This window comes from Rhinoraja longicauda, chromosome 40 (assembly GCF_053455715.1).
Source record: "Rhinoraja longicauda isolate Sanriku21f chromosome 40, sRhiLon1.1, whole genome shotgun sequence".
Lineage (NCBI taxonomy): Eukaryota > Metazoa > Chordata > Chondrichthyes > Rajiformes > Arhynchobatidae > Rhinoraja > Rhinoraja longicauda.
Window position 1 is genome coordinate 1,754,430 of NC_135992.1, and position 64,928 is coordinate 1,819,357.

A 64,928-nucleotide genomic window follows, 5' to 3' on the forward strand; every position below is an offset into this window, starting at 1 on the left:
CTCGGTCCTAAAAGACTTCCCCCTTATCCTTAAACTGTGACCCCTTGTTCTGGACTTCCCCAACATCGGGAACAATCTTCCTGCATCTAGCCTGTCCAACCCCTTAAGAATTTTGTAAGTTTCTACAAGATCCCCCCTCAACCTTCTAAATTCCAGCGAGTAAAGGGCGTGTCCCACGTAAGCAATGTTAAGGCGATTGCCGGCGACTAGGCTGTCGTTGAACGTTTGCCGGGGTTTCGAGCGCGGGCACGATCGCGAGGAGTCGGCAATGAATCGTAGCGGATCTCGGCATGTCGCGGAAAAAAATTCCCGGATAGAAATTTCTCGTGGCCAGGTATCGTTGCTTATTGCGGGTGCTGTCCCCAGGTTTGCTAGGTTGTCGCAGATGCATTTAGAAGCACGTGATATTAAATTAAGAAAAGGCATTTGAAGATACCAGAAGATAGTTTTGTTAAACCAATTTATTTACCGTCAGGACATTTGACAAGTAGATTTAAATTTTTAGAGACACAGCGCGGAAACAGGCTCTTCGGCCCACCGGGTCCGTGCCGCCCAGCGATCCCCACACATTAACACTATCCTACACACACTAGGGACAATTTTTTTTTAACATTTGCCCAGCCAATTAACCTACATACGTCTTTGGAGTGTGGGAGGAAACCGAAGATCTCGGAGAAAACCCACGCAGGTCACGGGGAGAATGTACAAACTCCGTACAGACGGCGCCCGTAGTCAGGATTGAACCTGAGTCTCCGGCGCTGCATTCACTGTAAGGCAGCAACTCTACCGCTGCGCCACCATGCCGCCAAGGTAGATTGGAGGCGACAGTTTGATGGTCAGGTAAGCGTGGGAATTTCGCGATGTTTCCGAAGACGGTGTAATCTCTTAGCCAGGTGCTAGTTTGACAAAAACAGTAAGTTGTGTCGACCTGACTCAGTATTGTCGTGGTCATTGTCGTGGTCGTTGTCGTGGTCGTTGTCGTGGTCGTTGTCGTGGTCACTGTCGTGGTCACTGTCGTGGTCATTGTCGTGAGGTAAAAGAAAATTTTGGCGATCTGCTACGACTTTGACAGTCGCCGGCAGTCACCTTAGAAACGGCGTAACTGGGACAGGGCCTTTACCCTTGCATCCCCTCTCTCTCCGCCCCTCTCCCACCCACTGGTTTCACTGTCGTCCTGTTGACTTTCACCGTCTATACCACTCGTTATCACCTGCCCCACGGCCAACAATGGACCATTGTGAGCTCCATTGTTCCTTGATCATCGTTGTTTTTTCAACGATTCATTTGTTCTATGTGTCGTCTACATCTCTCACTTCCCTCTCCCCTGGCTCTCAGTCTGAAGAAGGGTCTTGACCCAAGACATCATCTATTCCTTTTCTGCAGAGATGCATGGGTGACCTGCTAAACTAAACTCGGCGGGTCAGGCATCATTTCTGACCTGCTGAGTAACCCCAGCTTTTTGTGTCTTTTATCAGTTGGCTTTGTATGGTGCATCTGCAGAAGTTTGCACAGGTTACTGGACACATGCCGACTTTCCTCAGACTCCTGACGAAATGCCTTCTTACCTGTCACATCAATTGCCTCTCTGCCTGCTGGGAGGGCTACAGGGTTTTGGGAGCTGTATGTCGTACAAAGGCCAAGGACTGGCGGTCACGGTGGCGCAGCGGTAGAGTTGCTGCCTTACAGCGAATGCAGCGCCGGAGACTCGGGTTCCATCCTGACTACGGAGTTTGTACGTTCTCCCCGTGACCTGCGTGGGTTTTCTCCGAGATCTTCGGTTTCCTCCCACACTCCAAAGACGTACAGGTATGTAGGTTAATTGACTGGGTAAATGTAAAAATTGTCCCTAGTGTGTGTAGGATAGTATTAATGTGCGGGGATCGCTGGGCGGCGCGGACTCGGTGGGCTGAAGGGCCTGTTTCTGCGTTGTATCTCTAAGGTAAACTAAACCCAATGTGTCTACGAGCTGCCAGCGAGCAAGGTCAGCTCTAACTACCAGCCAGGACACTGATGGCCATCATGATACCACCGTTTCAATCTATCTGTCGAGCAAATTAAACATGTAACTGTGAAAACTAAGTCACATTTGACAAGTTTTGTTTAGTTCAGAGATACAGCATGGAATCAAGCTTTTCGGCCCACCGAGTCCACGCCGCCCAGCGATCCCCGCACACTAACACTATCCTACACACACTAGGGACAATTTACAATTTTACCGTAACCAATTAACCTACAAACCTGCACGTCTTTGGAGTGTGGGGGGAAACTGAAGATCTCGGAGAAAACCCACGCAAGTCACGGGGAGAACGTACAAACTCTGTACAGACAGCACCCGTAGTGGGGATGGAACCCGGGTCTCTGGCGCTGTGAGGCAGCAACTCTACCGCTGCGCCACCGTGCCGCCTTTTGCAACTGACTGAATAGATAAGGGAGCATCTCAGGAGAGAAGGAATGGGCGACGTTTCGGGTCGAGACCCTTCTTCAGACTGATGAAGGGTCTCGACCCGAAACGTCACCCATTCCTTCTCTCCTGAGATGCTGCCTGACCTGCTGAGTTACTCCAGAATTTTGTGAATAACTACCTTCGATTTGTACCAGCATCTGCAGTTATTTTCTTATAGAATAGATAAGGGAAATCAGTAGTCTATATTTTTAGTCTAGTTTAGTCTAGTTTAGTTTAGTTTAGTTTAGTTTAGTTTAGTTTAGTTTAGTTTAGTTTAGTTTAATTTAGTTTAGCTTAGTTTATTGGCACATGTACTGAGGTACAGTGAAAGGCTTTTGTTGCGTGCCATCCAGTCAGCAGAAAGACAATACATGCTTACAATCGGACCATCCACACTGTACAGATACATGATGAAGGGGCTAACAATAGACACTAGACAATAGGTGCAGGAGGAGGCCATTCGGCCCTTCGAGCCAGCACCACCATTCAATGTGATCATGGCTGATCATTCTCAATCAGTACCCCGTTCCTGCCTTCTCCCCATACCCCCTGACTCCGCTATCCTTAAGAGCTCTATCTAGCTCTCTCTTGAATGCATTCAGAGAATTGGCCTCCACTGCCTTCTGAGGCAGAGAATTCCACAGATTCACAACTCTCTGACTGAAAAAGGTTTTCCTCATCTCAGTTCTAAATGGCCTCCCCCTTATTCTTAAACTGTGGCCCCTTGTTCTGGACTTCCCCAACATTGGGAACATGTTTCCTGCCTCTAACGTGTCTAACCCCTTAATAATCTTATATGTTTCAATAGGATCCCCTCTCATCCTTCTAAATTCCAGTGTATACAAGCATAGTCGCTCCAGTCTTTCAACATATGACAGTCCCGCCATTCCGGGAATTAACCTAGTAAACCTACGCTGCACGCCCTCAATAGCAAGAATATCCTTCCTCAAATTTGGAGACCAAAACTGCACACAATACTCCAGGTGCGGTCTCACTAGGGCCCTGTACAACTGCACACAGCACTCCAGGTGCGGTCTCACTAGGGCCCTGTACAACTGCACACAGTACTCCAGGTGTGGTCTCACTAGGGCCCTGTACAACTGCACACAGTACCCCAGGTGCGGTCTCACTAGGGCCCTGTACAACTGCACACAGTACTCCAGGTGTGGTCTCACTAGGGCCCTGTACAACTGCACACAGTACTCCAGGTGCGGTCTCACTAGGGCCCTATAACGTGAATAAGGTTTAGTGTAAGATAAAGTCCAGTGAAGTCCAAGCGCAATTAACGAACTGCTGCTGTTGAAGTAGAGGTTTAACTGTGTGGAGTGATTGTAATGCATGATTGCAGGTCCATTATCGCCAGCACATAAAGAGTCGCCTGGGTTGGGCACCATCTTGGAACGATACATTCAGAAGGCCTTTGATAAAATGTTACTAAATTAATACAGATGGATGTAAACACAGATGGGTTTGACACAAAATGCTGAAGTAACTCAGCCTGAAGAAGGGTCTCGACCCGAAACATCACCCATTCCTTCTCTCCAGAGGTGCCGCCTGTCCCGCTGAGTTACTCCAGCGTTTTGTGTCTATCTTCTGTTTAAACCAGCATCTGCAGTTCCTTCCTAAACATAGAGGGGTTATTTGGTAAGTTTACCTTGCCCCAGTTGAGCATTTTAACACGTGGACCCTCTCCATCCCGATCCATAACTATCTTAAACGTACTCGAATTGTGGTCACTGGTCCCAAAGGGCCCCTCCACACACACTTCATTAACTGGCCCTTCCCAATTTCCCAATACTAGATCCAGTGTTGCCCTCTCACATGTGGGGGCCACCACATACTGCTTAAGAAAACTCTCCTGAACACTTTTGAGGAATTGCATCCCATCTAAACCCTTCACACTATGATTTTCCCGGTTTGGGAATGTTAAAATCCCCTACTATAACAACCTTATTTGACCTGCAGCTGTCTGCAATCTCCCAGCACATTTACTCTTCTAATTCTCGTTGACTATTCGGGGGTCTGTAGTACACCCCCAACAAGGTGACCATCCCGTTCTTGTTCCTCAGCTCCACCCATATGGCCTCACCAGACGAACCGTCCGTAATGTCACCTCCGATCACTGCCGTGACATCCTCCTTAACCAACAATGCAACCCCCTCTCCTCTTTGTCCCTCACCCCTGTCTCCCCTGAAGCTCCTGCACCCCAGAACATTGAGCTGCCAGTCCTGCCCGTCCCTTAACCAGGTTTCAGTCATGGCTACAAAGTCCCAGTCGCTCGTACCTACCCACGCCCTGAGCTCATCTGCCTTACCCGTCAGGCCCCTTGCATTAAAATACCTGCAGTTTAATCCAACCCTCCGTCCCTGCTCTCCGCCTTTCACCTGCTTATTCTGTCCACTTATGGCGAGTCCGAAAACTTGTTGGTTGTAAAGGAAGTTTATTGCAGCCGCAATATTCGAATACAGAGTTAAACAACAAGGTAAAGGACAACCATCAAAAACTTACTGTCTTCTTTGAAGACTTCGCCGAACTGGCTATTTCGGGCGCCAAACGCGCACATGACATCGCTGGCCAATCAGCGATGTCGCTCCCTGGACCAATCCCCATGGTCGCGTTCACACGTGACCTCGCTGGCCAATCCGAGGGTTCGACGACCTGGACCATTCTCTATGGTCGCTACATGCCCCCCCCCAGAACCCGAGGTGCGGAACCTAGCAGGGAGCCGGATTTCGCGACCATAACGAGTACGGAGAGGGACAGCCGGAACCACAGGAGCCGGGGGTTCCGGACTTGGCGGAACAGCCGGAACGGGAGGTCCTGGAGGAACTACCGGAACGGGGGGTCCTGGAGGAACTGCCGGAACGGGGGGTCCTGGACTGAGCGGAACTAACGGAGGTCGGCCTCTCCTAGGGGTTTGACCGACCAGGACTGGTTGATCCGGATCCAAATGTGCAGGTTTGAGCCGGGACACCGAGACGAGCTCACTCTTGCCGCACATGTCTAAGGTGAAGGTAGCTGTTCCCTTACGCAAAACCCGGAACGGCCCTTGATAGACCCTCTGCAACGGGGCGCGATGGGAATCTTTTCGCAGAAAAACGAACTCACAGTCCTTCAGGGAAGGCGGTTCATGTACCATGGGACACCCATGACGTGAAGTCGGAACTGGAGCCAGGGAGCCCACCCGTTCCCGGAGAGATGCTAACACTGATGGGACTGTAGGCAGCTGGTCTGAAGGGTCCGGAAACAGATCTCCGGGTACTCGAAGTGTCGAGCCATATACTAGCTCAGCGGACGACGCACCGAGATCTAGCTTAGGAGCAGTCCGGATGCCCAAAAGAACCCAAGGGAGCTGGTCTACCCAGTCCGGGCCTTCAAGCCTTGCACTGAGGGACGCCTTAAGTTGGCGGTGGAACCTTTCTACGAGTCCATTTGCCTGGGGGTGATATGCAGTAGTGGGTTGTAACTTGGACCCGTACAGTTCTGCGAGCGCGGCCCAGAGGGACGAAGTGAATTGTGGGCCTCTGTCAGTGGTAATAACTGCCGGGACCCCGAAACGAGCTACCCAATGAAGGGCCAAAGTCCTAGCACAAGACGCTGACGAAATATCAGACAATGGGAAAGCCTCTGGCCACCGGGTGAACCGATCCACCACCGTGAGGAGGTGGGTGTAGCCCCGGGAGGAAGGCAAAGGACCGACCAAATCCACGTGGATGTGGAAAAAACGAACAGCCGGGACCTCGAAATCCTGTACGGGGGGCTGGACATGGCGCTGGACTTTAGCGGTCTGACAGGGAACGCAGGAACGTGCCCAACCCGCTACCTGTTTCCGTAGGCCATGCCAGACAAACCGAGCTGCTACCAAGGCAGAGGTGGAGCGGATGGACGGGTGCGCCAGCCGATGAATGGCATCGAAAACCCGGCGCTGAAGGGAGGGCGGTACTACTGGCCTGGGACGGGGAAGAGAAACATCGCACCAGACTTTTGTGCCTTCCGACCCACAAGCTACCTGGGCCAACTTCAATCCCGAAGTGGTGGACCGGTATGCCGAAACGGTATCCGCTAGAAGCTGTGCCTTCGCAAGCTCCTGGGGATCCACTTCGCAGTCCACCGCCGAAATAGGGGAAAAAGCAGGTCTAGACAGGGCGTCAGCAACGGCATTAAGCTTACCCGCGACATGACGGACATCGGTGGTAAATTCGGAGATAGCAGTCAGGTGCCGCTGCTGGCGGGCCGACCATGGGTCAGACAATTTCAAAAAAGCAAATGTTAATGGTTTGTGGTCCGTAAAGGCCACAAATGGGCGGCCCTCGAGGAAGTACCTGAAATGAAGAACAGCTAAATAGAGAGCCAGAAGCTCTCGGTCAAATGCGCTATACTTCAGCTCGGCCGAATTTAGTTGCCGGCTGAAAAACGCTAAAGGCTGCCAACGGCCACCGACCTGCTGCTCCAGAACCCCACCCACCGCCACGTCAGAGGCGTCAACCGTCAGGACCGTGGGGGCGGAGGGGCTCGGGTGGACCAACATGGTGGCGTCTGCCAAGGCTGCCTTAGCTGCTGTAAAAGCCGCCTCTGCGGTCGGGGACCATATCAACTCTACCGGTTTTCCTGCAAGGCATTGGAAAAGCGGGCGCATGACTCGCGCCGCTGCCGGAACGAACCGATGGTAGAAATTAACCATGCCTACGAACTCCTGTAGCCCTTTTACTGTGGTGGGCCTGGGAAATGCCCGGATAGCCTCCACCTTCTCGGGCAAAGGGGAGGCGCCGGCAGGGGTAATTCTGTGCCGAATTGACACTTGGAGGGTTGGATTATGAGCCCGTGGTCTTGGAGCTGCTGGAACACGGTCCGCAAGTGGACCTGGTGTTCCTGCACTGAGGGGCTGGCGACCAGGATGTCGTCTAAATAAATAAACAAAAAGGGTAAACCCCGGCCCACGCGGTCCATCAGTCGCTGGAAAGCCTGTGCCGCGTTCTTTAAACCGAAAGGCATACGCAACCATTCAAACAACCCGAACGGAGTAATCGTTGCAGTTTTCTGTATGTCCTCCGGTCGCACCGGGATCTGGTGGTATCCTCGCACCAAATCGATTTTGGAAAACACCACCGCTCCTTCCAGCCCAGATGAAAAGTCCTGTAGGTGCGGTATGGGGTAGCGATCAGCCGTGGTGACAGCATTGAGACGCCGATAATCGCCACATGGTCTCCACCCCCCAGATGCCTTGGAGACCATGTGTAACGGCGAGGCCCACGGGCTGTCAGACTGACGGACAATTCCCATTTCCTCCATCTTCCTGAACTCCGCCCTTGCCACCACCAGTTTGTCTGGCGGTAGTCTCCTGGCCCGAGCGAAAACGGGAGGGCCTTCGGTGCGGATGTGATGGACCACGCCGTGCTTGGCCGAAGGCGTGTCAAAACGTTGAATGAGCAGCTCTGGAAACTCTGCCAGAATCTCAGCATACGAGTCGGGGGCTGCGACGACGGCCTGGACAGTAGGGCTGGGCGAGGAGGCGATTGTCGGAGCGACGTGCTCATCTTCGGCGGAGGGTCGGAGGTCGTTACCGCGGACATCAGGGACCAGTGAAAAAGCCCAGAGAAAATCTGCGCCCAGGATCGCTTGTTTGACGTCGGCTATGATGAATGGCCATTCGTACGTGCGGAGGCCTAACACAAGGGACATCTTCCGTGTACCGAAAGTGCGAATTGGGCTGCCATTAACCGCGATGAGGGTGGGACCTGTCTTACCCGATCTGGTTTCGAGGTCGGTCGGCGGCACTATACTGACGATGGCTCCCGTGTCCACCAAAAATGCTGTGTCCGTGAATCGATCATGGACATAGAGGCGCCGGTTCTGGCCAATCGTAACTGCCCCTATGTACGATCGGCCGAGGCATTTCCCGCGAAGGTACAAGGCAAACGACAGTTGCGGGATTCGCTACCCCATCGTAGGTGATAATAGCACCAGCCGCGCTTGTGCGGATCTTTTTGGCGGGCTTTCAGAGAATTGGCGGGAGACGTGGCGCCATCTTGCCGTCGCTGTGGCGTGGTCACTGATGTCGAGACCTTGTTGATCGAACCGCTTGCCTTGTTTTTTGCCGCTATGAGCGCGTCCGCTTTCGCTGCATATGCTTCGGGGTCCTTAAAAGAACAATCCGTGAGCAGCAGTCGGACATCCTCAGGAAGTCTCTCGCGGAATGCCTGTTCGAACATAGGGCAATCCGTATGCTCACCGGCTAGCATCATCATTTCGGACATGAGAACGGAAGGCAGTTGGTCTCCAAGATCCGGTAGGTGCAGAAGTCTTGCCGCACCACCATGCTTATTAAACCCGAAGATTCGCAGTAATACTTTCTTCATGGCCTCGTACTTGCTTTCCTCAGGTGGATTCACGATGAACCGCATCACGCGCTTGGTTGTGTCCGGCGATAGAGCGCTGACGAGGTAGTAGTACATCATGGATTCGTCCGATATCTTCTTTATGTGAAATTGAGCTTCGGTGTGGATAAACCAAGCTTGCGGTGCGTGCGTCTAAAACAACGGAAGGTGAACGCTTTCCGCGCTTAACTCCGGTGTGCCCGGCGTGGTCATCGTCAACGAGGCGTCGGGTTCCTGCTTAGTCGGTGATCGTCCAGATCACGTCGGGGTCACCAATATGGCGAGTCCGAAAACTTGTTGGTTGTAAAGGAAGTTTATTGCAGCCGCAATATTCGAATACAGAGTTAAACAACAAGGTAAAGGACAACCATCAAAAACTTACTGTCTTCTTCGAAGACTTCGCCGAACTGGCTATTTCGGGCGCCAAACGCGCACATGACATCGCTGGCCAATCAGCGATGTCGCTCCCTGGACCAATCCCCATGGTCGCGTTCACACGTGACCTCGCTGGCCAATCCGAGGGTTCGACGACCTGGACCATTCTCTATGGTCGCTACACACTAACCTTTCCCACACCACCCTCCATACCAACGTCTAGCCTCTCACACTCCTCTGTCCTGTATGAGATCCCACCCCTTGCCAATCTAGTTTAAACCCTCCCGTGTAGCATTGGCAAACCTTCCCACTAGGATGTTGGTCTCCCTCCAGTTTAGGTGCAACCCGTCCCTTCAGCGAGACAAAGCGTAGACTCGCCGATCATTTTTTTTTAGATTTAGCGATACAGCGCGGAAACAGGCCCTTCGGCCCACCGGGTCCGCGCCGCCCAGCGATCCCCACACATTAACACTATCCTACACACACTAGGGACAATTTTTACATTTACCCAGTCATTTAACCTACATACCTGTACATCTTTGGAGTGTGGGAGGAAACCGAAGATATCGGAGAAAACCCACGCAGGTCACGGGGAGAACGTACAAACTCCGTACAGACGGCGCCCGTAGTCAGGATCGAACCTGAGTCTCCGGCACTGCATTCGCTGTAAAGCAGCAACTCTACCGCTGCGCCACCGTGCCGCATGAACACGTAGACCGCGTAGACCTACTTGATCTCCTGGTTGCTAAACTATGTTTGCTTCTGTTTTATTTACTTTTATTTTATTTTAATTTATTTTAGTTTAGTTTAGAGACAAGCGTGAAAACAGGCCCTTCGGCCCACCAAGTCCACGCCGACCATCGACCGCCCGTTCACACTTTGTTCCGTGCTATAAGGGATAAGGGAGAAGGCAGGAACGGGGTACTGATTCTGGATGATCAGCCATGATCACATTGAATGGCGATGCTGGCTCGAAGGGTCGAATGGCCTACTCCTGCACCTATTTTCTATGTTTCTATTTCTGAACTTCCATTATCTGGGGTATAAATTCAAAGGTTCTATGAGTGGAATTGGGCCATTCGGCCCATCAAGTCTACTCCGCCATTCAATCATGGCCGGTCTATCTCTCCCTCGTATCCCCATTCTCCCCATAACTCTCTGACAACCGTACTAATCGAGAATCTATCAATTTGCTATTGAGGGCGTGCAGCGTAGGTTTACTAGGTTAATTCCCGGAATGGCGGGACTATCATATGTTGAAAGACTGGAACGACTAAGCTTGTATACACTGGAATTTAGAAGGATGAGAGGAGATCTTATCGAAAAGTATAAGATTATTAAGGGGTTGGACACGTTAGAGGCAGGAAACATGTTCCCAATGTTGGGGGAGTCCAGAACAAGGGGCCACAGTTTAAGAATAAGGGGTAGGCCATTTAGAACTGAGATGAGGAAAAACTTTTCCAGTCAGAGAGTTGTAAATCTGTGGAATTCTGTGCCTCAGAAGGCAGTGGAGGCCAATTCTCTGAATGCATTCAAGAGAGAGCTGGATAGAGCTCTTAAGGAGAGCGGGGTCAGGGGGTATGGGGAGAAGGCAGGAACGGGGTACTGATTGAGAATGATCAGCCATGATCACATTGAATGGCGGTGCTGGCACGAAGGGCCGAATGGCCTCCTCCTGCGCCTTTTGTCTATTGTCTATTGTCTATCAATCTCTGCTTTAATAATATCCATTGACTTGGTCTCCACAGCTGTCTGTGGCAATGAATTCCACAGATTCACCACCCTCTGACTAAAGAAATTCCTCCTCATCTCCTTTCTGAAGGTACGTCCTTTTATTCTGAGGCTTCAGCCTCAGGTCCTAGTTTTTCTCGCTAGTGGAAGCTATAATCCCAATCTTCCAACCTACCTCATTGGACATTGGTCATTTTCTCTGGAACTGTTGTGCTACAATGCTGAGAAACGATATTCTGTACTCTGTTCTTTTTCTCTTTATGCTACCTGCTGTATTTATGCCTGGCTGGATTATATTCTTGTACAGTATTATCTTTGATTTTGATGGTACACAAAGATTTTCCACAGCATCTTGCTACATGCCTCTTCCCCTGAGTAGGTGAATCGAGGACATAGGTTAAAGGTGAAGGGGAAAAGATTCAATAGGAATCTGAGGGGTGACTTATTCAAACAGAGGGTGGTGGGTGTATGGAACACGCTGCCAGAGGAGGTAGTTGAGGCTGGGACTATCCCAACGTTTAAGAAACAGTTAGACAGGTACATGGATAGGACAGGTTTGGAGGGATATGGACCAAGCGCAGGCAGGTGGGACTAGTGTAGCTGGGACATGTTGGCCGGTGTAGGCAAGTTGGGCCGAAGGGCCTGTTTCCACACTGTATCACTCTATGACTATGTAAGAAAATAACTGCAGATGCTGGTACAAATCGAAGGTATTTATTCACAAAGTGCTGGAGTAACTCAGCAGGTCCGGCAGCATCTCAGGAGAGAAGGAATGGGTGACGTTTCGGGTCGAGACCCTTCTTCAGACTGAAGAAGACTATGTATCAATAATAAGCCAACGCCTTTCCCCTTGTCCCAACACAACACACCATGCACTTATTGGTGGAATAATTAACTCATTCACGTCCAGCAAATGAGGAAGTGGTGATTTACCAACCATGCAATGTATTTTAACAAATGTAACATAAAATAGACCATCGACGGACATTGATGTAAGAAAACAGATGGAAAATGACTTGTTTTGAAAGAGTGTGATATGTTATTGCGATGATTGAAGGTTAGACATGGGCATTGGTACAGGAATAGTTTGATCACCGTCACCCATTGCACAATCCTTCTCCGTATTCTGTGCAAAAATCACACTTGGTCTGTGTTATCCCACGCGATCTGTCGTCTGAAAATACACACCTTGTCAGCCGCAGATGTGAATCAGATTAAGTAACAGCCCCCTGTAACCTTCACTCTGTGCCAGTGCTGGGGCAACGATCCCAGGGCAAAGGTTTAACAAGGTCACAAGTGATAGAGTCATGGAGCCATAGAGTGATACAGTGTGGAAACTCGCTAACACCGGCCAACAATGTCCCAGCTACACTAGTCCCACTTGCCTGCGCTTGGTTCACATCCCTCCACTTTAGCGGCAAAAATAAGGAGGCAGATTATTACCTCAATGGTGTCAGGTTAGTAAAGGGGAAGTGCAACGAGACCTGGCTGTCCTTGTACACCAGTCACTGAAAGTTGGTGTGCAGGTACAGCAGGCAGTGAAGAAAGCTAATGGCATGTTGGCCTTCATAGCCAGAGGATTTGAGTACAGGAGCAAAGAAGTCCTTCTGCAGTTGTACAGGGCCCTGGTGAGACCACATCTGGAGTACTGTGTGCAGTTGTACAGGGCCCTGGTGAGACCACATCTGGAGTACTGTGTGCAGTTGTACAGGGCCCTAGTGAGACCACATCTGGAGTACTGTGTGCAGTTGTACAGGGCCCTGGTGAGACCACATCTGGAGTACTGTGTGCAGTTGTACAGGGCCCTGGTGAGACCACATCTGGAGTACTGTGTGCAGTTGTACAGGGCCCTGGTGAGACCACATCTGGAGTACTGTGTGCAGTTGTACAGGGCCCTGGTGAGACCACATCTGGAGTACTGTGTGCAGTTGTACAGGGCCCTGGTGAGACCACATCTGGAGTACTGTGTGCAGTTGTACAGGGCCCTGGTGAGACCACATCTGGAGTACTGTGTGCAGCTTTGGTTACCTAATTTGAGGAAGGACATCCTTGCTATTGAGGCAGTGCAGCGTAGGTTCACGAGGTTAATCCCTGGGATGGAGGGACTGTCATATGAGGAAAGATTGGAAAGACTGGGCTTGTATTGACTGGTGTTTAGAAGGATGAGGGGATCTTATAGAGACGTATAAAATTATAAAAGGACTGGATGAGCTAGATGCAGGAAAAATGTTCCCAATGTTGGGGGAGTCCAGAACCAGGGGCCACAGTCTAAGAATAAAGGGGAGGCCATTTAAAACTGAGGTGAGAAGAAACTGGCGGTGCTGGCTCGATGGGCCAAATGGCCTCCTCCTGTACCTATTTTCTATGTTTCTATGTTTCAAACCTGTCCATCCATGTACCTGTCCAACTGTTTCTTAAACAATGGGATAGTCCCCGCCTCAACAAGCTCCTCTGGCAGCTTGTTCCATACACCCACCACCCTCTGTGTAAAAAAGTTACACACCAGAGGGTGGTGGGTGTATGAAAAAGATAGGAGCAGAATTAGGCCACTCGGCCCATCAAGTCTACTCCGCCATTCGATCATGGCTGATCATCTCTCCTTCCTAACCCCGTTCTCCTACCTTCTCCCCTGACACCTTTACCACTGGGGTGTAAGCTGCCCAAGTGGAATATGAGGTGCTGTTCCTCCAATTTGCGTGTGGGCTCACTCTGACAGTGGGGGAGGCCCAGGACAGAAAGTGCCCAGCCGTCTGTGGTGATAGACCATGTTAGCAAACGAACATGAGCAACCACATTCACGGTCGGTGGGACTGGGAACCCACCCGGAGGCTCGTCGGTCAGTCGGCGTAACCGGGGGGGAGCTGGAGACGTGGGGCGCGAGGAGCAAGGGCTGGGAGGAGGGTGAACCTAGAGGGGTAACGCCCCTAGCACCTTCACGGTCGGCTGCAAGAGACACCCCCGGGACACAAAGATGGCCGGGCGAGGAGAAGACAGGGGAGGAGAGGAGAGGAGACGATAGGAGAGGAGAGGAGAGGGGGAGGAGGGGCGAGGAGAGGAGAGGGGAGGAGAGGGAAGGGGGGGGGAGGAGAGGAGAGGAGAGGGGAGGGGAGGGGAGGAGAGGAGAGGAGAGGGGAGGGGAGGAGAGGAGAGGAGAGGAGAGGAGAGGGGAGGAGAGGGGAGGGGAGGAGAGGGGAGGGGAGGGGAGGGGAGGGGAGGGGAGGGGAGGAGAGGGGAGGGGAGGGGAGGGGAGGGGAGGGGAGGAGAGGAGAGGAGAGGAGAGGAGAGGAGAGGAGAGGAGAGGAGAGGAGAGGAGAGGAGAGGAGAGGAGAGGAGAGGAGAGGAGAGGAGAGGAGAGGAGAGGAGAGGAGAGGAGAGGAGAGGAGAGGGGAGGGGAGGGGAGGGGAGGTGAGGAGAGGAGAGGGACGCCGGTTCGCGGGAACTGCTCCAGTTCATCGAGCGAGCGGGCCGACTGGACTTTGAACAACGGCGCCAAAAATGGCGTCGCCCTGCAGATGCTGGAATGGATGACGTTTCGGGTCGAGACCCTTCTTCAGAGCTAGTCGTCAGATTCTGGAGCTGAAGCCCCTCGATCGTGGAGCACATCCATTTCCCATGGCCCTAACCGATCTCCGAAACAGCTCAATCATTCTCTCACAATCTTCCGCAGGTAGATGAGTGGATTTATTAAGTTGTGCACATCAAGGTCAAGCAGCATCATAAACACCCTGCTTACAAATTCTGTAGGAAAATAACTGCAGATGCTGGTACAAATCAAAGGTGTCACAAAATGCTGGTGTAACTCAGCGGGTCAGGCAGCATCTCTGGTGAGAAGGAATGGGTGATGTTTCGAGTCGAGACCCTTCTTCTGGTGAGAAGGAATGGGTGACGTTTCGAGTCAAGACCCTTCGGTCACCCATTCCTTCTCACCAGAGACGCTGCCTGACCCGCTGAGTTACTCCAGCATTTTGTGACACCTGCTTACAAATTCAGTGCCTTCTCAATAGGCCAAAAGTTACAAATGTTCAAAAATCACATATTACAAAACACAGTTGTACTCTCTATTAAATATAAAAAAGTAGACCCAAAATGCCGGAGTAACTCAGCAGGACAGGCAGCATCTCTGGATCGAAGCAATGGGTGACGTTTCGGGTAGAGACCCTTCTTCAGACTCTATTAAATATGTTGCTCACCTCTTAGAAACCAAAACAATATTTTCATAATTTTAAATAATCTTCTGCAGTACAGTTCCTTTAATGTTTCCTTCACAGACAGAGTTATAAAATATGATTTGTGGAAATCCACATGCTATTGAATGCATTCAAGGTTCAATGTTGTGATGTTTATAATTCACAATGTGCTCCTGCAATATAATCAGATCACGATGTACACACAGGGAACCAGTGGTCAGAGCTTTAGAAACATAGACAATAGGAGCAGGAGGTGGCCATTCAGCCCTTCGAGCCAGCACCGCCATTCAATATGATTTTTGCTGCTCATCCTAAATTTAGTACCCCGTTCCTGCTTTCTCCCCATATCCCTTGATTCCGTTAGCCCAAAGAGCTACTTAAATCCAACTCAGCCCAAAGAGCTATATCTAACTCGAGGTGAGGGGGGAAAGGTGATGGGGGAGGTGAGGTTTAGTTTAGAGATACAGCATGGAAACAGGCTCTTTCGACCCACCAGGTCCGCGCCGACCAGCGATCCCCGCACATTAACACCATCCTATACCCACGAGGGACAATTAAAAAAAATAATTACCAAGCCAATTAACCTACAAACCTGCACGTCTTTGGAGTGTGGGAGGAAACCGAAGATCTCGGAGAAAACCCACGCAGGTCACGGGGAGAACGTACAAACTCCGTACAGACAGCGCCCGTAGTCGGGATGGAACCCGGGTCTCCGGCGCTGCATTAGCTGTAAGGCGGCAACTCTACCGCTGCGCCCTGTGTGGGTTAAGGGTTAAGGTGAAGGGGAAAAGATTTAATAGGAATCTTGGGGGTAACTTTCTCACACAAAGGTTGGTGGGTGTATAGAACGAGCTGCCAGAAGAGGTAGCTGAGGCAGGGACTACCGCAACATTTAAGAAAAAGTTAGACAGGTACATGGATAGGACAGGTTTGGAGGGATATGGGCCAAACGCAGGCAGGTGGGACTAGTGTAGCTGGGACATTGTTGGTCGGTGTGGGCAAGTTGGGCCAAAGGGCCTGTTTCCACACTGTATCACTCTATGACTCTATTGAATACTGAGGAGGGGAGGGGAGGGGGTGAGGGGGAAGGGAGGGGGTGAGGGGAGGGGGTGAGGGGGGAGGGGAGGTGCTGTACCAATGCAGGAGAGGTTTGGGCCCAACTTGGTCTAGTAGTTCAATAATAATTGGCCATTCCAACAATTCAGAATGGCCCTGAAAAATGAACCAGCCTCCAGCAAAATTGCATAATGTTATTTATTAATTAAACAATTCATTTTATGATAGACTATTAATGTGCAAAGATAATCCATTTTATGATTCTTCTTTTCCATATAGAGTAACGTACCAATAAACTAATAAACAATCATTTGTAAAATGCATTATAATTCAATAGAATCAGCACAATAATCCCCACCTTAGTCAGGAATGATTTTAGATTTAGATTTAAAGATACAGCGCAGAAACAGGCCCTTCGGCCCACCGGGTCTGCGCCGCCCAGCGATCCCCGCACACTAACACTATCCTACACCCACTAGGGACAATTTTTACATTTGCCCTGCCAATTAACCTACATATCTGTACGTCTTTGGAGTGTGGGAGGAAACCGAAGATCTCGGAGAAAACCCACGCAGGTCACGGGGAGAACGTACAAACTCCGTACAGACGGCACCCGTAGTCAGGATCGAACCTGAGTCTCCGGCGCTGCATTCGCTGTAAGGCAGCAACTCTACCGCTGCGCCACCGTGCCGCCCCATTATACATAGCAGATAGCTAGCCAGTGGCAGAGTGGGAGACGTGTTGTTCAGGAAGGAACTGCAGATGCTGGCTTAAACTGACGATAGACAAAAAAATGCTGGAGTAACTCAGCGGGACAGGCAGCATGTCAGGAGGGTCTGAAGAAGGGTCTCGACCGGAAACGTCACCCATTCCTTCTCTCCAGAGATGCTGCCTGACCCGCTGAGTTACTCTAGCATTTGTGTCTATATTCTGGGAGGCCCATTGCTCAACTCAACGTGGCTCGGCCAAGGATTGGAACACCATGCAAGAATTGCACTTATATAGCAACACTTCCTCCCAGCCACACTCTCTCTCAAACATGCTGTCTTTCTCAAACAGTATTGGTGCCTAAACTACGAGAATATAAACCCAGACTCCGCATTGCATGAGACATAAAATCTGAAAGATCCCACACTACATCAGTCTCAGGAAAGTACATTAATGTGGGATCTAAAGCTGGAAACAGCCAGCAGTGGAGGTGTCGATGAGGAGAGAAACAATTCATCGTTCAGGTTAATGACTTTTCATTCCTGCCATCAATCTGAGATATATATTTTTAAAGACATGAAGTGCTGGAGTATCTCAGCGGGTCAGGCAGCATCTCTGGAGACCAAGGAAAGGTGACGGTTTGGTTCGGGACCCTTCTTCGCCGCCTATCCGTGTTCTCCTCACCTGCTGAGTTACTCCAACACTTTGTGTCTTTTTTTGTTGTAAACCGGCATCTGCAGTTCCTTGCGTCTAGATTTGAAATATTAATTCAGTTTCTGACACCACACATCCCATCGCACCTGCTAAGCATAGTTTAGTTTAGTCTAGTTTATTGTCACGTGTACCGAGGTACAGTGAAAAGCTTTCGTTGCGTGCTAACCAGTCAGCGGAAAGACAATACATGATTACAATCGACCCATTTACTGTGTATAAAATGTTGCTGCTGGAATAGAGATTTAAGAGTGTGGAGCGATTGTAATATGAGGTTGTAGATCTGCTTCACGGGCCAGCACGCAAATAGTCACCTGGGTCGGGCGCTATCTTGGAGCATGGCAGCCATTTTACTGCTTTGATGTCCTGTTGGCAGGCGTTTGGGGCAATTTGCATTCATAGACGCTTCTGAGAATGGAAGTGCAGAGACGTTCTCCAAGAATGTCCCGTAACGGCGGTCAAAGATCCCAACTCCACTTCCACTGTTTTCCTGGGATCTCGGCAGATCTCCCACAGAATCCCGGTGGACAATCAGGAAAACCCTGGAGAAAATCTGCTGGCTGGAATATTCGCGATGTCCCAAACGTGACCACAGTGATTCCAATCATATGGTACTGTCTTAACTCTCTCCCTAAATACCTCCTGATTTGATCTGTAAAACAGTTCAGTAATTGGAATGGTCACCAGAGATGTGGAAGGTTTTGGTGGTGACCAGGACAGTGGGCCCCAGCTCTGTGGCAGGCAGTGGAAAGCTGTGTTTGGTGTATTCAGTTCCAAGAGTATTTTCTGCAGCGTAGTTTTTAGCTTTCCCATTGTCCAGCTCAGAATACACCTCCTCCGTCCTCTTTACCACCGAGTCTTTGGAGATCCCAGTCATCATTTGAGAATTGCTCCTGTTTCCTCGTGGGCAGCAAGTCTTCATTCTTGAAGCCTTCTCATTCAGATTATCAAACACAGCGGCAGCTTCCACATAAACATCCGCTAGAAAAAATGAAAGATTTGAGAGGAGTAGATCGGGTAGATGCACAGGGTCTCTTGCCCAGAGTAGGGGAATCACGGACTAGAGGACATAGGTTTAAGGTGAAGAGTTAGACAATAGACAATAGACAATAGACAATAGGTGCAGGAGGAGGCCATTCGGCCCTTCGAGCCAGCACCGCCATTCAATGTGATCATGGCTGATCATTCTCAATAAAGGTTTAATAGGAACCCGGGGGGTAACTTTTTCACACAGAGGGTGGTGGGTGTATGGAACGAGCTGCCAGAGGAGGTAGTTGAGGCTGGGACTATCTCAACATTTAAACAACAGGTGCATGGATAGGTCAGGTTTGGAGGGATATGGACCAAACGCGGGCAGGTGGGACTAGTGTAGATGGGACATGTTGGCTGGTGTGGGCAAGTTGGGCCGAGGGGCCTGTTTCCACACTGTTTGACTCTATGGCCTGTGAAAATTCTTGTTATTTGTATCCCCCACTTTATGGATTTCAGCTTTGACTTGTGTTTGAAATTAATTTAACTTACCGTCAGTAAAGGTAAACTAATGGAGTTTGAAACCCTCTCTATTCTATCAATACCATGTTATGCTGCGTAGTTTTGTTGCTTCACATTTAGTAAAATGTATATAAACTTTTAATTTTCCTTGCAACAAAGGAGGCTTTAGACTGTAGAGATACAGCGTGTAAACAGGCCCTTTGGCCCCGCAAGTCCGCTCTGACCAGTGACACTATCCTACACACACTAGGGACAATGTACAATTGTACCAAAGCCAATTAACCTACAAACTTGTACGCCCTTGGAATGTGGGAGGAAACCGGAGCACCCGGAGAAGACCCACGTGGTCACAGGGAGAACGTGGGCGGCACGGTGGCGCAGCGGTAGAGTTGCTGCCTTACAGCGAATGCAGCGCCGGAGACTCGGGTTCGATCCTGAGTACGGGTGCTGTCTGTACGGAGTTTGTACGTTCTCACCGTGACCTGCGTGGGTTTTCTCCGAGATCTTCGGTTTCCTCCCACACTCCAAAGACGTGCAGGTTTGTAGGTTAATTGACTGGGTAATATGTACAAATTGTCCCGAGTGGGTGTAGGATAGTGTTAGTGTGCGGGGATCGCTGGGCGGCGCGGACTCGGTGGGCCGAAGGGCCTGTTTACGCGCTGTATCTCTAAAAACTTACAAACTCTGTACAGACAACAGCCGTTGTCAGGATCAAACCCGGGTCTCTAGCGCTGTAAGGCAGCAACTCTACCGCTGTGCCACTTAGACTACATTGCATTTTAGAGCAATTCCTTCATTTCCCAATAATTTGCTTGTAACTTATTCCCTCTGGCAGTTCATTGATAAGGTGCAGAGGAGGTTTACCAGAATGCTGTCTGGATTAGAAGGTATTGGCTATAAGGACAGGTCGGACTGTTTTCTCTGGAGCGTTGGAGGCTAAGGGGAGACCTGATAGAAGTATGTAAAATTATGAGAGGCGTAGACGGGCTAGACAGTCCAAACATTTATTCCCTGCATGAAAATGTCAAAGACGAGAGGGAATCGTTTTCAAGTGAAAGGAGCAAAGTTTAAAGATGTGCGGGAAAAAATAGTGGTGGGTGCCTGGAACTTGCTGAGTATAGGAGCAAAGAGGTCCTTCTGCAGTTGTACAGGGTCCTAGTGAGACCGCACCTGGAGTACTGTGTGCAGTTTTGGTCTCCAAATTTGAGGAAGGATATTCTTGCTATTGAGGGCGTGCAGCGTAGGTTTACCAGGTTAATTCCCGGAATGGCGGGACTGTCGTATGTTGAAAGACTGGAGCGACTAGGCTTGTATACACTGGAATTTAGAAGGATGAGAGGGGATTTTATCGAAACGTATAAGATTATTAAGGGGTTGGACACGTTAGAGGCAGGAAACATGTTCCCAATGTTGGGGGAGTCCAGAACAAGGGGCCACAGTTTAAGAATAAGGGGTAGGCCATTTGGAACGGAGATGAGGAAAAACTTTTTCAGTCAGAGAGTTGTGAATCTGTGGAATTCTCTGCCTCAGAAGGCAGTGGAGGCCAATTCTCGGAATGCATTCAAGAGAGAGCTAGATAGAGCTCTTAAGGATAGCGGAGTCAGGGGGTATGGGAGAAGGCAGGAACGGGGTACTGATTGAGAATGATCAGCCATGATCACATTGAATGGCGGTGCTGGCTCGAAGGGCCGAATGGCCTCCTCCTGCACCTATTGTCTATTGTCTATTGCTGCCAGGGGTGGTGGTGGAAGCAAACACAGTAGCATTTAAGAGGCTTTTGGATAGGCACATGGATCTGCAGGGAATGGGAGGATATGCATCATGTGCAGACAGAGGGGATTAGTTTAACATGGGCATCATGTCGGCCACAGATACTGTGGGCAGAAGGGCCTGTTCCTGTGCTGTACGGGTCCACGTCCTATGTCGTAGGTGAGGTGAGGCATGCCCAAGAACAACATTTAAAAGACATATAGGGTGGAACATGGGTAGAAAAGGTTGAGCGGGCCCCTCTGCTGGGACCAGCACCCAGAGAGTGGCTGGGCTTAGGAGCCATCTTGGGGGAAGGGGGACTTACTTGGTGGAATGTTACCAATGAACACGAGCGTGGTACACGGGTTGGAAAGGGGTAGAGAATGTGGGTGGAACGCAGGCAAATGGAGCGACCTTAAATGGGGGCATCTTGATCAGCGTGGACAGGTCATGCCAAAAAGCCTGTTTCCTTTCGGTGGGCTCTACGACTAACAAATTCACAGCACGGTGGCGCAGCGGTAGAGTTGATGCCTCACGGCGCCAGAGACCCGGGTTCCATCCTGACTACGGGTGCTGCCTGCACGGAGTTGGTACGTTCTCCCTGTGACTGTGTGGGTTTCTCCGGGTCCTCTGGTTTCCTCCCACATCCCAAAGACATGCAGGTTTGTAGATAAATTGCCTTCTACAACTTGTGCAGAACAGAACTAGTGTAAAGGTGATTGTTGGTTGGCACAGACTCTAAACTAAACTAACTGCCAAGGCTTGGAGTCCACCAGATAGCCTTTTGGGATTGAGAGGCTGGATTGAACAGAACACCCGTCCCTGTAATGAAAGAATTTGCCTGTAATTCATGAATGGATAACTGTGGGAACTCTGTCCATGTCAGGATAGCCACAAGCCTCCAAAAGCAATTTCGTTTTTAAAGTGCTGGTGATGTTTTAATATATTGGGGGACAAAATGGAAGTGAAAATGTGTTGAATATTGTATAGGACACAAAGCCACTTTCTTGATTTAGTTTACTTTAGAGATACAGATCAGAAACAGGCCCTTCGGCCCACCGAGTCCATGCCGACCAGTGATCCCCGCACACTAACACTATCCTCCACACACACTCGGGACAATTTTACATTTACCAAGCCAATTAACCTACAAACCTGTACGTCTTTGGAGTGTGGGAGGAAACCGAAGATCTTGGAGAAACTCATGCAGGTCACGGGGAGAACGTACAAACTCCGTACAGACAGCGCCCGTAGTCAGGATCAAACCCGTGTCTCTGGCGCTGTGAGGCGGCAACTCTACTGCTGTGCCACCGTGTCACCCCGCTTAAGGTCATGTCATAAGTGATAGGAGCAGAATTAGGCCATTCAGCCCATCGAGTCTACACCACCATTGAATCATGGCTGATCTATCTCTCCCTCTTAACCCCACTCTCCTGCCTTCTCCCCGTAACCCCTGACACCTTAACGCTTGGCGATAAACCAGGGACAACATTTTCCAGTTTTAGACATTGTTGCCCCAAACTATTTTCTCAAGTAGAAAGAAAGTTCAGCAGCAAACTGGTGCTGCGAGAAATGTAGGTGATGAAGATGTTGTAAACATCTTTAATCTCCCACTCTGGGGAGCTGAGCACAGAATGTAGGCCGCTGCCACACAGTGCACGGAGCAACAAAGGAAGAAGTCGACGACAGAAATGCTTTTGTAGCGGCACATAGAGAAGGGGGGAGGAGAGCAAAGAGCCGGCAGCCAGGAATACTGCGGATCTGAGAAACAGAGAAAGTAGGTGCTCCAGGGAAAACCTTCTGAAGATACGAGTGTTTAGAGTCATCGGCAGAGATTGATGCAGTGTGGAAACAGGCCCTTCATCCCAACTTGCATCAACAATGTCCCAGCTACACTAGCCCCATTTGCCCACATTTGGTCCATATTTCTCCAAACCTGTCCTATCCATATACCTGCCTAACTGCTTCTTAAACGTTGGAATAGTCCCAGCCCTCCTCTGGCAGCTTGTCCCATACAAGTGTGAAAAAGTTACCACTCAGATTCCTATTAAATCTTTTCCCCTTCACCTTGAACCTATGTCCTCTGGTCCTCAATTCTCCTACTCTGGGCAAGAGATTCTATGCATCTATCCCCCTTCACTTTAAACCTATGTTTCCTTTTTGAATTCTTGTGAGCGATCCTTTCCAATCCTCTCACCACTCATAGTTCTCTCTTTAGATGAGGGCTACTTGCTTCATGGTTCATTGGCTACTTGGTTCACCTAGGCCACAGCTACCAATGGCCCGTTTCCTTTATCTCTCATTCATTCTGTATCTCACTATATCACCATCTATACTGTGAACTGTGTGCAGTTTTGGTCTCCAAATTTGAGGAAGGATATTGTTGCTATTGAGGGCGTGCAGAGAAGGTTCACTAGGTTAATTCCCGGAATGGCGGGACTTGTCATATGTTGAAAGACTGGAGCGACTAGGCTTGTATACACTGGAATTTAGAAGGATGAGAGGAGATCTTATCGAAACGTATAAGATTATTAAGGGGTTGGACACGTTAGAGGCAGGAAACATGTTCCCAATGTTGGGGGAGTCCAGAACAAGGGGCCACAGTTTAAGAATAAGGGGTAGGCCATTTAGAACGGAGATGAGGAAAAACTTTTTCAGTCAGAGAGTTGTGAATCTGTGGAATTCTCTGCCTCAGAAGGCAGTGGAGGCCAATTCTCTGAATGCATTCAAGAGAGAGCTAGATAGAGCTCTTAAGGATAGCGGAGTCAGGGGGTATGGGGAGAAGACAGGAACGGGGTACTGATTGAGAATGATCAGCCATGATCACATTGAATGGTGGTGCTGGCTCGAAGGGCCGAATGGCCTCCTCCTGCACCTATTGTCTATTGTCTATTGTCTATATCTCTCGTTTCCCATTCCCCCGACTCTCAGTCTGAAGAAGGGTCTCGAACCGAAATGTCACCTACTCATTTTATCCATAGATGGTCCCGCCTCTTGTGTCTATCTTATTGTATCTTCAGGACAACTTAGCTTTCAATCATTTATAAGTTCATGGAGCAGAATTAGGCCATTCGGCCCGTCGAGTCTACTCCGCCATTCAATCAGGGCTGATTTATCTTTCCCTCTCGACCCCATTCTCCTGCCTTCTCCCCATAACCCCTGACATCCACACTAATCAAAAACCTCTCAATCTCTGCCTTAAAAACATCCACTGGCTTGGCCTCCACAGCCGTCTGTGGCAATGAATTCCACAAATTCACCACCCTCTGACTCAATAAATTCCTCCTCATCTCCTTCCTAAAGAAACGTCCTTTTATTCTGAGGCTGTGCCCTCTGGTCCTAGACTCTCCCACTGGTGGAAACATTCTCTTCACGTCCACTCTATCCAGGCCGCTCACTATTCAGTAAGTACACTAAATTCACTTAGCACAGCACTAAAGTCAACTGATCTTCTCAGCCAGATCATGGAAGCAGAAAATACTGCAGTTTCCCTCTTCGCCTGACTCTCTGTCTGAAGAAGGGTCTCGATCTGAAACGTCCCTCTTCGCCTGACTCTCTGTCTGAAGAAGGGTCTCGATCTGAAACGTCACTCATCCTTTTTCTCCAGAGATGCTGCCTGACCCGCTGAGTTAAGCCCCTGTCCCAGTTCGGCGATTTCTTTAGGTGACTACAGGTGACTAGGCCGTCACCACACGGTCGGCGGGGTGTCGCGGGCACGGTCGTGAGTCATCTCCAAACAGTCGGAGCATTTTTCTGGTCGTCGCTGGATTTTGTGAAGGCTTGAAAATTTTCGGCGACTGTTGGTTTGACGCCAATGAGCGTAGCTTGACATCTCCTGACGTGGGCGCTGTCGTAGGTTGTCGCCAGGTGATGTAGGTTGTCGCCAGGTGATGTAGGTTGTAACCAGGTGATGTAGGTTGTCGCCAGGTGATGTAGGTTGTCGCCAGGTGATGTAGGTTGTCGCCAGGTGATGTAGGTTGTAACCAGGTGATGTAGGTTGTAACCAGGTGATGTAGATTGTCGCCAGGTGATGTAGGTTGTAACCAGGTGATGTAGGTTGTCACCAGGTTGTCGCCAGGTGATGTAGGTTGTCACCAGGTTGTCACCAGGTGATGTATGTTTTCGCCAGGTGACGTAGGTTGTCCCCAGTGCTGACTTCAGCGAATTCCAAGCGTGGACTTGATCAGATCTTCCATCAGTGTAATGTGTCCATAAATGATGTTGGGTTTTGTATGTTTTTGCACTTGTATTCTGTTTAAAGTTTGAATTTTAAAGTTTGAAGTTTATTTAAATTTATTGAAGTTTATTACAATATTTTTGTGTGCACTGTTGTATGTTCTTATCAAACTTTTGAAAAATGTTGTTTGAATATCAATAAAGGAAATTCTTGACATTTTGAGGGAAAGTTGATGTATGAAGTTATTGTATTTCAGAGTAGTTTCTCACGGCTTCACTTTCAAATAGTCACGATGCAGAACGATCGGAAACCCGACCGTACACCCCCTTTTACAGGGAAAGTGGGTGGAACGGGAATTGTCTTCAGTTGTCTTCAGTCCTTAGGGTCGTAGCTTGTCGTAGCTTGTCGCGGGTGGACGTAGGTTGTGGTAGGTTGTTGCCTCTGTGGTGGTAGGTTGTGGTAGGTGCGGTCGTAGGTGGACGTCCTACTTGTGACGATTGGGTCGATGGTTGTCGGTAGCTTGCCGTAGCTTGACGTCGACTAGGTGGTGGGTTGTTGTAGCTTGTCGTAGACATTGTCGTGGGGGGGAGGGTCCAGTCGCCTGTTTTTCGGCGACCTGCTACGACTATGACAGTCGCCGGCAGTCGCCTAAAAAAACGCCTCACTGGGACAGGGCCTTTACTCCAGTGTTTTGTGTCTATCTTCAGTGTAAATCAGCATCTACAGTTCCTTCCTACTCATGGAACAACAGATCCGCTATGATGAAGACACAAGGACTTGCAGATGCAATCAAAACGCAAAGTGCTGGAAGAACTCAATGAGTCAGGCAGCATCTGTGGAGGGAATGGACTGGCAGTGGTTCTGGTTGGGAGAATCTCTCGATTGCAGTCAGTCTGACCAAGGGTCCATTGACCATTTCCCTCCACAGATACTGCCTGACCCACTGAGTTCCTCCAGCATGTTCTCTTTTGTCTGTTTTACAGAACTTAGAATGGTACAGCACCAGAACAGACCCTTTGGCCCGCAGTACCTGTGCTGAACATGATGCCAGGCCATCCCTTATGTACCTGCACAATAATCCAAACCCCTCCAAAAGCCTTTTAAATACCACAACCATTCCTGCCTCCACCACCACCCCTGGCATCACGTTCCAGGCACCCACCACATTCTGTACAAAACTTGCCCGCAAGAGTAGGCCTCAGCATCAGTCCCGTTCCCCATCTCCAAGCCTCAACAAATAGAGGGGAAACGTGAGCTACACATAAAAAGCTGGAGTCGCTCAGCGGGTCGGGCAGCATCTCTGGGGAAAAGAAATAGGTGACGTTTCAGATCGAGACCCTTCTTCAGACTGAGAGTCGGGGGAAAGGGAAACGAAAGGTATAGATGGTGATGTAGAGAGAATTAGAGAACAAGTGAATGAAATGTAGGTAAAAAAATAACGATGATCAAGGAAACAGGTCATTGTTAGCTGTGAGCTAGGTGAAAATAAGTTACAGACAATGAGACTCACCAGGACGACATTGAAACACTTGGGTGGGGGAGGGACGGAGAGAGAGGGGATGCAGGGGTTACTTGAAGTTAGAGAAATCACATTCATACCGCTGGCCTGTAAGCTGCCCAAACGAAATATGAGGCCCTGTTTCTCCAATTTGCGTTATCCTCACTCTGACAATGGAGGAGGCACAGGACAGAAAAGACCATGGGGAATGGGAAGGGGAGTTAAAATGTTCGGCAACCGGGAGATCAGGAAGGTTCAGGCGGGCTGAGCGAAGGCGTTGAGCAAAACGATCGCCCGGTCTACGTTTGGTCTCACCGATGTATAAGTGTCCACATCTTGAACAACGGATACAATAGATGAGGTTGGAGGAGGTGCAAGTGAACCTCTGCCTCACCTGAAAGGACTGTCGGGGTCCCTGGACAGAGTCGAGGGAGGAGGTACAGGGACAGGTGTTGCATCGTAGGTTTACTAGGTTAATTCCCGGAATGGCGGGACTGTCGTATGTTGAAAGACTGGAGCGACTAGGCTTGTATACACTGAAATTTAGAAGGATGAGAGGAGATCTTATCGAAACGTATAAGATTATTAAGGGGTTGGACACGTTAGAGGCAGGAAACATGTTCTCAATGTTGGGGGAGTCCAGAACCAGGGGCCACAGTTTAAGAATAAGGGGTAGGCCATTTAGAACGGAGATGAGGAAAAAAAAATTCAGTCAGAGAGTTGTAAATCTGTGAAATTCTCTGCCTCAGAAGGCAGTGGAGGCCAATTCTCTGAATGCATTCAAGAGAGAGCTAGATAGAGCTCTTAAGGATAGCGGAGTCAGGGGGTTATGGGGAGAAGGCAGGAACGGGGTACTGATTGAGAATGATCAGCTATGATCACATTGAATGGCGGTGCTGGCTCGAAGGGCCGAATGGCCTCCTCCTGCACCTATTGTCTATTGTCTATTGTCTGCAGTTGCAGGAAAAAGTACCTGGGGAGGGGGTGGTTTGGGTGGAAAGGGATGAGTTGACCAGAGAGTTGCGGAGGGAACGGTCTCTGCGGTAGGTGGAAAGGGGTGGAAATGGGAAGATGCGGCTAGTGGTGGGATTCCATTGGAGGTGGCGGAAAGGTCGGAGGATTATGTGTTGTGTGTGATGGCTGATGGGGTGGAAGTTGAGGACTAGGGGGACTCTGTCTCTGTTGGAACTAGGGGGAGGGGGAGCAAGGGAGGAGCTGTGGGGTACCGAGGACACACGAGCGAGGGTCTCATCTGTGATGGGACCACGTTCCCTAAAGAATGAGGACATCTCCGTGGTGGAGATGGGATGATGTGGCTCGTGGTGGGATCCCATTGGAGTTGGCGAACGCGAGCATCTGTTGTCGAAGGTAGACACACAATGCTGGAGCAACTCAGCAGGTCAGGCAGCATCTCGGGAGAGAAGGAATGGGTGACGTTTCGGGTCGAGACCCTTCTTCAGACTGATGTCAGGGGAGGGGGCGGGACAAAGATAGGGTGTAGTCGGAGACAGGAAGCCTGGTGGGAGAACTGGCAAGGGGGAGGGGATGGAGGGACTACTTGAAGTTAGACAAGTCAATGTTCATACCGCTGGGGTGAAAGCTGCCCAAGCGAAATATGAGGTGCCGTTCCTCCAATTAGCGCTGGGCCTCACTCTGACAATGGAGGAGGCCCAGGACAGAAAGGTCAGACTGGGAGTGGGAGGGGGAGTTGAAGTGCTGAGCCACCGGGAGATCAGGTTGGTTGAGACGGACTGTTGAGCCAAACGATGGCCGAGCCTGCGCTTGGTCTCGCCGATGTAGAGAAGCCGACACCTGGAACAGCGGATGCAATAGATGATGTTGGAACGAGCAGCCTGTTTAATCAGGGGATGGATCGCTCCTCTTACCTCTCTGTGAGGCTGACTTACGCTTCTGCAAGTACACTGAGATGACCACGACAATCATCACCGCTGCGACCAACACCGCTGCGGTCACGGAGATCAGAGCAATCCAGGCACCGCAAACCTTCACGCCCACAACTGGCTTCAACGTCACACTTTCAATCAGTACCTTTGTGCTGACGTCTGAATCTGTAGAAACACAACCGAACGAGAGTAATAATAATAATAATAATAATAATAATAATAATAATAATAATAATAATAATAATAATAATAATAATAATAATAATAATAATAATAATAATAATAATAATAATAATAATAATAATAATAATGCATTATATTTATATAGCGCTTTTCTAGAAACCCAAAGACGCTTTACATATTAGATCTAACATAAAGATAAATAAATACACGAACAGAAAAGGATGAATAAGGTGAGGTGACGGTCAGTGGTTGAAGGCAGTGCTTAACAGGTGAGACTTCAGTGATGTTTTGAATGTGGTGAGTGAGGAGGAGTCTCTGACGGTTTGGGGTAGTGAGTTCCATAGGGTGGGAGCAGCGATGGAGAAAGCCCTGTCCCCCCAGGATCTGAGTTTGGTCCGGATGTGGGGGGACAGGAGATTGGCAGCAGCAGAGCGGAGGGTGCAGGTGGGAGTGTGTCTGTGGAGGAGGTCGGTCAGGTAGGATGGGGCCAGGTTGTGGAGGGCTTTGTAGGTCATGAGGAGGATTTTGTACTGGGAGTTGGACTTGCAATTGCATCCCCCTCCCCCACCCTAGCCGTACCAGCTTCAAGGTGGTCTTGTTCAGTCTGTAACTCCTTGTCTCCGAGCCCACAGCGAACAATGGCCCGTTTCCTTTATCCTGGTTACATTTTGTGCGTAAATCTTTCATTCACTTGTTCTATATCCCTCTACATCACCGTCTATACCTCTCGTTTCCCTTTCCCCTGACTCTCAGTCTGAAGAAGCATCTCGACACGAAACGTCACCCATCCCTTCTCTCCAGAGATGCTGCCTCACCCGCTGAGTGACACCGGCATTTTGTGTCGACCTTCAGTTTAAACCAGCATCTGCAATTCAATAGACAATAGACAACAGGTGCAGGAGGAGGCCATTCGGCCCTTCGAGCCAGCACCACCATTCAATGTGATCATGGCTGATCATTCTCAATCAGTACCCCGTTCCTGCCTTCTCCCCATACCCCCTGACTCCGCTATCCTTAAGAGCTCTATCTAGCTCTCTCTTGAATGCATTCAGAGAATTGGCCTCCACCACCTTCTGAGGCAGAGAATTCCACAGATTTACAACTCTCTGACTGAAAAAGTTTTTCCTCATCTCCGTTCTAAATGGCCTACCCCTTATTCTTAAACTGTGGCCCCTTGTTCTGGACTCCCCCAACATTGGGAACATGTTTCCTGCCTCTAACGTGTCCAACCCCTTAATAATCTTATATGTTTAGATAAGATCCCCTCTCATCCTTCTAAATTCCAGTGTATACAAGCCTAGTCGCTCCAGTCTTTCAACATATGACAGTCCCGCCATTCCGGGAATTAACCTGGTAAACCTACGCTGCACGCCCTCAATAGCAAGAATATCCTTCCTCAAATTTAGAAACCAAAACTGCACACAGTACTCCAGGTGTGGTCTCGCTAGGGCTCTTCTTACACCTTTAGTATTTTCATTTCTGAAAAGAGGAACTGAAGGAACTAAAAGAAATTTGCATTGGGCAAGAAATAGTATTGGGTAGACTGATGGGACTGAAGGCTGATAAATCCCCAGGGCCTGATGGTCTGCATCCCAGGGTACTCAGGGAGGTGGCTCTAGAAATAGTAGATGCATTGATGATTATTTTCCATTGTTCAATAGATTCAGGATCAGTTCCTGTGGATTGGAGGATAGCTAATGTTATCCCACTTTTCAAGAAAGGAGCGAGAAAGAAAAGGGGGAATTACAGACCAGTTAGCCTGACATTGGTGGTGGGGAAGATGCTGGAGTCAATTATTAAAGAGGTTATAACGGTGCATTTGGATAGCAGTAAAAGGATAAGTCCAAGTCAGCATGGATTTATGAAAGGGAAATCATGCTTGACTAATCTTCTGGAAGTTTTTGAGGATGTGACAAGTAAAATGGATGAAGGGGAGCTAGTGGATGTAGTGTATCTAGACTTTCAGAAAGCCTTTGATAAGGTCCCACACAGGAGATTGGTGAGCAAAATTAGAGCACATGGTATTGTGGGTAGGGTGTTGACATGGATAGAAAATTGGTTGGCAGACAGGAAGCAAAGAGTAGGAGTAAACGGGTCCTTTTCAGAATGGCAGGCAGTGGTGAGTGGAGTGCCGCAAGGCTCGGTGTTGGGGCCCCAACTGTTTACCATATATATTAATGATTTGGATGAAGGAAGTAGAAGTAACACTAGCAAGTTTGCGGATGACACAAAGCAGGGTGGCAGTATGAACTGTGTAGAGGATGTTAGGAGGTTGCAGGGTGACCTGGACAAGTTGAGTGAGTGGGCAGATGCGTGGCAGATGCAGTATAATATAGATAAATGTGAGGTTATCCACTTTGGCGCCAAAAACAAGGAGGCAGATTATTACCTCAAAGGTGTCAGGTTAGGTAAGGGGGAAGTGCAGCAAGACCTGGGTGTCCTTGTACACCAGTCACTGAAAGTTGGCGTGCAGGTACAGCAGGCAGTGAAGAAAGCTAATGGCATGTTGGCCTTCATAACAAGAGGATTTCAGTATAGGAGTAAAGAGGTTCTTCTGCAGTTGTACAGGGCCCTGGTAAGACCACATCTGGAGTATTGTGTACAGTTTTGGTCTCCTAATTTGAGGAAGGACATCCTTGTAATTGAGGCAGTGCAGAGTAGGTTCACGAGATTGATCCCTGGGATGGCGGGACTGTCATATGAGGAAATATTTTAAAAACTAGGCTTGTATTCACTGGAGTTTAGAAGGATGAGAGGGGATCTTATAGAGACATATAAAATTATAAAAGGACTGGACAAGCTAGATGCAGGAAAAATGTTCCCAATGTTGGGGGAGTCCAGAACCAGGGGCCACAGTCTTAGAATAAAGGGGAGGCCATTTAAAACTGAGGTAAGAAGAAACATTTTCACGCAGAGAGTTGTGAATTTGTGGAATTCTCAGCCACAAAGGGCAGTGGAGGCCAATTCACTGGATGAATTTAAGAGAGAGTTAGATAGAGCTCTGGGGCTAGTGGAATCAAGGGATATGGGGAGAAGTTGGGCACAGGTTACTGATTGTGGATGATCAGCCATGATCACAATGAATGGCGATGCTGGCTCGAAGGGCCGAATGGCCTCCTCCTGCACCTATTGTCTATGTTTCTATGTTTCTATGATAAAGGAAACAGGCCATTGTTGGCTGTTGGCTCGGTGAAAACGAGTTACAATGAGACTCAACAAGGCCACTTTAGTCAACAAAACAGTCTGAAGAAGGGTCTTGACCCGAAACGTCACCCATTCCTTCTCTCCAGTATGCTGCCTGTCCCGCTGAGTTACTCCAGCATTGTGTGTCTAAAATACTGAAGATGTTCCTTTCCATTCAGATACTTATCGAGTTGTCATGGAAAGGGAGTTTCCACCAAGCAGATTGTGCTCTAAGAACTGGTTCAAATACATCAACTTTAATGGATCCAAAACAGTCATTTTAAGAGGGAATAATTGACTTTAATGATCAGGAATAAATCTCAGATTTCTTTTAAGATCTCGTTTTGCCCTGGTTGCAAATCCTGAAGCTGCGTTTAGTCGTTAACCAACTAGCAGACATAATTATATCCCTCTTATAGGCTCTCAAAGCAGTCTTTAACTGTGGATACTGTCAGACATTAGAGGTGCAGCACAGAAACGGGCCCTTCGATCCACCGACTCCACGCCAACCAGTGATCACCCCGCACACTCCCATAATCCTATACACACTAGGGACAATTTACAACCTTACCAAAGCCAGTTAATGGTGGCGCAGCGGTAGAGTTGCCGCCTTACAGCGAATGCAGCGCCGGAGACCCGGGTTCGATCCTGACTACGGGCGCCGTCTGTACGGAGTTTGTACGTTCTCCCCGTGACCTGCGTGGGTTTTCTCCGAGATCTTCGGTTTCCTCCCACACTCCAAAGACGTACAGGTTTGTAGGTTAATTGGCTGGGCAAATGTAAAAATTGTCCCTAGTGAGTGTAGGATAGTGTTAATGTGCGGGGATCGCTGGGCGGTGCGGACCCGGTGGGCCGAAGGGCCTGTTTCCGCACTGTATCTCTAAATCTAAAAAAATCTAAACCTGCAAACGCGCACGTCTTTGGAGTGTGGGAGGAAACCGAAGATCTCGGAGAAAACCCACGCAGTCACAGGGAGAACGTACAAACTCCGTACAGACAGCACCCGTAGTCAGGATCGAACTGAGGCCTCTGGCGCTGTGAGGCGGCAACTCTACCGCTGCGCCACCGTGCCACATCAATATCTCACCATCAGATATTCGGTTAATTTTCTCCGGTCTGATGTAAATGCCCGAGTTTACGAGCCTTGCTGTATAGATGTTCACAAGGTCACAAGTCATAGGAGTAGAATTAGGCCATTCGGCCCATCGAGTCTACTGAGCTATTCAATCGTGGCTGATCTCTGCCTCCTAATCCCATTTTCCTGCCTTTGTCCCATAACCCTTGACACCCATTCTAATCAATAATTTGTCTACCCCCTCTGCCTTAAAAATATCCACTGACTTGGCCTCAACAGCCCCCTGTGGCAATGATTAATCTGTGGCACAGATTCACCACCCTCTGACTAAGAGGTTCCTCCTCACCTCCTTTCTAAAAGAGCGCCCTTTGATTCTGAGGCTGTGCCCTCTGGTCCTAGACTCTCCCACCAGTGGAAACATCCTCTCCACATCCACTCTATCCAGGCCGCTCACTATTCGGTAAATTTCAATGAGGTCCCCCTCATCCTTCTAAACTCCAGCAAGTTTTGCAGCCTCAATATTATTCTATCTCCTGTACATCGGCGAGACCAAGCGCAGGCTCGGCGATCATTTCGCTGAACACCTCCGCTCAGTCCGTCTTAGAAACATAGAAACATAGACAATGGGTGCAGGAGGAGGCCATTCGGCCCTTCGAGCCAGCACCGCCATTCCTTGTGATCATGGCTGATCATCCACTATCAGTAACCTGTGCCCAACCTCTCCCCATATCCCTTGATTCCACTAGCCCCTAGAGCTCTATCTAACTCTCTCTTAAATCCATCCAGTGAATTGACCTCCACTGCCCTCTGTGGCAGATAATTCCACAAATTCACAACTCTCTGGGTGAAAAAGTTCCTTCTCACCTCAGTTTTAAATGGCCTCCCCTTTATTCTAAGACTGTGGCCCCTGGTTCTGGACTCCCCCAACATTGGGAACATTTTCCCTGCATCTAGCTCGTCCAGTCCTTTTATAATTTTATATGTCTCTATAAGATCCCCTCTCATCCTTCTAAACTCCAGTGAATACAAGCATTAACCTACCTGATCTCCCGGTGGCTCAGCACTCCGACTCCCCCTCCCACTCCCAGTCTGACCTTTCTGTCCTGGGCCTCCTCCATTGTCAGAGTGAGGCCCAGCGCAAATTGGAGGAACAGCATCTCATATTTTGCTTGGGTAGTTTACACCCCAAAGGTATAAAAAATGGACTTCTCTAACTTCAACTAGCCTTTACATTCCCTCTCCCTCCATCCCCTCCCTCTTCCCAGTTCTCCCACCAGTCTTACAGTCTCCGACTACATTCTATCTTTGTCCCGCCCAGACCTCCTGTCCCCTGACCTCAGTCTGAAGAAGGGTCTCGACCCGAAACGTCACCCATTCCTTCTCTCCAGAGATGCTGCCTGACCTGCTGAGTTACTCCAGCATTTTGTGTCTATCTTCAATATTATTCTACATTTGTTGACATTTCTGGACCGCACATTAAAGGGAAGATACGACTGTCCCAGAGAGGGTACATTGCCTGGAAAGGGAAAGATTAGCTATGGGGATATGTTGGCTAGGGTGCAGTGGCTTTTTTTAGAACAGAAGAGACTGAGGGGAGATGCCACTGAGGTGTATAAAATTATGAAGTGCCTAGCTAACTTGGGATATCCCTGTCTACATCACCCCCCCTCGCCCTCCACCCCACCCCCCTCCCCCCAAAGCGCTATCAATGAGACAGCAATAACAATCTGCACTGATGTCTCTCCGATCAATAGTGAGCTATCCTGTGGGTCCCCACAAGAGAGTTATCAAGAAAAACGACACCTAAGATTGGGTAGGGACGGAGAGAGAGGGGGATGCAAGGTTACCTGACATTGAGCTACATAAGGAATGGGGCAGTGATTATATTCCAGCAACAGACAATAGACAATAGGTGCAGGAGGAGGCCATTCTGCCCTTCGTGCCAGCACCGCCATTCACCGTGATCATGGCTGATCATCCACAATCAGTACCCCGTTCCTGCCTTCTCCCCATATCCCTTGACTCCGCTATCATTGAGCTCTATCTAGCTCTCTCTTGAATGCATTCAGAGAATTGTCCGCCACTGCCTTCTGAGGCAGAGAATTCCACAGATTCACAACTCTCTGACTGAAAATGTTTTTCCTCATCTCCATTCTAAATGGCCTACCCCTTATTCTTAAACTGTGGCCCCTGGTTCTGGACTCCCCCAACATTGGGAACATATTTCCTATCTCTAGTGTGTCCAATCCCTTAATAATCTTATAGGTTTCGATAAGATCCCCTCTCATCCAGTGTATACAAGCCCAGTCGCTCCAGTCTTTCAACATACGACAGTCCCGCCATTCCGGGAATTAACCTGGTGAACCTACGCTGCACGCCCTCAATAGCAAAAAAGTGTCTTCAGGAGATCATTGCAGGAGGGGAGACAGATGAAGATCATTCAAGAAAGGCAGAAAAAAGGCACAAATTGGTGGCGCAGCGGGTCGAGCTGCTGCCTCACAGCGCCAGAGTCCCGGGTTCGATCCCGACTAGAGGTGCTTGTTTATACGTTCTCCCCGTGACCTGCGTGGGTTTTCACCAGTATATCCCGTTTATTCTCACACTCCCACAGGTTTTTTAGTTTAATTGGCTTAGTATAAATGTAAAATTGTCCCTAGCGTGTGTAAGATAGTGTTAGTGTGCGGGGATCGCTGGTCGGTGCGGACTCGGTGGGCCGAAGGGCCTGTTTCCACACTGTATCTCTAAACTAAACTAAACTAAAGTATCAACTATTGTGGATGGTGGTAGGACTGGAGGAGATTGCAGACATTGGAAGGGGAGAGGCCTAGAAGGATGTGAAAACAGGGGAGAGAATTCCAGTGATTGAGGCACAGCTTAGAGTCGAATGGCATCTGGTGAGAGTGAGCTCACAACACCCCGATTCTGGCCTCTCTCCACTGGCTCCCAGTACAGTACAGAATCAACGTCAAGCTCCTCCTATTCACATACAAAGCCCTAAACGGGCTTGCCCACCCCCCCCTCACATCAAAAATCTTCTAACCCACCATTCTATCTCCAGGTCCCTCAGGTCGGCCGACTTGGGGCTACTCACTATCCCACGGTCTAGGCTTAAGCTCAGGGGTGACCGCGCTTTTGCGGTTGCAGCTCCTAGACTGTGGAACAGCATCCCTCTCCCCATCAGAACTGCCCCCTCCATCCACTCCTTTAAGTCCAGGCTCAAAACCTATTTCTACTCCCTAGCGTTTGAGGCCCTCTGAGGGGGCGCTGTGAACTGTTTATGTATGTGCTGTTATGTTTGTGTGCCATTGTATGTTCGTTTCTTAGTACCTGAACTGATGTACAGCACTTTGGTCAACGTGGGTTGTTTTTAAATGTGCTACACAAATAAAATTGACTTGACTTGACCTCCAGCTTACAGAGGGAAGAAAGGGCAAGGTTACCCAGCGGGATGGCGGCACGGTGGCGCAGCAGGTAGAGCTGCTGCCTCCCAGCGTCAGAGACCCGGGTTCAATCCTGACCTCTTTTTTTTTTTAATATATAAAAGTTTTATTCCAAAGAAAAACATACAAACATACTATGCAAAATGTGATCAAACAAAAGCCGCCTGTATCGGCAGTTTACAAATTAAACAATTATCACATTAAAATCCCGCCATCTCTGTCAACAATACATTCAACCCCCCGCGGCGACCAGCGTTCCCGGAAGGCCTCCAGAGTCCCCGTGGACACCGCGTGTTCCCTCTCCAGGGACACGCGGGCACGGACGTAAGCCCGGAACAGGGGTAGGCAGCCGACTTCTGTGAGGCCGTCGACTGCCCGCTGCCTGGACCTGCGGATGGCCATCTTGGCCAGGCCCAGGAGCAGACCGACAGGGAGACCCCCTCCTCCCTCCTGACCCTCCCCCCTCTGTACCGGGTGCCCAAAAATTAAAAGCGTAGGGCTAAAATGGAGCCAGAACTTGAGGAGCAGCCCCTTCAGATACTGGAACAGGGGCTGTAACCTCACGCACTCTGTATACAAATGGTACACGGTCTCCTCCTCACCGCAGAAGTGACAGGCGGCAGACGAGACCGTGAACCGGCTCAAGTACCTGTTACAGGCTATAGCCTTATGCAACACTCTCCACCCCAGGTCCCCGATGTAAAGCGGGAGGACCCCCTTATAGAGAGACCTCCACTGGGGACCGCTCCCGCCGTCAGGTGGTAACACGGACCGCCAGGGCGTGTCCGGACGGAAGACGAGAGCGAGGAAGTGGAGAGTGTGCAGGAGCAGCCTGTACAAAACGCGCCTCTCCGCGTCACGGAACGGCACGCTGGGCATCTGGGAAAGGCGGCTCATATTGCGTGGGGCCGGCTCTCGGGAAGGGACCCGTGCCGTGGGCCCAATGAGCAATTCCGACGGAGCGGGGGTAAGCCCAGTCGGAATCGCTCCACGCACACGCCTCTCCTCGACACCCACCGTGACAGGGTGAGGACCGGCCCCCCTCACAACCACAGCACCCCCCTCCCCCTGAGGAGCAGCGCCCTGGCTGAAGGTGACCAAATTCCTGGCTCTCAGGAGATCACGGTAAAAACCAGGCAACTCCCGCCTAGCGCGCTGACTCATGCCCGCTACCGGGAGCCGTGATCCCTCCTGGAGGCAGCGCCCCTGGCAGAAAAAGTACGTGGCCAGCGAGTGCCATCTGGGAGGGCACTCGGAGTACACGTACCTCCGCAAGGTCCTGAGTCGGAGGGCTGCCACCTGAGTGCGGACGCAGACCAGCGCCTGACCGCCCTCCTCCAACGGGAGACTCAGAACCCCAGCAGAGACCCAGTGGTTCCTCTCACCCCAGAAGAAGTTAACTAACCTCCTCTGTATCATGGCGATGAAACGAGAGGACGGGACCAGAGTGGCCAGCCGGTACCACAGCAGAGAGGCCACCAGCTGGTTTATGACCAAAGCCCTACCCCGATATGATAACACACCAAGGAGGCCTGACCAGCGCCCCACACGGGCGACCACCTTCGCCTCCAACTCCTGCCAATTCGCCTGCCAAGCCCCCTCAGTGGGACTCAGGTAGATCCCCAGATAGAGGAGGTGCGTGGTGCTCCACGCAAAAACTGCCATCTCCTCCGGCAGGGAGTCTACCTGCCACTGACCCACCAAGAGCCCAGCACACTTCCCCCAGTTGATCCTGGCGGAGGATGCGGCTGAGAACACCCGCTGGCACTCACGCATCCTCCGCAGGTCAACCGGGTCGGTGAACATTAGTAACACATCGTCGGCGTAGGCCGAGAGAACCACCTCCACCCCCGGCCCCGGCAAATCCATACCTGCCAGCCGCCTCCGTAGGAGGCACAGGAATGGCTCCACACAGAGGGAATAAAGCTGGCCGGACATGGGGCATCCCTGACGAACCCCCCTCCCAAAGTGAATGGGAGCCAACAAAGAGCCATTGACCTTGACCAGGCACTCTGCGGCAGCGTATAGGAGCCGGACCCGGGCCACAAAATGGGGTCCGAATCCAAACGCCCGCAGAGTCCCGAGAAGGTAGTCGTGTCCCACCCGGTCAAACACTTTCTCCTGGTCAAGGGAGAGAAAGGCAACTGACTGACCAGCCCTCTGGCACAGATGGATCAGGTCCCGGACCAGATGGATATTGTCCTGGATGGACCGGCCCGGGACTGTGTAGGACTGGTCAGGGTGGATCACATGGGACAGCATGGGCCCCAGGCGATTGGCCAATGCCCGTGCAAAGACTTTGTAACCCGTACTGAGAAGAGAGACCGGGCGCCAGTTCTTCAAGAGGCGGAGATCGCCCTTCTTGGGTAGCAGGACGACGACTGCCCTGCGCCATGAGAAGGGCATCTCCCCGGTCGCCAGGCTCTCCCCCAACACCTTCACATAGTCGCCCCCCAGGACACCCCAGAAGGCTCGAAGAAACTCCACAGTCAGCCCATCCAGCCCCGGAGACTTGCCCCTACTGAGATGGTGCAGGGCACCAGTCAACTCCTCCAGAGTTAGGGGATCATCGAGGCGCTCAGCCACCTCCCTGCACACTACGGGTAAGCCCTCCCACAGCACCCCTTGTGCCTCCTCACTAGATGTTCCCTCGGAGAACAGAGTGTCATAGAACGACCAAACTGAGGCACCGATCCTCTCCGGATCCGTGACGGAGGAGCCATCGTCCACAAGCAACTCGACAAACTGCCTGCGGGCACCTCGGCACTTCTCCAGGGAGAAGAAAAAGGGGGAGGCGCGGTCCAGATCGTGCAACATCTGGACTCGCGACCTCACATACGCGCCCCGGGACCTCCTCAGCTGCAAGTCCCTCAGTGCCCCTTTCTTCTCCTGGTACTCCTCCCACTCACACGAGTCCCCCTCCGTCTGACCCAGGCGAGACTCCGAGTCGAGCAACTCTCTCTCAAGCCGTCCGATCTCGGAGTCCCGCCCCTTGGTCGACCCCCTCGTGTAGTCCTGGCAAAACAGACGGACGTAAGCCTTCCCTACATCCCACCACTGCCTTAGGGAAGGGAAACGCCCCTGCCTTTCCCTCCACTCCGCCCAGAACTGCTTGAATGAGTCCCGGAACCGGCGCTCCTCCAGCAGCCGGTTGTTGAAGTGCCAGTACGTGGACCCTGCCCGTGTACGCATCGGGATAAAGTCCACTCGCACCAGGCAGTGGTCCGAGCACGGCTCCAACCGCATGGAGGCTGCCGAGACACAGGACACATAAGCCTTAGACACATATACACGGTCAATACGGGAACCACCCCCCTTAAACCTGTATGAGAAGGCGCCGGAGTTGGGATGGAAATTCCTCCAAGCATCTACTAGCTCAAAAGAATCCACTAACTCCCTTAATGTCTTGACCGCTGCCGGATCGCGCTGAATGCCAGAGCGATCTCTCGCCTCAAGGGTACAATTAAAATCACCCCCCAGGAAAACACACTCCCCCCGATCGATGGTGTTCAACAGCGCGGTCACTTCTTGTGTTAACCGCGTCTGCATAGCACCGCTCTTGGGGGCGTACACATTAATAAAATGTAACGGCACGCCATCCAGGCGCACGGCCAGATACAACAACCGGCCTGGTACAATGTCCTGCACCTTGACAATCTCCGGCTGGAAAGATGGGGCCAACAGGAAGGCCACTCCACTCGAGATGGAGGTGAGATGGCTCATGTAGACCCCCCCCTTCCCACTCCAGGAGCCAGGTGGGCTCGTCACTAGTCACAGTGTGTGTTTCCTGCAGGAAGCTCACCGCGTACCTCCCGTCCCTCAGCACCGAGAGATGATGAAACCTACGGAGAGACTCCCTGGCCCCATTAATATTCAGGCTGGCTATAGTGAGCTTCATTTTGAAAGCGCACTAGAACTTTTACCAGCCCCCCTTGACGGAATGGAGCCTCCCCGAGCCCTCTGCCCTTTCTTTAGGGACTTAAAAAGCTCTTGGAGCTGGCGCCGCTCATTTTTCAATACACCTGCCATGTTCCCCTCCTCCTGAAGGATGGCATAAATGGACTGCAAGGGTACCGTCAGGTCTGACCAGAGGTCGACAGCCAGATCTGCCTTATTCCTCTTCCCTCTGCTGTCCTTCAGAAACTTCCGGAGTTCCCAGATATCAACAAGCCGAGACACGGGGCTGCGGGTGGGACAGTCCATCAACTCACTGTCGCTGGACTCCACGTCCCCCTCCTCCTCCCACTCAATGTCTGAGCCCGAGTCTGGATAGTTCTGACTCCCAGCCGCCTCGCTCACCCCTCCCTGTGAGGTGGGCGGGTCGGCCACATCACCCGGTCCCTCCTCCGTCACCATCCCACCCCCAGGATCAGTGACGGGGGCAGGTACCGGTACCTCTAACTGTGGCAAGCTGCCTGGTAAATGGCCAGGCTCCTGCACACCCCTACCGCCCTCTGTAACCGTATTGGGGGCAGTGATGTTGGAGGAAGTCTCCGGGGCGGGCAGTGAGAGGGTACGTCTGGAGTCCGACCGAAGGACACGATCCGAAACGACCATGTCCTCCTTCGCACCCAGGGCACCCGGCCCAGCACCGTCACCCAGAGAGTCCCCGTCCCCCACCACCAGGGGAACCACCTCGCTCTGGCCCTCAGGGGGCGATGTTCCCGGAGTCTCCCCTGCTCCCTCAGCCGATGGGGCAGCACACCCCTCAATAGGACTCGTAGCCTCAATGGGGAGCATGGGCTGGGGACCCACCCCCACACTCAAGTCCCCCCCATCAATCTTCCCCTGGTCACCCTCTAAGCCAGCGGACGCAATCCCTGGGGGAACAGCCCCCTGGGGTAGTGTGTCACCACTCTCAGGTGGTCCCTGCACTACAGAGGCATCCTCCTGCCCAGAGGAAGCATGTACTGGGTACTCTGCCTCAACAGGGGAGAAACACCTCCCTTCAGGTCGCCCCTGACCTTCAGGGCCGTTCTCCGTGTCAGAGGACCCGTGCCTCCTCCTCTTATAACCACTAGCGTGCGGTGGTACAGTCAGCTCCATTGCTGAAGCCTGTTCCTCCGCCCCGCCATCTACCTGCTCATCCTCTCCAGCCTTCAGACCCTCAGGCTCAGAGGCGAGCTCGATAATATCTACTGCCGGGGGACCCTCATTAAGGTGACCTTCTGCCTGGCGTCCCGCTTGAACGTTCTTCTTCTTCCTTTTAGCTTTCTTACTCTTCTGTCTCTCCCAGTGCCCCTCATCCACCCCCCACCCTGCACCGGCATCCCCCGCCACAGGTACGGGACATGGGGGTGGTGGGGGAATGGAGGATGGGGGCAAGGGAACAAAGTCATCACGGGCCACCGTGGTAGAACCAGCAGCCCCAGATGGGCCAGCACTGCCTTTCTGGGCCACCTTGGTGGAGCTGGCAGCCTGGTGCTTGGGACAATTCCTGCGGAAATGCCCCACCTCTTTGCATGCATGGCAGCGTGCTTGGCCCGTGTTCCAAAACACGCGATAGCAGAATCCTTCCCATTCAACCTCAAAACACCCCTCCATATCAATCCCCTGTGCTAGCTGTATGTACACACGGCGATTGAACGTTAATACATGCTGCATTTCGGGATCATCCAACCTATGCAACAGTTTGGTGGGCCCAGACCGCACCTCCCCCAGCTTAGTTACATGTGGGAGCAGGAGCGCGTCCGGAACATAAGGGGGAACGTTGGACAGCATGACCGGCAGCACGGGCCGTCCCCATGGGTCCACCGCCATGTAAATCCCAGCCACCGTGATCCCCCTTTCCAATGCGGTAGCCACCGACTGCTCAGTCTTTAGGATGACAACAGCCTTCCCACTGACCACCGCGCCTGCCATTATGGCCTTCTTGCCAACAGTCTCCCCCAGCGCGGTTAGCACAGCCTTGAAGGTAATGTTGCCCTGCAAGGTCACTTTCACCCCATGTATACGCCCCAACAACTCATGGCCCTTAGTCACGGAGACTGCCGACTGTACGGCAGCTGCATAATTCTTGGGGGCCGCCATCTTTAGGGCGTGGAGCAAAACAAAACGTCTCCGTTTTTTGTAAGTCAAAGCAGTCTTTCTGCTGTTGCTGCACCTCCACGCATTTGCAGCAGTTTAAAGTCGTGAAGGCTTTCCTGGCAAAGCACCAGAAAGCAGTCTCCTCCTGATAAGATAGGGAAAAGTCCGTGCCAATCCTCCCGTCGTAGAAAATGGAGCTTCCGGAGGCTTCTTCCCCAGGTCTCGGTCGCCCTCCCGGCTTCAACGAAAATCCAATGCACTGTTGCCGTACTTACCCGGCACACCTGGACCGGGCAAAGTCGGTGTGGGAGGGAGCTTTCCGATGCTACAGACCACAAACACCGCTCTAGACTCAGCTCCCACCAGTTCAAGTGCAACTTGGCCTTCCGCCAGCCACTGCCGCTCCTACGACTTTCAGAAAACACGAACAAATCCTCCCCAATTAGAGGACTCTTTCAACAAAGAGAGTCTCTGCTTTCCGACAGAAGTCCAAAAAGCAAATTCTGACTGCTTTCGTTTGTCCTCGCCAAACAAATCCTTCGAAAATAATCAAATCCTCACAGCCAGCGCCACACACCCACGTCCGATCCTGACCTCGGGTGCTGTCTGTACGGACGTTGTACGTTCTCTCGGTGACCGCGTGGGCTTCCTCCGGGTGCTCCGGTTTCGATTTAGATTTAGAGAGAGAGAGAGATACAGCACGGAAACAGGCCCTTCGGCCCACTGAGTCCACGCCGTCCAGCGGTTCCCGCACACTAACACTATCCTACGCACACGAGGGACAATTTTTACATTTGCCCAGTCAATTAACCTACATACCTGTACGTCTTTGGAGTGTGGGAGGAAACCGAAGATCTCGGAGAAAACCCACGCAGGTCACGGGGAGAACGTACAAACTCCATACAGACGGCACCTGTAGTCAGGATTGAACCTGAGTCTCCGGCGCTGCATTCGCTGTAAGGCAGCAACTCTACCGCTGCGCCACCGTGCCGCCTCCCACATCCCAAAGACGTGCGGGTTTGTAGGTTAATTGGCCCTCTGTAAATTGCCCCTAGTGTGCGGGGAGTGGACGAGAAAGTGGGATAACGTAGAACCGGTGTGAACGGGCGATGGATGGTTTGCAGGATCTGAAAGACCTGTTTCCAAGCTGCACCTTTCCATGATTCAATGTGTTTAGTTTAGCATAGAGATCCAGCGCAGTCTGCACCGACCAGCGATCCCCGCACACTAACACTATCTTACACACTGGCGACAATTTTACAATTTTTATCGAAGTGAATTAAAACCTACAAACCTGTACGTCTTTGGAGTGTGGGAGGAAACCGAAGCACCCGGAGAAAACCCACGCAAGTCACGGGGAGAACGTACAAACTCCACACAGACAGCACCCGTAGTCAGGATCAAACCCGGGTCTCTGGCGCTGTGAGGCAGCAACTCTACCGCTGCGCCACCTTGTTGTAATGGTCTTGTTGTAATGGCCAAGTTTGGAACAACAAACAACTGAATGAGGGCCACAAAATGCTGGAGTAACTCAGCGGGTCAGGCAGCATCTCTGGAGAGAAGGAATGGGTGACGTTTCTGGGTCTAGGATCTCGACCCAAAATGTAACGCATTCCCTCTCTCCAGAGATGCTGCCTGTCCCGCTGAGTTACTCCAGCATTTTGTGTCTATCTTTGTTGTAAACCAACATCTGCAGTTCCTTCCAACACAATTGAATGAGGGCTTCAGGAACATTACGGGCGGTCACGGCGACGCAGCGGTAGAGTTGCTGCCTCACAGTGCCGGAGACCCGGGTTCGATCCCGACTACGGGCGCCGTCTGTACGGAGTTTGTACGTTCTCCCCGTGACCTGCGTGGGTTTTCTCCGAGATCTTCGGTTTCCTCCCACACTCCAAAGACGTGCAGGTTTGTAGGTTAATTGGCTTGGTAAATGTAAACATTGTCCCTAGTGGGTGCAGGATAGTGTTAGTGTGCGGGGATCGCTGGTCGGCGCGGACCCGGTGGGCCGAAGGGCCTGTTTCCACGCTGTATCTCTAAACTAAACTAAACTAAACTAGATGAGTGGGAGAGACCAGCAATGTTACGCAGTGGAACAGGCTCTGCTGGAGATATCAGAGCCCCGCTGTGACTCTGCCTTGTAAACAAGTGCGTGTAACACCCATGTTACAGCTTTGGTGACCACTTCCCCCCACACCTCACCCCTCACCACTTCCTCAGCTGGCATTGCACCTCTGAGCCACAAATAAACCACTGCGCTCAGATGTCCATTCACCTCTGCACCATGCACCCGCGCTGTGGGGTACTACAACCCCATCCTCCTCTCAGTGCCCCCAGCCCAGCCCTGTTGCAGGGAACTGCAGGCGTTGGTTTAAACTGAAGACAGACAGCTGGAGTAACTCAGAGGGACTGGCAGCCCCTCTGGAGGGAAGGAATGGGTGACGTTTCGGGTCGAGACCCTGCTTACTCCAGCTTTTTGTGTTGAACTTCACTTCAGCCCAGAGTCTGGCTGCTGTGACTCCTTCCCTCAGCTTTCACCCACCACTACCACAGCTGTGCCCACTCTTACAGGGTGTGGGGTTGTTCATTACACAGTGGAGATGCTCATCAATGGTACCCAGCCTTGCGGGGAGAGACAGGCAATGATTCATCAGAGATGTGTGTGTGTGTGTGTGTGTGTGTGTGTGTGTGTGTGTGTGTGTGTGTGTGTGTGTGTGTGTGTGTGTGTGTGTGTGTGTGTGTGTGTGTGTGTGTGAGTGTGTGTGTGTGTGTGTGTGTGAGTTTATTGTGTGTGTGTGTGTGTGTGTGCGTGCGTGTGTGTGTGTGTGTGTGTGTGTGTGTGTGTGTGTGTGTGTGTGTGTGTGTGTGTGTGTGTGTGTGTGTGTGTGTGTGTGTGTGTGCACGCGGATGTGTGGTCATATGTGTGTGTTCGTGTGTTTGTTCATGCGTGTGTTCGTGTGTTTGTGTATGTTCATGTGAGCTTGTGTGTGTTTGTGTGTGTCTATGTGTCCGTGTGCGTGTATCAGTGAGGTGTGTGCATGTGTTCGTTTGTATGTGTATATCCGCGTGTGTGTGAGAGATTGTGTTTGTGTGTGTGTGTGTGTGTGTGTGTGTGTTTGTGTGTGTGTGTGTTTGTGTGTGTGTGTGTGTGTGTGTGTGTGTTTGTGTGTGTGTGTGAGAAAGATTGTGTGTGTGTGTGCGTGTGTGCGTGCGTGTGTGCGTGTGTGTGTGTGTGTGCGTGTGTGTGTGTGTGTGTGTGTGTGCGTGTGTGCGTGCGTGTGTGCGTGTGTGTGTGTGTGTGTGTGTGTGTGTGTGTGTGTGCATGTGTGTTGTTGGTGGGATTTTAAGGGCCATGCCATCAATGGTATATTTTAGCCTTACATTCGACCGGGACTGCACAACCTCACATGTGCTCAGAGTAAAGTCCATCTGCCATTTCTACACCCGCATCTAGAGCTGGTCGACATCTCACTGTCTACCTTGATGGTTTTCCTTGTAGTTCCGCAACCTCAGCAATGTTGGTGCCATCTGCCAACCTACTGACCAACCCGACCGCATTTACATCCAAGTTGTTTATATATCTCACCAGCAACAGAGATGCCAGCAGGTCCCAGTGGAACACCACTGGCCACAGACTTCAGGGATACAACAGAGAAACAGGACCTTTGGCCCATCGAGTCTGCACCGACCATCGACACTAACACTATCATGCACACAAGGGGCAATTTACAATTTTACAGAAGCCAAATAACCTATGTCTATTTTGTGTGTCTACTTTAAAGACGTTCTCCTCAACGTCACCCGTTCCTTCTCTCCAGAGATGCTGCCTGACCCGCTGAGTTGCTCCAGCATTTTGTGATATCGAATAACCTACAAACCTGTACGTCTTTGGAGAGCGGCAGGAACCCGGAGCATGCTGGGACGGTCATGGTGGTGCAGCGGTAGAGTTGCTGCCTTACAGCGAATGCAGCGCCGGAGACCCGGGTTCCATCCCGACTACGGGCGCCGTCTGTACGGAGTTTGTACGTTCTCCCCGTGACCTGCGTGGGGTTTTCTCCGAGATCTTCGGTCTCCTCCCACACTCCAAAGACGTGCAGGTTTGTAGGTTAATTGGCTGGGCAAATGTAAAAATTGTCCCTAGTGTGTGTAGGATAGTGTTAGTATACGGGGATTGCTGGTCGGCACGGACTCAGTGGGCCGAAGGGCCTGTGTCTGCGCTGTATCTCTAAACTAAACTAAACACTCGGAGAAAACCCACACAGGTCACGGGGATAACGTGCAAACTCCGTACAGACAGCGCCCGTAGTCGGGATGGAACCCGGGTCTCTGGCGCTGTGAGGCGTGTGGACTTACCCAATAACAACTTCTCCTCGTGTACCCACTTGTGCTCTTGCCCAACAAAGTGTGATTTGCCTCACTCCAACAGAACATCTTCCCGCAAAGGTCCAGCCCTCTCCCCATCCAAAACAATCTTACAACCTATGGAAGGCAGACACAAAACGCTGGAGTAACTCAGCGGGACAGGCAGGGGACATCTCTGGAGAGAAGGAACGGGTGACGTTTCAGGTCGAGACCCTTCTTCAGATTGATGTCAGGGGATGGGGCGGGACAGAGATAGGATGCAGTCGGAGGCAGTAAGACTGGTGGGAGAACTGGGAAAGGGGGATGGATGGAGAGAGAGGGAAAGCAAGGGCTACTTGAAGTTAGAGAAGTCAATGTTCAAGAGCAATGAAACCAAGCACAGGCTCGGCGATCGTTTCGCTGAACACCTCCGCTCAGTCCGCCTTAACCAACCTGATCTCCCAGTGGCTCAGCACTGCGACTCCCCCTCCCATTCCCAATCTGACCTTTCTGTCCTGGGCCTCCTCCATTGTCAGAGTGAGGCCCAGCGCAAATTGGAGGAACAGCACCTCATATTTCGCTTGGGTAGTTTACACCCCAGCGGTATGAACATTGACTTCTCTAACTTTAAATAGCCCTTGCTTTCCGTCTCCCTCCATCCCCTCCCCTTCCCAGTTCTCCCACCAGGCTTACTGTTTCCGACTACATTCTATCTCTGTCCCGCCCCCTCCCCTGACATCAGTCTGAAGAAGGGTCTCGACCCGAAACGTCACCCATTCCTTCTCTCCAGAGATGCTGCCTGACCTGCTGAGTTACTCCAGCATTTTGTGTCTATCTTCGGTGTAAACCAGCATCTGCAGTTCCTTCCTGCACATGATGTTACTGAGATCAGCCCGCACTCTCACAGAAACATAGAAACTAGGTGCAGGAGGAGGCCATTCGGCCCTTCGAGCCAGCATCGCCATTCAATATAATCATGGGGTGATCATCCAAAATCAGTACCCCGTTCCTGCTTTCACCCCATATCCCTTGATTCCGTTAGCCCCAAGAGCTAAATCTAACTCTCTCTTGAAAACATACAGTGAATTAGCATCCACTGCCCTCTGTGGCAGAGAATTCCACAGATTCACAACTCTCTGGCTGAAAAAGTTTTTCCTCATCTCAGTCCTAAATGGCCTACCCCTTATTCTGAAACTGTGACCCCTAGTTCTGGACTCCCCCAACATTGGGTAATACTGTTCCTGCATCTAGCCTGTCCAATCCCTTCAAAAATGTTTACATGTTTCTATAAGATAGACAATAGACAATAGACAATAGGTGCAGGAGGAGGCCATTCGGCCCTTCGAGCCAGCACCGCCACTCAATGTGATCATGGCTGATCATTCTCAATCAGTACCCCGTTCCTGCCTTCTCCCCATACCCCCTGACTCCGCTATCCTTAAGAGCTCTATCTAGATAACCCCTCTCATCCTAAATTCCAGCGAATACAAGCCCAGTTGACCCATTCTTTCATCATATGTCGGTCCCGCCATGCCGAGAATTGGCCTGGTGAACCTGCATGTTAAGTTGCCTCTGAGCATAACACTCATTGATCATTGCAATCCTACCTGAGCCGGCTGGAATGCAGTCGAATGTCAGCTCGTCCAACACGGAGCCTGGGGAACACATTCCTCTCTGGCGGTGTGAGCGTGAGCGGGGAGCGGGCGGTGGTGGAGCGTGCTGAGAGCCGTGCCTCCGAGCCGCTCTGCCAGTGATTCACGCTTCCTTCCTTCCCCACCGCGCCCGCCGAGACTGTGATTGGCGAATGCTTCGCCCAGCCACCTCGAGGAAGTGGGAAACACTTTTGAGATGTTTAAAAAAACAAAAAACAATCTTTAACTCTGCTAAAATGTCCCCAAAACGTTTGAAACGTCAAGCTGAGCCACACATGGAGTGAAGGGGAAGGTAGGCACAAAAAGCCGAAGTAACTCAGCGGGACAGGCAGCATCTCTGGAGAGAAGGAACGGGTGACGTTTCGAGTGCAGATCCTTCTTTAGACCCAATCTTCAGTCTGAAGAAGGGTCTCGACCTGAAACGTTACCCGTTCCTTCTCTCCAGAGATGTTGCCTGTCCCGCTGAGTTACTTCGGCTTTTTGCGTCTATCGTCGGTTTAAACCAGCATCTGCAGTTCCTTCCTACACATGTAGTGAAAGGGGGCAGACGAGTTCATAAGTCTTATCGAAACGTATAAAATTATTTAGGGGTTGGACACGTTAGAGGCAGGAAACATGTTCCCAATGTTGGGGGAGTCCAGAACCAGGGGCCACAGTTTAAGAATAAGGGGTAGGCCATTTAGAACGGAGATGAGGAAAAACCTTTTTCAGTCAGAGAGTTGTGAATCTGTGGAATTCTCTGCCTCAGAAGGCAGTGGAGGCCAATTCTCTTAATGCATTCAAGAGAGAGCTAGATAGAGCTCTTAAGGATAGCGGAGTCAGGGGGTATGGGGAGAAGGCAGGAACGGGGTACTGATTGAGAATGATCAGCCATGATCACATTGAATGGCGGTGCTGGCTCGAAGGGCCGAATGGCCTCCACCTGCACCTATTGTCTATTGTCCATTGTCTATAAGTCACAGGAGCAGAATTAGGCCACTCGGCCCATCGGGTCTATTCTACCATTCAACAATGATCAGTCTTTCTTCCTCAGCCCCATCACCTGCCTTCTCCCCGTAACCCTTGATGCCCTTCCTAATCAATAATCCATCTATCTGCGCCTTGAAAATATCGAACCACGGCCTCCACAGCCATCTGTGGCTCTGGAGAAGGTTTACAAGAATGATCCCAAGGATGAGTGGGTTAACATATGATGAACACTTGATAGCATTGGGCCTGTACTCACTAGAGTCTGGAAGGATGAGGGGGGACCTCATTAAAGGTTACCTAAAGGGCTGGATAGAGTGGATGTAGAGAGGCTATTTCCACTAGTGGGAGGGGCCACAGCCTCAGAATAAAAGGACGTCCCTTTGGAAAGGAGATGAGGAGGAATTTCTTTGGTTAGAGGGTGGTGAATCTGTGGAACTCATTGCCACAGACGGCTGTGGAGGCCAAGTCAATGGATATTTTTAAGGCAGAGATGGATAGATTCTTGATTAGTGCGGGTGTCAGGGGTTATGGGGAGAAGGCAGGAGAATGGGGTTAGGAGGGAGAGATAGATCAGCCATGATTGAATGGCGTAGACTCGATGGGCTGAATGGCCTAATTCTGCTGCTATGTATGAAACGAATGAACATAAGAACCCTCTCCATGTCTCCATCTGGCTTCAAGATTCTCCAAAATCTGCATTTCACACCGATCTATCAGTCACCTGCCCTTGTAAAACCATGTGCATCTGTCAATATTTTTGTAAGGAACCTCCTAGTGAGTGCCCTGGTACACTTACTACATTAAACGTACAAGACAAACGCAAGGTGATGTTGTCCTACAAAATACGTTGTGTCTTTTAGTTTAGAGATACAGCGCGGAAACAGGCCCTTCGGCCCACCGAGTCCGCGCCGACCAGCGATCCCCGCACACTAACACTATCCTACACACACTGAGGGCAATTTACACATACCCCAAGCCAATTCACACACAAACCTGCACGTCTTTGGAGTGTGGGAGGAAACCGAAGATCTCGGAGAAAACCCACTGTGTGATCGACAACGTTTCAAAATATACCTGAACAAGTAGCGGGTAGAGTTGCCGCCTCACAGCGCCGGAGTCCCGGGTTCGATCCTGACTGCGGGCACTGTCTTTACGTTCTCCCCGTGACCGCGTGGGTTTTCTCTGAGATCTTCGGTTTCCTCCCACACTCCAAAGACATGCAGTTATTTAGGTAAAATTGGCTCGGTAAATGTAAAACATTGTCCTTAGTGTGTGTAGGATAGTGTTAATGTGCGGGGATCGCTGGTCGGCGCGGACCCGGTGGGCCGAAGGGCCTGTTTCCCCGCTGTATCTCTAAAACTAAAACTAAATCCTACTTGGAAGTTGGGCTGTCACATGTAATTGGTGATGACTGATCTATTTTGGGCCTGTGGGCTCTAATTTGCCAGGTCGCTGGCTGAGGTTTAGTGATTGTGATGTTGTACCTGAGGCACTAAGCTGTCGGCTGTCGAGCTGGCCGCCCGCCCTGACCAGTGTGGCGATCCACCAGATTAATAAGCACAAACCCAGAGTGGATGGGTGTTGGTGGAGAGCAGATTGGGCGGCGCGGTGGCGCAGCGGGTAGAGCTGCTGCCTCACAGCGCCAGAGACCCGGGTTCCATCTCAACCACGAGTTTGTACGTTCTCCCCGTGACTGCGTGGGTTTTCTCCGAGATCTTCGGTTTCCTCCCACACTCCAAAGACGTGCAGGTTTGTAGGTTAATTGGCTTGGTGTATGTGTAAAATTGTCCCTAAGTGTGTGTGGGATAGAGTCAGTGTGCGGGGATCGCTGGTGATGGGCTGAAGGGCCAGTTTCCGCGCTGTATCTCTAAACGGAACTAAAATGAGGCCGTCTCCTGGAGCTGTGATACAACACGTGCGGTCGACAGGCAGACAGGTATTTGGGATTCTGTGTGGTTGACAGATTAGGAGCAGGGTTGGGGAATGCAAACATCCATCACAAGGGCATCTCTGGAACGAGCTCTCTGGGGAAGCTCTAGCAGCAGACACAATTACCATTTTTCAAAGACATTTGGACAGATATATGGATAGGAAGGGTTTATGGGTCAAATGCAGGCAAGTGCTTATGTGTAGTGATACTGAACTGTAGACAAAAACGAACGTCGCTGTGCTGTGGTACATGTGAGATACAGTGCGGAAACAGGCCCTTCGGCCCATCGACCAGCGATCCCAGCACACTGGTACTATCCTACACACACACAGGGACAGGTTACAATTTTACCATACCATAAATGGGACAACTACAGTGGGCTGAAGGACTTGTTTTTTTGCTGGACAGCTCTCTGAATGAACAGAGTTGAACATAATTTTAAAACATTGTGTATTGATTTAATTTTCCGGTCTGCTAGTCTCCTCACTGAGGGAGTGAATGGTTTAGTCTGACAGTAGGTCGTCTTTACCCACGTGATCACAGTGAATACAGACTACATATACACACACAGACCCACACACACACACCTACACACACACACACACACACACACACACACACACACACACACACACACACACACACACACACACACACACACACACACACACACACACACACACACACACACACACAGAAACACCTACACACATACACACGTACACACAAGCACAGACACACATACACAGACACACACACACACACGCACACACACCTAAACACATACACACACACCTACACGCACACCTACACACAGACACATGCATGCACACGCATAGACACACACACACCTACACACACACCTACACACACAGACACATGCACGCACACGCATAGACACACACACAAAGGCACACACACAAAGACACACATACACAAACACACACATGCGCATGTAGGCACGCATTCACACACATACACACGCACATAGACATGCATGCGCACAGACACACACACACACACACACACACACACACACACACACACACACACACACACACACACACACACACACACACACACACACACACACACACACACACACACACACACACACACATCCAGCAGTGATATTCAGAAGCTGTCATCCCAACCTGGATTGAAGGGATGATTATCTCTCTAACTCAGGCTTAGGATAATTACCTATAATTAATAGTGAGCAGAAACAAGGAACTGAAGATGCTGGTTTACATAAAGAAACACAGAGTGCTGGAGCAATTCAGCAGGTCAGGCAGCATCTCTGGAGAACATGGATACCTGACTTTAGACTTTAGAGATATAGGGCGGAATCAGGCCCTTTGTCCCACCGAATCGGCACCGACCAGCGGCCCCCACACACTAGCACTATCCTATACACTGTGGACAATTTATAATCTTACCAAAGCCGTTTAACCTACAAACCTGCACATCTTTGGAGTGTGGAAGGAAACCGGGGCACCCGGAGAAAACCCACGGGGTCGGTCACAACGTGCAAACTCCGTACAGACAGCACGGTAGTTAGGATCAAACCCAGCTCTCCCGCTACTGTTAGGCAGCAACTCTACCGCTGTGCCACTAAGCTGCGCCACTATGATGCTCCGGGTCAGGACCCTTCTTCAGACTCTGATGGAGTGTAAATACTGGAAATTTTGGCTGGGCCTGAACTGGGAGGCCTGGAAATAGATCTGGAAACCACGTGGCACAAGATGGTGGCCAGGCAAGAGTGGAGGAAACACATGGATCTGTGGTAGCGAGTTAGGGGTGCCAACTTCCTCACTTACAAATACGGGACAAGGTGACATCACCGCCCCGCGCCCCACGTGACCTCACTCAGCCAGCGGCCACGTGCTCCCGCTCCACCAATGGTGGCCGCCCGGGCCGCGAGGCGGGTTGCTACGCAACCTCAGTTAGGCGGCACCCGGGCCTACGGACCTACACTGTCCAGAGCTAAAATGTCGGAAACCTAGAGTGTCGGGACCTAAACTGTCGGGGCCTACAGCGTCGGGGCCTACAGCGTCGGGGCCTACAGCGTCGGGGCCTACAGCGTCGGGACCTACAGCGTCGGGGCCTACAGTGTAGGGGCCTACAGCGTCGAGGCCTACAGTGCCCCCAGGCCTACTACAGGTAAACAATTTAGCCCCAAATACGGGTTGTCCCTGCTAATACGGGACAGTTGGCAACCCTACAGCAAGTCCACATCAGAACATGCTCGTAGGGGAGTGTGCTGGAGATGGTGAAGATGGTTGTGAAAGATTGCTGCACGATCTGGATCGATTGGCCAGCTGGGCGGAGAAATTGTTGATGGAATTTAATACACAGAAGTATGAGGTATTGCATTGGAACGTCGAACAAGGGCAGGACCTACACAGTAAATGGTAGGCCTCTGGGTAGTGTAGAGCAGAGGGATCTAGGAGTACAGGTGCATATTTCCTTGAAAGTCGAGTCGCAGGTAAATTCTTGCTATTGAGGGCGTGAACCTGGTAGGTTCACCAGGTTAATTCCTGGAATGGCGGGGCTGTCATATGTTGAAAGACTGGAGCGACTAGGCTTGTATACACGGGAATTTAGAAGGATGAGAGGGGATCTTATTGAAACATATAAGATTATTAAGGGATTGGACACGTTAGAGGCAAGAAATGTGTTCCCAATGTTGGGGGAGTCCAGAACCAGGGGTTGCAGTTTAAGAATAAGGGGTAGGCCATTTAGGACTGAGATGAGGAAAAACTTTTTCACTCAGAGAGTTGTAGATCTGTGGAGGCCAAGATCAGAAGACAGTGGAGGCCAATTCACTTGATGTTTTCAAGAGAGAGTTAGATAGAGCTCTTAAAGATAGCGGAGTTGAGGCATATGGGGAGAAGGCAGGCATGGTTTACTGATTGTGGATGATCAGCCATGATCACAATGAATGGCGGTGCTGGCTCGAAGGGTCAAATGGCCTCCTCCTGCATCTATTGTCTATTGTCTATTGTCTACAACACTCAGATTCAGGTAGATTAGTTTAGTTTGGTTCAGAGATACAGCGTGGAAACAGGCCCTTCAGCTCACCGAGTCCGTATCGACCAGCGATCCCCGCGCACTAACACTACCCTACGCACACGAGGGACAATTTTACATTTGTACCAAGCCAATTAACCTACAAACTTTGGAGTGTGGGAGGAAACCGAAGACCTCGGAGAAAACCCACGCAGGTCACGGGGAGAACGTACAAACTCTGTACAGACAGCGCCCATAGTCGGGATCAAACCCAGGTCTCCGGCGCTGCAAACTCTACCGCTGCGCCACCGTGCCGCCTGACATTTTGTACGCATGCGCCTCTTCAAATCTTATCTCCTGCATTCAGTGGTCCCGATGTGGCCTCCTTTACATCAGGGGGACCGGGCCCAGAGTAGGCAACCGTTTCGCTGAACACAGCACCCGTACAGACAGCGCCCTTGGTCGGGATGGAACCCGGGTCCCTGGTGCTGTGAGGCAGCAACTCTACCGCTGCGCCACCGTGCCAACCTTTTAACAGATGATGGACAGAATGTTTGAGCTCATGTATTGTCCGCCTTGTGCCGGGTTCCCAAGCCCTTTCTGTTTACACTCCAGCAGGAACACAAGCTGCCACTGCATGTGGTGTGATACGGCCAATGTTGAGTGCCCACACTGACTGTGCCATTAGAGGGAGCTCAGCCACCAGCTATATACAGAGAGTGAGCGGCCTGGATAGAGTGGATGTGGAGAGGATGTTTCCACTAATGGGAGAGTCTAGGACCAGAGGGCACAGCCTCAGAATTAAAGGATCGTAGTGTGTCTGGACGCAGTAGGAATCAGGCAAGACGCCAGGTGGGTATTAACAGTAATTTAATGCAGCAACAGAACATCCACACCCTCTTCAGTCTCAAGCACGAGCTCTCTCTCTAACCCCTTCAGGCAAAGCCTGTCGCACTAGTCCCTCCTCAGCCCTGTCCAACCCGTGCCGAGGGGAATGATCCAGGGAGTGGCCCAATCTCCAGGTACAGCCACAGGATCTTCCTTTAGGAAGGAGATGAGGAGGGATTTTTTTAGACAGAGGGTGGTGAATCTGTGGGATTCTTTGCCACAGACGGCTGTGGAGGCCAAGTCAGTGGATATTTGTAAGGCAGGGATAGGCAGATTCTTGATTAGCGTGGGTCAGGGGTTATGGGGAGAAGGCAGGAGAATGGGGTTGAGAGGGAAAAAGAGTTCAGCCACGATTGAATGGCAAGGTAGACTTGATATAGAGTTACATACGAAATAGGTGCAGGAGGAGGCCATTCGGCCCTTCGAGCCAGCACCACCATTCATTGTGATCATGGCTGATCATCCACAATCAGTAACCCGTGTCTACCTTCTCCCCAAATCCCTTGATTCCACTAGCCCCTAGAGCTCTATCTAACTCTCTTTTAAATTCCTCCACTGCCCTCTGTGGCAGAGAATTCCACAAATTCACAACTCTCTGGGTGAAAAAGTTCCTTCTCACCTCAGTTTTAAAATGGCCTTGATGGGCCGAACGGTCTAATTCTGCTCCTATCACATACGAACATGAACTGATGAATGTAGGAGAGGACGCACCAAGGTGGCAGGCTCAACGTTTCCATGCTTTGTAGCAGGCAGCTTTGGAGGGCTGGCATCAGTGAGATTTGGCCTTCGTTCTAACCCTTCCATGGTGCTTGCCTGCGTGGTCCGCGGAGAGTGCTGTTTACTGCCCTTGATCCAACATGCACTGCACAAGCTGTAGGTTAAACACACATCTCCCCTGAGCTAATTCACCATCTGTCACTGTTAATCTACTCTCCGACATAATTAACCCACCCTTCACCATTAGTAACACTCTCTCCAACTGCAGTCAATCCACACTTAGCTTTACCAGCCTGAGCTTTAAGTGCAGGATGACACAAGGTGCTGGAGTAACTCAGCGGGTCAGGAGGCATCTCGGGAGAGAAGGAATGGGTGACTTTTCGGGTCGAGATCCTTCTTCACCAGATTGATCCCTGGGATGGCAGGACTTTCATATGAAGAAAGACTGGATAGACTAGGCTTGTACTCGCTGGAATTTAGAAACTGAGGGGGGATCTTATAGAAACATATAAAATTCTTAAGGGGTTGGAGAGGCTAGATGCGGGAAGATTGTTCCCGATGTTGGGGAAGTCCAGAACCAGGGGTCACAGTTTAAGGATAAGGGGGAAGTCTTTTAGGACCGAGATGAGAAAACATTTCTTCACACAGAGAGTGGTGAGTCTGTGGAATTCTCTGCCACAGAAGGTAGTTGAGGCCAGTTCATTGGCTATATTTAAGAGGGAGATAGATGTGGCCCTTGTGGCTAAAGGGATCAGGGGGTACGGAGAGAAGGCAGGTACAGGATACTGAGCTGGATGATCAGCCATGATCATATTGAATGGCGGTGCAGGCTCGAAGGGCCGAATGGCCTGCTCCTGCACCTATTTTCTATGTTTTCTATGTTTCTATGTTTCTTCAGACTGATGTCAGGGACTCCAGCACTTTGTCCTTTTGCATTGCAATTAACCCACTCGCCACCACAGTTAACCCATGATCCACCAGAGATAAGCCTCTCTTCATCTATGTTTCACCAAACATAACACATTCTCAACCACAGCTAGCACATTCTACACCACATCAAGATATAATACCCAGCCCACGAATCTCAGATGTCACTGGGGTGTAGGGTTGCCAACTGTCCCGTATGAGCCAGGACGTCCCGTATTTTGGGGTAAATTGGTTTGTGGCATTAGTGTTTTCGCCTAATGGAGGTTGCGTGGCGCCCCGAACACACTCCGTTAGCCTGCACTGTCCCGTATTAGGCCTGGGACCCGCTGTAGGCCGGGACAGTGTAGGCTAACGGAGTGTGTTCGGGGAGCGGGGCCGAGTGCGTTCACCGAACGGAGGTTGCTACGCAACCCGCCTCCCAGCCCGGGCGGCCGCCATTGGTGGAGCGGGAGCACGTGGCCGCTGGCTGGGTGAGATTACGTGGGGCGCGGGACGGTGACGTCACCTTGTCCTGTATTTGGGAGTGAGGAAGTTGGCAACCCCTACTGGGGTGGTATTGGTGCCCATTATTTGTTCTAGCTCACACACACACTCTGACCCTGGCAATAGGTTAGAATGGGGTTCCAGAGTTTGGCACTCACACTGTCTCACTGATATTGTGCACGATCGCTGGTACTAACAGATGCACCGTAGAAAGCATTTTACCAGGATGCATCATAGCTTGGTCTGGGAACGGCTCCATCCAAGGGCGCAAGAAATTGCAGAGACTCGTGGACACAGCCCAGACCATCACACAAACCAACCTCCGTTCCATTGACTCCATCTACACCTCACGCTGCCTCGGCAAGGCCAGCAGCACAATCAAGGACCAGTCTCACCCCGGCCACTCCCTCTTCTCCCCTCTTCCATCAGGCAAGAGGCGCAGAAGTGTGGAAACGCACACCTCCAGATTCAGGGACAGTTTCTTCCCAGCTGTTATCAGGCAACTGAACCATCCTACCACAACCAGAGAGCAGTGCTGAACTACTATCCACCTCATTGGTGACCCTGGGACTATCCTTGCTGGCTTTACCTTGCACTAAATGTTATTCCCTATCACACCAGGGGGGGGCAGCACGTTGACTGACTCGCCAACGTCTGTCTTCATCTTTTCCTTCTTTGTGTTTCTAGTTTGTTGTAAAATGTATTTTTTAGTTTATCTTTAGTTTTGTAATACGTGTGTGGGGGGGGGGAACTTTTTAAATCTTGAACCTTAACGGAGAAGCGACTTTTTCCATGTGGTATCTCCGTCCGCACTGCGGCCTAACATCGTGGAGCTGGTGGCTTCTTGTCTGGGACTTCTAGAGCTCAGAAACCGCGGAGCCTGTGGACTTTAACATCCTGGAGCGGGCGATCCCCTTGCCAGGGGTTGGCCTTTGCTGCTCCAACCTGCGGCAGCTGCGGACTTTAACGTCGTGGAGCTCGCGGTCTCTGGCGAGAGACCGATGTCGGGAACTCCAAGCTGCGGGAGCTTCGATCGCCCCAATGTGGGAGCTTCGACCGTCCCGACGTGGGAGTTTCGACCGTCCCAATGTGGGAGCTTCGACCGTCCCAATGTGGGAGTTTCGACCGTCCCAATGTGGGAGCTTCGACCGTCCCGACGTGGGAGCTTCGACCGTCCCAACGTGGGAGCTTCGATCGCCCCAATGTGGGAGCTTCGACCGTCCCAACGTGGGAGCTTCGATCGCCCCAATGTGGGAGCTTCGACCGTCCCGACGTGGGAGGTCGATCGCCCGCTGCAGATGGTTCAACTCCCCCGATCGCGGGAATAAAGGAGGAAAGAAGATAAGACTTTATTGCGTTCCATCACAGTGGGGAATGTGGAGGAGCTGCTGTGGTGGATGTTCATATTAATTTTTATGTAGTTGTGTGTCTTGTTGATTTTTGTTATGAATATACGGCAAACCAAATTCCCCGTATGTTGCAAAAGATTCTTGGATAATAAATTACAATTATGCTTATGTATCCGAACACTGCCAATGGCTCGATTGTAATCATGTATTGTCTTTCTGCTGACTGGATAGAGGTGACAAAAGCTTTTCACTGTACCTCGGTACACGTGACAATGAACTAAACGGAACTGGTGGTGGGAATGGGATACTTGGGATACAGTAGAACTGTGCTCTACTGTGGAACGCTGGCCCTGAGGTCACGGTGAGATTGCCTTCCACTACTGTGCTCTAATTCCGCCCCTTGGAATGTGATGGGAGCGAGATCTCACATCATAAGAGAACTTCAAAACTGGATCCTGAACTTGCCTTGAGTTTGCAATGGTGGCATCCTGACTTATTTGAAAAGATTGACAGTGTTTGAAACCTTTTCCTGTGGATAAGGACATCAATAACGAGGGGGTGCGAGCTCAAGATGAGAGAGAGGAGCATTCAGATGCGCGTAAGATATGATATTTGAGAGGTACTTTTTTTTTCATTTTTAAGGTTACGTTTTTTAAGGTTGATATCTGGAACATTAGCCAGAGGAAGAGATGGAATCAGTTCAGTCTAGTTCATTGTCACGTGTACCGAGGTACAGTGAAAAGCTTTTGTTGCGTGCTAACCAGTCAGCGGAAAGACAATACATGATTACAATCGAGCCATTCACAGTGTACTGTGATAAAGGGAATCATGTGGATAATGTTTGGGGAAAGATAAAGCCAGTTAAGTCCAATCAAAGATAGTCTGAGGGTCTCAAATGAGGTGGATAGTAGTTCAGGACTGCTCTCTGGTTGTGGTAGGGTGGTTCAGTTCCTGATACAGTCACTGTTAAAACAGGCATTTTAAATAAGCAAAGCTTGGAAGGATATGGTCCCAGTGCAGATATATGGGAGTGGTGTAGATGGGCAAAAAGTCCAGAGAGACAAAAAATACAGGAGTAACTCAGCAGGTCAGGCAGCATCTCTGGAGAGAAGGAATGGGTGACGTTTCGGGTCGAGACCCTTCTTCAGGCTGAGAGTCAGGGGAGAGGGAGACACAAAGATAAGGAAGTGTAAGGTGTGAAAACGAGATATCAAAGGGGATGAGTTCAGGGAAAATGAAGAATTGTTAGCTCGGAGAAGATGACAACGAAGCACATAGAGATAACATTAAATCGGGGGGACATTCAGACTGGCCGGAGAACTGGGAAGGGGGAGGGATGAGGAGAAGCGGAAAGCAAGGGTTACTTGAAGTTAGAGAGGTCAATATTCATACCGCTGGAGTGTAAGCTGCCCAAGTGAAATATGAGGTGCAGTTCCTCCAATTTGCGCTGGGCCTCACTCTGACAATGGAGGAGGCCCAGGACAGAAAGGTCAGTGTGGGAATGGGAGGGGGAGTTATGGTGTTTAGTATCTGCCTGCCTGACAAGTGAACATAGAGTCCTCGACATGTACAGCACAGAAATGGGCCCTTCGGCCCACTGTGCCAATGCTAGCCTTGCTTGCTTGGTGCAGTTAAGGGCGGCACAGTGGAGTTGCTGCCTCACAGCGCCAGGGACCCGGGTTCCATCCCGATTACAGGTGCTGTCTGTACGGGTGCTGTGTTCAGCGAAACAGTCGGCCTACTCTGGGCTCGGTCCCCCTGATGTAAAGGAGGCCACATCGGGACCACTGGATGCAGGAGATAAGATTTGAAGAGGTGCATGCGTACAAAATGTCATGCGGCACGGTGGCGCAGCGGGTGGAGCTGCTGCCTCACAGCGCCGGAGACCCGGGTTCGATCCCGACTACGGGTGCTGTCTGTACGGAGTTTGTACGTTCTCCCCGTGACCTGCGATGGGCCAAAGGGTCTGTTTCTGCACTGTATCTCTAAACTAAACAGTCCAAGCAAGCAAGACAAGCATTGGCACGATGGGCCGAAGGGCTGAGGTGAGAAGGAACTTTTTCACCCAGAGAGTTGTGAATTTATGCAATTCTCTGCCACAGAGGGCAGTGGAGGCCAATTCACTGGATGGATTTAAGAGAGAGTTAGATAGAGCTCTAGGGGCTAGTGGAATCAAGGGATATGGGGAGAAGGCAGGCACGGGTTACTGATTGTGGATGATCAGCCATGATCACGATGAATGGCGGTGCTGGCTCGAAGGGCCAAATGGCCTCCTCCTGCACCTATTTCCTATGTTTTTAAGGGCCCGTTTCTGTGCTGTGTGCCTCGATGACTCCCGATGTTTGCTCGTCAGGCAGGCAGATGCAAATGCACAGCAGGCTGACAATTGACTCAAGTTGGAAGAGGCATTCAACAAATGTTTGGGCCAATTAAGTCGGCACTTGTTTTTGCATTAGGTAGCGAGCAGAGTGGCTGAGCACAGATTGCAGAATGTCATGGGCTGAGACTGGAGTAGCAAGCAATTACAGAGACACAGAGCTGAAGCATTGACTGTGAGAGTTGTACATAGTGTTCCTGTAGCCTTTGGGAGTCTTATAATGAACTACAGACAAAAAGGAATCTAAATATGATTTGGGTTTCATATCGTCCAGCTCAGGACCATTATAGCTCGGCCATTCGGGCTGGTGACGTCAGTAATAAGGCCGTAGCGGGTTTGAATGACAAATTCCCATGTGCATTTTGAACAGGAGAGCTACCTTGTTTATTCCAGCGTTCAGGAAAGAAAAAACTGCAGATGCTGGTTTAAATCGAAGGTAGACACAAAATGCTGGAGTAACTCAGCGGGTCAGGCGGCATCTTGAGAGAGAGAGAGAAGGAATGGGCGACGTTTCGGGTCGAGACCCTTCTTCAGACTGATCAAAGGTAGACACAAAATGTTGTAGTAACTCAGCGGGTCGAGACTCGACCCGAAACGTCACCCATTCCTTCTCTCCCGAGATGCCGCCCGGCCCGCTGAGTTACTCCAGCATTTTGTGTCTGCCTTCGATTAAACGCTCAGCTGCTTTTATCAACTCCGAACTTGTCGCATCTGGTTTTAACACAAAAGTAAAATGGTGGGAAATAAATCATCGGGAACCAGAAACAGCTCCGAAAATAAACACTAATAGAGTTTCTCTAAACGACATATGCTTTGTTGAGGTAAATTAGCACACAGAGGGTGGCAGGAAAATGGAACGGACTGCCAGAGGAAATGGTTAAGGCCGGTTAAATAACTACATTTAAAAGACATTTGGACAGGTGCGCAGATAGGAAAGGTTTATTTTTATTTTTATTTTTAGAGATACAGCGCGGAAACAGGCCCTTTCGGCCCACCGTGTCCGCGCCGACCAGCGATCCCCGCACACTAACACTATCCTACACACACTAGGGCCAATTTTTACATTTACCAAGCCAATTGACTTACAAACCTGTACGTCTTTGGAGTGTGGGAGGAAACCGAAGATCACGGAGAAAACCCACGCAGGTCACGGGGAGAACGTACAAACTCCGTACAGGCGGCGCCCGTAGTCAGGATCGAACCCGAGTCTCCGGCGTTGCATTCTCTGTAAGGCAGCAACTCTACCGCTGCGCCACCATTCAGAGGGTGTGAGCCAAATGCGGACAAATAGGACTAGCAGGGATGGCCAATCTTGGTCGGCAGGGCATTGTCAGAGAGAGAGGGGCCATGGGAGAGAGAGAGAGGAGGGCCATCGGAGAGAGAGAGAGAGGAAGGCCATCAGAAAGAGAGAGAGGCCATCGGAGGAAGAGGGGGTGAGAGTGGGCCGGCGGAGAGAGAGGAGTCCGTCAGAGAGAGAGAGAGAGAGAGGAGGGCCATCAGTGAGGGAGAGAGAGAGAGGGGGCCATCAGAGAGAGAGAGAGGGAGAGAGAGAGAGGGGGCCATCAGAGAGACAGGAGGGCCATCGGAGAGGGAGAGAGGAGGGCCATCAGAGAGAGAGAGGGGGCCGACAGAGAGAGAGGGAGGGAGCCATCGGAGAGGGAGAGAGGAGGGCCAGAGAGACAGGAGGGCCAGAGAGAGAGAGAGGGGAGGGCCAGAGAGAGAGAGAGAGAGAGAGAGAGAGGAAGGCCATCAGAGAGGGAGGGGGAGGGCCATCAGAGAGAGAGAAAGGGGGCCATCAGAGAGGGAGGGGGAGGGCCATCAGAGAGAGAGAAAGGGGGCCATCAGAGAGGGAGGGGGCCAATGGAGAGGGGGAGGGGGGGCGCTGCCGAGCAAGGAGGGCCGTCAGTGAGCAAGGAGACCCGCTGAGAATGACAGGGGGAGCTGGTGGGTGGGTGGATGGATGGGTGGATTGGTGGGTGGGTGGGTGGGTGGATGGGTGGGTGGGTGGGTGGATGGGTGGGTGGGTGGGTGGGTGGGTGGGTGGATGGGTGGGTGGGTGGGTGGGTGGGTGCTGCAGCGGTCAGTAGCTAGGACTGTTCGGTGAATCTTTGTCAGATTGTCGCTGTAAAACGTGCCCACACTTGTGTGATTCTACCGGGTTCTGTGCGAAACAAAGCGTTCCACTGTACCTCGGTACACGTGACCGCACGGTATCATCGAATCATTAACAGACACAAAACGCTGGAGTAACTCAGCAGGTCGGGCAGCATCCCTGGAGAGAAGGAATGGGTGACGTTTCGGGTCGAGACCTTTCTTCAGACAATCATTGACGTTGGGCCGAAGGGCCTGTTTCCGTGCTGTGTGACTCTGTGACTGACATTGGGGCGGTCACGGTGGTGCAGCGGTAGAGTTGCTGCCTCACAGCGCCGGAGACCCAGGTTCGATCCCAACTACGGGTTCCACTGACCAGTTAGCCAGGAACAAAAGCTTTTCACTGTACCTCAGTTCATGTGACAATATACTAAACTAAACTATACTAAAACTCCTCATAAATCTTGTCTTCACTCTTTCCATCTTAACGACATTATATGTGTTCTTTGATCCTTTGTTCTGTTGTATTTATTTCCATCTTTAGAGCTCTCGGTGTTAAGGGGGGTGATAAATAAGCACGATAGAGGCCCTGGCCCTAATAGAGGATAGAGAGTCAGGATAAATGGCCACAAATGGCCACAAATGGCCACAAGCCTTAACTAGTGGGGCGCCAGAGGGAGCAGGTGCTGGGGCTTCAACCATTTACAATCCGTGTGGGAGGCACGGTGGCGCAGCGGTAGAGTTGCTGCCTTACAGCAAATGCTGCGCCTGAGACTCAGGTTTGATCCCGACTACGAGCGCCGTCTGTACGGAGTTTGTACGTTCTCCCCGTGACCTGCGTGGGTTTTCTCCGAGATCTTCGGTTTCCTCCCACACTCCAAAGACGTGCAGGTTTGTAGGTTAATTGGCTTGGTGTAAGTGTAAATATTGTCCCTAGTGTGTGTAGGAGAGTGTCAGTGTGCGGGGATCGCTGGGCGGCACGGACCCAGTGGGCCGAAGGGCCTGTTTCCGCGCTGTATCTCTAAACTAAAAAACTAACAATAGCAGTTTGTACTGTTCAGTGAGCTAGATGTACATCTATCATCAGAGAATGGAAGGCATTAAGCTATAGCATGTACATTTGACTAACTATACGAGCATCAATGCAATAAAAGAGCTTCCTAATCGTCCCCAGTGCTCTGCAATTCAGACACCAGCTTTTTTATTTCTCAAGTGTTATCCAAATGCTTATTTAATGTTATTGATTTTTCTGTCAACCACTCAATCAAAACTATTCAATGCATCAAAACATCTCCTTGTCTCCCCTGTGATTCTTTTAGTTTAGAGATACAGCGCGGAAACAGGCCCTTTCGGCCCACCGGGTCCGCGCCGCCCAGCGATCTCCGCACATTAACGCTATCCTACACACACTAGGGACAATTTCCACATAGACCAAGCCGATTAACCTACAAAGCTGCACGTCTTTGGAGTGTGGGAGGAAACCGGAGATCTCGGAGAAAACCCACGCAGGTCACGGGGAGAACGTACAAACTCCGTACAGACAGCGCCCATAGTCAGGATCGAACCCGGGTCTCTGGCGCTGTGAGGCAGCAACTCTACCGCTGTGCCACCGTGACTACCCATTTCAATTTAAAGTGTTTAAACATAATCTGGAATTAAAGAAAGGCTTAGTCCTGCAAACCACAAAAGTACTGGATGACATTAAAACCCTTTTGGTTCATGATTGTCATTAAACTTGCATGGAACCACTCCTTGTCGGGGTCTGTAGGCAGGTAGTTCGATGGTGATATGCTTCTGAGTTTAGTTCAGTTTATTGTCACGTGTACCGAGGTACAGTGAAAAGCTTTTGTTGCTTGCAAACCAGTCAGCGGAAAGACAATACA

General features: G+C 50.8%; 1 protein-coding gene across 1 annotated transcript; it reads right to left on the minus strand.

Annotated features, from left to right (window-relative positions):
• Positions 1 to 16,456: 16,456 nt before the first annotated feature.
• On the minus strand, positions 16,457 to 48,565 carry LOC144611485 (uncharacterized). The gene is made up of 3 exons (XM_078430613.1): positions 48,258 to 48,565; positions 28,387 to 28,569; positions 16,457 to 18,566 (listed from the first exon to the last, which is right to left on the minus strand). The coding sequence occupies exons 1-3, from the start codon at positions 48,316 to 48,318 to the stop codon at positions 18,250 to 18,252; spliced, it is 561 nt and encodes a 186-aa protein (XP_078286739.1). The 5' UTR covers positions 48,319 to 48,565; the 3' UTR covers positions 16,457 to 18,249.
• Between the last annotated feature and the right edge of the window lie 16,363 nt (positions 48,566 to 64,928).

Coding starts and splice junctions, on each gene's coding strand:
- LOC144611485 (XM_078430613.1), bottom strand. CDS start 48,318: ATGTGTTCCCCAGGCTCCGTGTTGGACGAGCTGACATTCGACTGCATT. Junction 28,570..48,257: donor CTGCATTCCAGCCGGCTCAG/GTAGGATTGCAA, acceptor GTGTTTCTACAG/ATTCAGACGTCAGCACAAAG. Junction 18,567..28,386: donor TAAGTCAGCCTCACAGAGAG/GTAAGAGGAGCG, acceptor CATTTTTTCTAG/CGGATGTTTATGTGGAAGCT.